The 60,849-nt window shown below is 43.4% G+C and overlaps 1 protein-coding gene across 1 annotated transcript; it reads left to right on the top strand.

Annotated features, from left to right (window-relative positions):
• The first annotated feature begins 6,101 nt into the window (after nt 1-6,101).
• CDS2 (CDP-diacylglycerol synthase 2) lies at nt 6,102-53,276 on the top strand. Its single transcript, XM_090286072.1, has 13 exons — nt 6,102-6,413; nt 38,161-38,297; nt 39,761-39,857; nt 40,712-40,809; nt 41,545-41,684; nt 43,453-43,511; nt 45,572-45,654; nt 48,950-49,037; nt 49,531-49,599; nt 50,484-50,636; nt 52,052-52,171; nt 52,604-52,707; nt 52,970-53,276. The coding sequence occupies exons 1-13, from the start codon at nt 6,357-6,359 to the stop codon at nt 53,097-53,099; spliced, it is 1,335 nt and encodes a 444-aa protein (XP_090142198.1). The 5' UTR covers nt 6,102-6,356; the 3' UTR covers nt 53,100-53,276.
• The last annotated feature ends 7,573 nt before the right edge of the window (nt 53,277-60,849 follow it).

The following is a 60,849-nucleotide window of genomic DNA, read 5'->3' as shown; positions in this document are numbered from 1 at the left end:
TTTTAAAACTTTTATTTTAAAAAGATGGCGTAACACAGGCATACCTCGAAGATAATGCGATTCCTTCCAGGCCACCGCAATAAAGGCAGAAAGGCAATAAAGAAAGTCGTGATCGTTTTGCTGGTGGAGGGTCTTGCCTTTAATTTGTAAAAACAGTCGCACCTTTGGAACCCAATAAAATGAAGCGCCATAAACGAGGTATGCCTGTATCCTGCATTTGTAACCTGATTTACCAATTTTTTGTAATTACAAACATCTTTGGGCACTTAGGTGATTTTTGTGAGATCAACTCCTAGAACTAGCATTGCTGGGTGGAAGAGCATACACATTAAATATTTGATTAATGTTACTAAACTGACCTAAAAAATTGCAATTTACATTCCAGTTAAGACTATATGAGCACGCTCATTTCCTCTGATTTTTCTAATATAGGTATTTTCAATCTCAATTTTAAATCAGTGCTCATTTGTGTGGTTCAATTTGCATATTAAAAAAGTTATAGGTTGGACATTTTTCATATATTTCTTGACCATTGCATGTTTATATTTTTCCATCAAACTGTCTTTTTCTTATTGATTAAAAGGAACACTATATATATTAATCATTTTCCCATTATATATTCTTCCCCCTGGCTTTGCTATTTCTCTTTCATTTTCATTACAGAATTTCCCTTTAGTTCCGTTTGATATATCTTGGACTGTAGAATTCTTTAGTTTTTCTATGTATCCAGGTGTGGATTTAGCTTTATTTATTATGTTCAGGGAATTTTGAGTTCCTGAATCAGAAGATTCATGCATTTCACCAAGTCTGGATGGAATATGCTCAACCATTATGACTTCAAATATTGCCTTTTCCCTATTCTGTTCTCTCCGTCTGGCATTTATATTAGATACATCTATTTCACTGAATTTAAGAACACCTTAAATTATAAAATGTGCTTTTATTTTATGTAGCACATGAAAGAAAAAATGTCAAACTTTTAAAAATATTTGTATTATATATTACTCCTGTGCATACATTAAAATACATAAACAGATAATAAATATGTATGTACCTAAATATAAAAATAAGAATGAAGTCCTAGTCGGTGTGGTTTAGTTGGTTGAAGTGTCCCATAAACTGAAAGGTCGTCGGTTTGATTTCCCAGTCGGAGCACCTGCCTGGGTTACAGGTTTGGTCTCTGGTCAGGGTGCATATGAGAGGCAACCATGTTTCTCTCTCACATCAATGTTTCTCCCTCTCTTTCTCCCTCCCCCTCTCTAAAATCAATTAGCATGTCCTCAGGTAAGGATAAAAAAAAAATTAAAAATATAAGAATAAAGATAGTCTATGTTTTAAAAATACATATAAACAAAATTAACTGGTGAAGGCATTCCTAATATTTCTCTGCATTTAATTGTCCACTCAGTTGCTGATACTGCTCTTTTTCTGTATAATTTCATTATCTCTTGTCAAGGATGCTGATAATGCAGCATTCTCAAGAGTGCTAGTCTATTGTCTGGAATTTCTTCCATGTCTCTGTCACCCATTTGTAATGTTTTTTTATTTAAAAAATTTTAATTCAATTTATTTAAATTAAAAACAGAAAAACAGTACACACCCATTTCCACCCTCAGCTCCCTTTGCCACTACCTCTGGCAGCCATCGATCTGTTCGCTTGTATCTATGATCTTGCTTTTTTGTGTGTGTGTTTGGTTGCACATATAAGAGAGATCATACAGTGTTTATCTTTCTGTGTCTGACTTATTTCACTTAGCATAATACCTCTCAGGTCCATCCATATTGTTGCACATTTGTATGGCTGAATAATATTCCATTGTACATATATATGCATCCATTAATGGACACTTAGGTTGTTTCTATATCTTGGCTATTGTAAATAATGCTGCAGTGAAAATAGGGGTGTGTATATCATTTCAAGTTAACATTTTTGTTTTCTTTGGGCAAATACCCAGAAGTAGAATTGTTGAATCATTTGGTAGTTCCATTTTTAATTTTTTTCAGGAACTTCCATTCAGTTTCTCACAGTGGCTACACCAATTTACATTCTCACCAACAGTGCACATGGTTCTCTTTTCTCCACATCCTCACCAACACTTATTTCTTGCCTTTTTTATAATAGCCATTCTAACGGGTGTGAGTTGATACTGCATTGTGGCTTTGATTTGTATTTCTCTGCTGAATAATGACGTTGAGCACTATTGGCCTGTTGGCCAATGGTATGTCTTTTTTGGAAAAATGTCTATTCAGATCTTATGCCCATTTTTTAATTGGATTTTGTTTTTGCTATTGAGTTGTATGAATTATTTCCCATTTTTTTTTTTTTTTTTTTTTTTTTTTTTTACCCTTTATTTCTTTATTCCCAGTTTGGATACCTTTTATATCTTTCTCTTCTCTTTTTTTTTTTTTTTTTTTTTTTTATTATTCTTTTTTTTTTTTAAGTATATTTTATTGATTATGCTGTTACAGTAGTTCCAATTTTTTCCCCTTTACTCCCCTCACCCAGTATCTCCCTCCCCCAGCATCCCCCCCCAAGTCCATACCCATGGTTCGTAAAAAATAACTATCCCTCCCTCTCAGATATTAAGACCCTTTGTAATCTTGTAAAGGACAATGGGCGAAGGTCTCAAGCTCCTCTAGCTGCTTCAAGCTGGACCCATTTTTTTATTTATTGTTTTTCTATTACAGTTGTCCCACTTTTTCCCCCATTGCTCCTCCCTACCTCACCCATCCTCCTTCTCCCATAGTCAATCCCCACCTTGTTGTTCATGTCCATTGGTCATTTGTACTAGTTCCTTGAGTATGAATTCTTTATACAATATATGTTGGATATCCCCCTGGCTGGTTTGGCTCAGTGGATTGAGCGTCGGCCTGCGAGCTAAGTGTCGCTGGTTCGATCTTCCAGTCAGGGCACATCAGAGAAGGAAAACTCTGACTCCAAAAAACCTCCGCTGCCTTGCGGCATACCTCTTCAGGGGAAAGGCTAAGGGAGTAAACCCCGACAGTAAATCCGGAGCCGGAGTCCCTAAGGCGGTTTGACGTTGTAGTCAACACCGGCAACTCCTGCGGCGCACCTGAAGCCAAGCTGTATTGACTCCGTCTTTCCCTTGGACCCTTCAGCTGCGAAGAGAGGGGGGGGGTCTGCTGCATGGGCCACAGCAGACCCTCCATATCACCCTGCCCAGGCTCTGTAGCTTCAGCTTCAGTGGAGAGGACACTCCAGCGTCATCGCAAGATGTCGATTCAACACTGGAAGAGACACTGTCACTCCCGAGTCGGACTGCACAGCCATTCTCGGCGGTGCAGATAGACTCTTAAGAAGCTACACCATCGTCTCTCGAGACGGACGGCTGCCGACGACGACGACGACGATATGTTGAATACTAGCCCTTTATCAATATATGATTTACAATTATTTTCTCCCATTCATTATGTTATCTTTTCATTTTGATGGTTTCCCATTTGTAAGTTTTGATACTAGCACTTTCTAGCTTTATGTGTGATCAGTTATCCTTTTGCATACATCTTAGTGTCAAACATAAATGCTTCACCTATCTGTATTTTCCTTTCTTAGGACTTCTAGAGTCTCCGTTCCTTTGCGAAATGTGTTCATTCCTCCAGTAAGGAACATTTGCTTCACTAATAACAAATGTATACTCTGCTGCTGTTTCTGTGCTTTTTGCTTACATAATAACATTTTGGTTTAATGACAAATCAAAGTGTAATGGATTTGAAGGCATTTTGAAGTGGCAGTTAAACTCCACCCACAATGCTCTTGATCAGTTGAAAGGAGACATATGAATGGCTATGACCTGTGGTCAGAGAAGGTCTCTCCAAGGAGGTAGCATTTTACTGGAGAAGCCAGTTTGGAGACTTAAAGAAAGAGTACTCTGGCTGAAAGAATAGCATGTTTAAGGACAGGGTGCTTAAAAGGTGTTGAGATAGTAGTTAAGCTTTAGAATTCAAAGCTTTTTAAGGGGGAGGGGCTTCCCAGTTTTATTGTAAAAGACTGATGTATCTGGAACACACTGAACAACGAACAATGAGGAAAGCAGTGCAAAGTGAGGCTGCAAATAGAAGCAGGGGTGAGATCTTATAGGACTTTGCAAGACCTCTGTAAATGCAAGGGAAAGTCATCATAAGAAGGTCTTTGCCCTGGCCCTGGTAGGATTGCTTGGTTGGTTAAGAGTGTCATCCCGTATGCCAAGGTTGTGGGTTCGATCCCTCATCAGGGCACATAACAAGAATCAACAAACCAATGCATAAATAGCAATCATACTGTGTCTTCTGGAATTCAGATATACATGAACTGGTTCTCCAACCTCCTTTATATTAGGTTGGGTTCGAAAGGACTGATGTAATGCTTACTCACTCAGATGTGACCTTGCAAAATTAGATGCCCTAAAAGTGAGGATCTGGATACCAACACCTCCACCTGTCTCAGAGTGACTTTGTGGTGATTTCTGTGTTTATGTCCCTCTAGGTTCTTTTTAATCCTCACCCAAGGATTTTTTTTTTAAAAATTGGTTTTAGAGAGGAAGGGAATGAAGGAGGGAGGGAGAGAGGGGGAGAAAGGGAGGGGGGAGGGGGAGGGGAGAGAGAGAGTCGGGGCGGGAAATACTGATTGGTGCCTCCATAATGCACCTCAACCGACCAGGGATCAAACCTGCAACCTAGGTATGTGCCCTGACTGGGCATCATACCTGCAAACTTTTGGTATATGGGAGGATGCTCCAATCAGCTGAGCTAACTGGCCAGAGCTAGGTTCTTTAAACAATAAACCTTGTTTAATTTACCTAAGGGGTGTCTGGTCTTTAGATCAAGAAGTGACAACTTAACAGTCAAAATGGTGATCACAGTCTTCAGCAGACTAAAAGTTTTAAAATTAGCATCAGCATGGTATTTACTTTTACCAATAACATTAAACCAAAAGACAAGATAAAACACAAAAGCAAAGCTTTCTGTAAATAAATTTTGGCCTGAAGGGAGTGGTATGTTTCTCTAAAAAACCCAAACAAGGATATGCGCAATTTTGTTAATACAAAAAAACAACAACTAAGTTTAGTGTTCCTCTACACCTATTTTTACTGTCACTGTGAAACACTGTTACAGGAACTTGGAAATATACTCTTAGAGAAATCAAGAAGATATAATGCCCTTTTCAGAATTCTATCTCCCCCAAACCCACAGTTCAGGTCAAAATTGCTTATACAAAACTGCAACTCGTCTGTATGCAAGTTCCTTTCCTTGTTAAATTACAATACGCTTAAGGGAAGGGACCTCATTTTATACTTGTTTTACATCCTTACAAGACAGCGAATAAGAACCACTGAAAGCGATGTTTGAGCAACATAGGTTAGAGTGGGCTTCGGTAAGAAACAGTTGTATTCTAATTCTTAGTGGGCACGTTTTAGCTGTGAGACCTTGGTGAAATAATTTCCTTTAGGAGAAAATTTAAATCCATTCAGCAAGTACTTAGGGTGTGTCAGGTACATAGGGGATCCGGCTATGAACAAAAGTAGGAAGCATTCCTATCCAAAAAAGGTCCGCGGAAGATCTTATCTGGCAGGTGTTTGCAGAGTAAATGAGATAAATGTAAGCGATTACTTGGTTCACTGCCTAGCACATAATTAATGTTCAGTAAGTACTAGTGACAACTTTGCGAAGCAACGCAGATTAAAGTTTGGGTTTCACTTCCTTAACACGTGACGACCTCCTCTTACACAGTTTGGCTCCCCAGTTTTCCCATCAGGGCCTAACGAGTGCCTATTTACAAGCGGGAGTGAAAAGCCCTGATTAAGAAGGGCACAAAGCCCGGAGCACCAAGCAAGGCACAGGTCGAGATAGGGTCCCCAAGTTGCCTTTCGCCTTCAGCAACCCGTTACCTCCAGGTGTCACCGCGAGCCATCTGCGGTATGGTCGGAGCTCTCATTGGCTAGTCTTCCTCGGAAACGCACGCCTTTTCCCGCCCCCTCACGTTGCTGTCCAATGCGTGCCTACTTTCTCCGCCCCACCCCGCCCTCACTGCCCTGCCTCCCTGGCGGATTTGCACCATTGGTGGATCTCCCTTGGAGGTGCGCGTGCGTGCTTGCTGCCGAGAGAGTGGGGGCGAGAGGGCCGGGGCTGGAGGGGGCCCACCGTGCTCCGCCCCGGTGAACGGGCGGTGGTGGTGCTGGGCGGGGCCAAGGTCCAGGGCTGACTGCTAGGCTGCGGTGGGCCTGCGAGCTGCTGCGGAGCCGTGCGCTGCCTAGGCGGGGCGGGGCCGGCCGAGAGGAGTCCGCGCGTGCCCGCGCAGAGCTGCCTCCTCCGCCGGCTCCGCTGCTCCCCCGCGGCATCGTTGCCCGGTAGTCTCCAGCATGAACGAGCTGAGGTTTAGGGCGGTCCGCGAGCCGGACGCACCGCCGGAGGACAAGGTAGCGACGGTCTGCGGGTGGGCGCGGCCGGGGCAGCGGCGCTTCTCGGAGGTCCGCGGGGGCGTGCGCAAAGGGGTCGTCTAGGTCTTTGACTCTTTGTGGTAGCCGACGTCGGCACCGAGCCTGGGCAGCGCGAGGGTCATTGGTTGCGGGAACCCTGCGGAGTGCGTGTCTGGTCAACAAGTCGGGATTCCCGGGGTCGCGGCTTTTGGGTCCGATTGTGGGTGGTATCTCTGCGGCGCAAAAAGGAGAGCGCTGAGGGTGCGCACCGCCGCCTGCCTCCTAGGGCTGATTGGGGTCACACTCCAGTCCCCCACCTCTCGAGGCCTTCCTGGGTGTTAAGAGGTCGAGACCCCGCAGAGCCTTCTCGGGTAGGCGACTCGACTCCTCTGTGCCCGACTTAGGCTCTCCGCACCCCTCCAAAAATTTTTGGCGGGGTGTTTCAAGACAAGGCCTTGGGATTTGCCTCGTAGGAGATTAAAACCCTTCTTGAAAGTGAAATCCGTTGGCATTTAGCAGAGAGGTCTCTTGACTCACGCAGTCAGCAGGTGTTGGAAGGTATACTCCCAGTAGACGGGCTTTTTTCCTGCTTTAAGTGTAGGCAGTGATGGGGTAAAGGAGGAGAGTAAAAAAGAGGCCATCTTGGCGGGGATGCGGCTGGTTAAGGGGGTCAGCGATAAAGGGAGTAGACTTCTTGTTGAAGTGAAAGGTTTGTGTAGGCGAGTTGAGAAAGGTGAAGGGAGAGTGGTTGGGATACTGTGGATGTTAAATAACAGCATAAGGGTTGGGACTTCATGGTAGTGTTTCGAGCCTCGAGTCAGCAGTGTTTAGGAGCATCATAGTTGGTAAATTGATCTGGAGTGGTGTGTAGAATGCACTGAGGGACCCTGTACCAGAATGAAAGAGATGGTTACCTGGGGTGTTGCTAATGAGTGACCTGCAGATGTTTTCTTTGGTTTACGTGTTGCTTTAAAAACAAGATTACTCCTAACAGTCTGAATTTCTTGGTTATATTGGGTAATTGGAAGATCTGCCATCATGTTCCCACCTGATTAGCATTTATTTGGCTGGAGCCTAGGAACAGCTGTTCCCATCAAGCCCTGTGGCTGCATACCACGCCAACAGCACCCACCTATGTAGCTTGCAGGTTTTGATAACTGGAGGAAAGGGATATTAGGGAAACAGCAGGAAGGAAGTGTAAGATGTGGTGAGGGGTATGAACAGCAGTTATATCAGGAGGTTTTAGGTGAAAGAATGTTTTGGATTTTTTAAAAAGATTTTATTTTTATTTTTAGAGACAGGGGAAGGGAGGGAGAAGGAGAGGGAGAGAAACATCAATGAGTGGTTGCCTCACACTCCCCCAACTGAGGACCTGGCCCACAACCCAGGCATGTGCCCTGACTGGGAATCGAACCGGCAGTCATTTTGGTTCTCAGACCTGTACTCAATCCACTGAACCACACCAGTCAATACTGTTTTGGGTTTTAAACAACTCTGTTCTTGTTGCCTTTTTTTTTTTTTTTTTAAAGATTTTATCAATTTATTTTCAGAGACAGAAGGGAGGGAGAAAGAGAAGGAGAGAAACATGGATTGGTTGCCTCTCACACGCCCCAACCCGAAGGCCCCTGCCTACAATTCAGGCATGGTCCCTGACTGGGAATCCAACCCTGGACCTTTTGGTTTGCAGATGGGCACTCAATTCACTGAACCACACCAGCCAGGGCTGTTGTTGCTTTTGACAGTGGGTCATCCAAGGAGAACATTCTATATTAATTTTTAGGATATATTTTGGAGAAAACTTAGGGCTTCTGTGCAAGTTTAGGAGTCGTTTGCAGAGACAAGGTACTTAGCAATCTCTGATCTTCCTATTAACTACCCTGTTTGGGCCTGGAAGAACTCTTTCTCCACCCTGTATAGTAGTTGGTGAGTATTCAGATGTTTGAAGGCTAAGTAGCCCTCTTTAAGGGTGACAGGTCAGACTTGTTGATGGGGCTTTGTGTGAGAAGAGGGGGAAAAAAGAAGGCATGGGAGCTAGTGTGCTATATTTTTAAAAAGCTAACTATTTGTAATAAGTAGACATATTACTAGTAAAAACCAAACCAAACCATACACACAGGAAACCCCCACTGGATTACAAAGTGAAACAAAATTTTTATCCTCTCCACCCAAGACATCTTGGACCCATCTCCAAAAAAGAACTTCTGGCCAATGTCACCCCAATAAAGTCATAAAGTAAAAAACAAAACACCCTCCCAAAAAAAACCCACAAAGACCTCTTTGAAAAAAGAGAAGGGAAGAGAAAAGGAAAGGAAAGGAAAAAAGTGCCCAATGATTTCTAAATATTTTCTCATCCCTTGTTTTAGGTAGGGAGGACATGAGGAGCTGTCCAGCTAAAGATGCCTTAATTTTTTACAACTGCACTACCACTTATACAATGACATAATGACTGGAGGTTGTGAGGTCCATTAAGTGCATGTTGCTTCCTGAAACATAGCAGCTACTGTATTCTGTTAGAAGCCTGATGTACTCTATTAGTTCTGAACAAGGCAATCAGCCCCATCACCCCATCACTGTATTTCTGAATTATCATGCATGGGGTTTTTAAATATAGATCCATTTTAAGAACTGTGAAATACTTTATTTGCCTTTGGTGAATGTACATTTTAGAGTTTTAAAAAATACTGATTTATTTTATAGGTTGAAAAACCTACTGCTATGATTTTGCTTTTGCCAATATTCTTGTCAGAACCTAAGAAAATTAGAAATAACTAAAAAAGGGTATTAAAAAAAAAGATTTTATTTGTTTTTAGAGAGAGGGGAGGGAGAGATAAAGAGATGGAAAGAAACATCAATGTGTGGTTGCCTCTCACGCACCCCCAACTGGGGACCTGGCCTGCAACCCAGGCGTATGCCCTGACTGGGAATTGAACCAGCGACCCTTTGGTTCTCAGGCCAGCACTCAATCCACTGAACCACACCAGCCAGGGCAAAAGGGTATCTTTTTAGGGAAATAAATTGTGAAATGGGAATTTGCTTATTTCATGGAAGAATTCAGAAAACAATATCAGGTCAATTCATTAAAAGAACTGAAACAAATTTGAAAATTCTTTAAAATGTTACAGTTGCTTAACTGCTGTGGCAAAATTGTTTTGTAAATAAGCAGACAGTTTCAAAATAACCTGGCTAATATGTTTATTATAAAAGTCAGAAGGTATTTTGTTATATTTAGCATCATAGAATGGAATTTTCATAGCCAGTTGCTAATAAAGGAAATGTTTTCCTCTGAGAATCATGCTTATAATTTTAAAGTCCCAAAGCACAGTATTGTTGCCAAAGTAAGAAAATTGGAATTTAAACTTTGGGAATGATCCTCTTCCTTCCCAACCATGTTTTTACAATATAGCTTAGGAATGAAGATGAATCATGGGCCAAAAGATTGGCTTCTTAAAATTTGTGATGGCATTGGCATTTCAAGAGACTTTGTTTTAGAAGTTATAGTGAAGGTTCTGGGTTTTCGGCTGTACTTAGATGCTGGAGAGCTATTTAAATTAGAGCTTTACTCCTTTCAAGGCTTCCCTGCTTGATTGATGAAACCAGTATCAGGAGGGAATAGTGACATTTAGAAAGGGGAGTTTAAGTTTTATCTAAAAACAGTGGTTTAAAGTAGGGGCTTAAGAGTTAGTTAGGTCCATCTTGAGCCTGGGTTCTGCATCCTAAGAGCTGTATAACTTTGAGCAAATCACTATACAGTACTTGTATAAAAGCCTCAGTTTGTCCATTTCTGAAATGGGGCGATAAAATAGTATGTGCATCAGAGGATATTTGTGTGGATCGTGTTATACAGATGGGGCAGGAATAGTCACATTGTAATAATGTTAGTTGTTTTTGGTTGAAACAGTTCTATGGGAAAAAACTTAATATTCACCTGCTTTTGGAAGATGAATAAATCTTTGTTATAAATGTTTGGACTAGTCTTTTCCTATTCATTACCTTTTAAGGAAAGTGTTGCGGACAGAGCTTGGCCTTCTCTGACCTATCTTTTCAGTTTATTTTCTTACTGTTTTTCAGTGCTCAGAATCACAGTCAAGCTTAAACTGTAGAAGGAACGTCGCTCTATTCAATTATCTTCCCTTCATAGTACTACTATGATACATATATTGTTAGGACAGTGGTGAATCATTAGAAATGGTTTTCTGATATACTTTTTAAGAGTGAACTACTAAAATAATAAAATCTTATTTTAAGAGCTCAGAGAAGGAAAACTCTGACTCCAAAAAACCTCCGCTGCCTTGCGGCATACCTCTTCAGGGGAAAGGCTAAGGGAGTAAACCCCGACAGAAAATTCAGAGCCGGAGTCCCTAAGGCGGTTTGACGTTGTAGTCAACACCGGCAACTCCTGCGGCGCACCTGAAGCCAAGCTGTATTGACTCCGTCTTTCCCTTGGACCCTTCAGCTGCGAAGAGAGGGGGGGTCTGCTGCATGGGCCACAGCAGACCCTCCATATCACCCTGCCCAGGCTCTGTAGCTTCAGCTTCAGTGGAGAGGACACTCCAGCGTCATCGCAAGATGTCGATTCAACACGGGAGGAGACAGATACCGTGTCACTCCCGAGTCGGACTGCACAGCCATTCTCGGCGGTGCAGATAGACTCTTAAGAAGCTACACCATCGTCTCTCGAGACGGACGGGCATGGGCAGCAGACCCTCCATATCACCCTGCCCAGGCTCTGTAGCTTCAGCTTCACTGGAGAGGACACTCCAGCGTCATCACAAGATGTCGATTCAACACGGGAGGAGACAGATACCGTGTCACTCCCGAGTCGGACTGCACAGCCATTCTCGGCGGTGCAGATAGACTCTTAAGAAGCTACACCATTGTCTCTCGAGACGGACGGCTGCCGACTACGACGACGGATTTTAAGAGCTATAGCTACTTCAGGTGTAGGGGAAATGCTTTTTCTCAGAACTATTTTTCTTTGTTGACAGATTCTTTGGTATTGAAGAAATCAGTGAATCAAAGCTAGGGTTCTCAGACTTAATCATAAGGAGAAATGGTGAAAGATTGATTTGTCATATAACCCACCATTTTAAGTTTCTTTGGGATGGTGAGAGAAAGAGAGGGAGAGAGAGAGAAAGAGAGAAACATAAATTTGTTGTTCCACTTATTATGCATTCATTGGTTGATTCTTATATGTGCCCTGACCAGGGATCGAACCTGTAACCTTGGCAAATCAGGTCAGTTCTTTAACCTACTGAGCTATTCAGCCAGGGCTTAAGTTTCTTAATTTATGTTGCTCAGTCTAATTGTATTTTAAGAACTCAATTACTCCCCAATTTATGAGTACTTAAAATCAGTTTTTTTTAAAAAAGCTAATTTTGTTTTAAATGTTCTGTTTGCACAAATTTGTGATTTTTTTCTTTAGAAAAATTTATGTCTCTTAAAAATGTTAAATTGCTCTCACCAGATGTTAGAATTAGAAGGGATCCTAAAGGTCATTATTTTATAGAAGTGGATACCATAGCCCAATGTCACACAGGTGGTTAGATGCAGAAGGGTTAATAGTATGAAGCTTAAAAAAATTTTTTTTTCCCCTCATTATGTTGCATAATGCTGCTTTCAAGAGTACAGAATTAGTTTACAGACTTTTAAAGCTTCTGCATTGATTGATAGAAAAGAAAAGCCCAAATAGTACCTGTTTTTCCTATGTGGAAAAAATAGCAAAATAAATCTTTCAAAATATCAAATATATAAAAAATAAATTCTCATATGCTAAATGTGGAGCTTCTGAGAAACATTTTTGTTTTTGTAAAAACAGTTGATTAGGTTGTTTTCCTGGTTAATAGATGCCTGGTGATTATACATTTTGAAAGCCATCCCTGAGAGCAGCCACTTGGATATTATGAGGAAAATGTCCAGAATTTTATACCAATTTTGGCTTCAAATAATCATTCTTTCTCCATTAATTTGAAGAAATTCTTTAACTTGAATGCATCTGGGAAATCTTTGAAATGAATCTTGTAACTAATTTTATAGTGCAAATAATCATCCTTTAAACCATTCAAACAAGTGTGAGCATCAATACACCTGACTTGCACACTCTTCCATCCTTTCTAGGATGCACATAGGTGGAGTGCATTGGACTCATTAGTGTCCCAGTTGGTGTGCAGAGTGGCTGTCCGGCACACAGCTTCTTAACCTGTCCCTGTGCTGTGACAGCCCTGGCCTTTCTGATTGGCGCTGGAGGCTGCTGGGGGTGAGGAAGCACAGCCTTTCCTGTTATCATACTGCATCTCGTTTGGAAAGGACACAGATCCTGACACTTGATTGTTAATTTTGCCAGAGTCTTGTTGGAAGAATACTAATCTGTTCTTGGCATTGGGCAGAGTCCTAGCCTTGCAAGCCTTGCCATGTGACAGTTGCCTGGTTGGGGTGGTGGTACAGTGCCAGCGAGGGCAGACCTGCTCACCCTGCCAGTCCCTGATCTTTGTTCTCCTGCTGTTTGCCCCAACAGTGGAGATGGCATAGGGCCCACTAAGTTGAGTGACCTTTTAAGGAAAGTTAAATGTTGTTATGTTGTTTTGACTAGGCAGTACATGGTTCAGAATTTGATAGACACAAAGGGTGCCCTGTGAGCACCTCCTTCCTCCTACCTAGTTCTCCCCAGAGGCAGCCTCTTGTTCCAGGTTGTGGTGCTTATGAGTGGCTGCTGTTTGTGCGGAAGGACTTGGCCTGTCCTTCCAAAATTAGATGTCCTTTTGATTTGTTGACCTTTGTGCTGGATTTCTCTGTGAAGACTTTGCTGTTTTTGAAAGAGCCCTTGAGACGTGGGATTTACTGGTAACACTCTCTGTTCGTGGGTTTCTGATGTGAGAATATCTGTCATTGACTCTGGATCCCTCAGTGGCTGATTCTGAGAGCCTCGTCTCCACATCTGTGCCTTTAAACATTTTTTTAAATTTAATTTTTATTTATTGATGAGAGAGAGAGAGAGAATCTGTTGTTCCACCTGTCTGTCTATGCATTCAATGGTTGATTCTTGTTCATGCCCTGACTGACGATTGATCCCACAATCTTCACTCATCTGGACAGTGCTCCCAACCAAATGAGCTATCTGGCCAGGGCCCCACATCTGTATCTTGCTAGTCCTGTGGTGTTGGTGGTTTGCAGGACATTTTTTCTTTCTTTTTTTTTTGCTTAAAAAAAAAATATATATATATATATATATATATTACTAAATATATATGCATGTATATTTATATAATCTTATTTGATTGTTGTACAATTACAGTTGTCCCAATTTTTCCTCTGGTGTGCAGGACATTCTTAGGTGCATGCCCTCAGTCAGTGTAAACTTAACTTTGTCTCAAGTCTGCCTTTTCTCATTCTACACGTTGACCCTCCTCTTTCTGTCTCCTCTGCAAGTACAATCAGATCTCAGAGTTGCTGCAACTTGAAATCCATTAGTCTCTGTGTCTGCTCTGTCACCCAGTCCAGGTCATAGGTTTTAATGAGGTGTTACCTGAATTCCTTATCTGTTGCTCTTACGTATTTCCCATAGTTCAGGAATTGATGCTTGTACTTTTGTAAACCTTTCTAATTGAACTCCCTCCCTTTAGGATTTGTTCTTAGCCCCTTCTTGTCCATCTGTCCTTTGTATTTTCTAGCAGCTCTGAAACCACCCTATGAATTATAGGAAAAAAAAAATTAAGAGTTCTGGCCCCCTTTTTAGATCTCTTAAACTTGGTCCTTTAGAGCCTTCTCTCTTAACCAGCCCATTCCTCTTGCTTTGGTGCCTTTGTGACATGGATCTTGGCCCTTGCTATTTCCAGCCCTCAAAATGTGTTCTTTCTTTGTCATCCCTCTACCTACCTCTACCTATTTAAATCTTATTTTCTCAAAATTCATTTTAGAATTTCCCTATCTCAACACTTATTCAGGTTAGTATTTATTTTAGAAATCACAGAAATGTGTATATATGAGTATGAAATCCATTTATAGTCTCATCATTCAGAGAAACAACCATTGTTCAAATGAGTATGTCTCCTATGCCTATTGCTGCATATGGCTGTAACAGTGGCCACCATGCATGATCTGATAGCTTGCCTTTTTATGCTGTCAGAAACATTTTTCCAAATTGTTAATGTTCATTAAGCTCTTTGTAAACACTATTTCAAACTTTTTTTAAATTATAAAAGATACTCATTGTAGAAGCACGAAAAAAAAATCACCTTAATCCTGCCACTCAGAGATAACTACTGTTAATGTTTTGGTGTGTATGCTTTCTTTTTATACACACTGCACATTCCTGTACTACGTGTAGTACTGTTTTATGACTCAATTGTTTTTTTCTTTTTCTATAACTTGATTTTTTAAAACTAGGATATGCCTTAAACATTATTAAGGTCTTTAAAAATTCTAACCCAGCATAATTTTTAATGGCTGTAGGTCATTTTGCTGTTTGACTGTCCCATAACTTATTGAAACAGCCGGGTATTTAAGTTTTTTGCTGTTGTAGGCAGGCTGCAGAAAATACCCTTGTTAAAAAAAAAAACAAACTGAAAAACTTCTGCATGCATGATATTCTTAGATAAGTTCTTTGTTTACAACTATGGACTCAAGAAGGTGTATACATTGTTTCAGCTTTTGATACAAATGATGTATTTCCTTTCCTCAGTAAATTTGTAGCCACCATAACTGCCAGAGGGTCTTTGCATGTGTGTGGTTTCTCCTTCCTCACAAACGATTACTGAGTATTGACTTGTTTCTTGATCTTAGGCATTGTGATCTCGTAGTTACCAGGATAGACTTGGAGTTGAATTGCTTGATTTATAACCTGGCTCTACCCCTTACTTACCTCAGTTTTCTCATTTGAACAATTGGATTTAGAATTGGGTTGTTCTGAGGCATTATCATGCCTTTCCTATAGAAATTTCACCTTAAAATAGCAATTTTCAACCAATGTACCACAATAATTTTTAAAACATGCAATTCCTGACTATTTAGTCAGGGGAACTGACCTCTTTTCTCTTAGATTGTCAAATAAAAAAATGACAACAGCCGACACAATAATAGCTGCCCAGTGTGAATGAATCAAAATTAAATTTTTTGGGGGGGTCAGATCTGCAAAAATATGTATTTTTTTGGTGTGCCACAGAATTTTAGTAGTTTATGTGTGTCATGAGATGAAAAAGTTTGAAAATTCCTGCCTTAGAATAACCAAATAGTTTATTAGGAGAAGTTTCTCTTATTTAATTTTAAGATTACCCTTTATTTAAATAACTTACCGAAGGGTTTAGGACTAATGTTCCCAGCAGTATAGTGGACTGAATACCCTAATTAACTCTCCCACTAAAAATAACTAAAAAATATTTTATTTGCTAAAATAAAACTAAAATACGTTTTTCAGTATATTGATAAGCTGGCAAAAAAATAAAAAAGAATTTATAAAAGTCGAAACCTATATGAAAGCAGAACGACAGAAATAAATATTAAAGTCAGCTTCCACTTAGAGGATGTTGGCCAAACCACGTTAACTAAAGCTTTGGGAAAAGTTTCTCTTCATAGGGTAAATAGAAAAGGAGTGATAGAACATAAATATTTTCAATTATCACTGAATTACTAGAATGAGGTAGTAACCATTAGTGATATCTCCATCACAGACACAAGTAGATACTGTGTATCTCTTGATGGACAATACTACTAATGGATGAATCTTGTACAAAAAGCATATCGGAGCCCAATCAAGACTCTAGTTCTAAGTACTAGTTTACAGAAAATGCAAGGAGCGGAAGAATCCATTGAAAAACACCACTGGACAAATGATCCGGTACCTTTAGGAAATAAATGACAAGGAGACACCCCTCTCCCCAACTTAAAAAAAAATAAGAGAGAAGAGAGATCTACATGGAAAATAAATCCTACAGATTAAAAGACTTAAGGGATATTAATGATTTCTGACCTTACTTGGATCCATTCAATCAAACTGCTGTAAAGAGAAAAGAATTTAAATTATTGGGTAAATTTAAATACTTAATATAAAGGAATTTTTTTTTTTTTTTAGGTATGATAATGGTATAGAGATGTTTGAAAGTCCCTATTTAAAAAAAAGCATGAACTATAAAGGAAACAATTGATAAATTGAGCTACATTAAAATTAAGAGCTTCTGTTTCTTGAATTATTAAGAGAATCAAGAGAAAGGTCACAGACAATGAGAAGATATTTATAAAAAATATATCGGACACAGGACTCATAGTCAGAATCTATAAAGAATTCCTACAAAATAAATATATAAAAAAGACAACTCAGTAGAAAAATGAGTACTTCAAGATGGTCAATAAACAAATGAAAATATTCCCTACATCATTTGCCATCAGGGAAATGTGAGTTAAAACCAGTGAATAAAATGCTACTACACACCCACCTGAATAGCTGAGATTAAGACGACTGAAAATACTAAGGATTGGCAAGTGTGCGGAGCAAATGGAACTTTTACATACTGCTTGTGGGAGTATAAATTGGTACAAGCATTTTAGAAAACTGTTTGGCAATATTTACTAAAACTAAATGTATACAAACCTCATGATCTAATGGTTCCATTTCTGGGTGATTACCGAGCATAAATATGTACATATGTTCAGACAACTACTAGAATATTGAAAGTGGTATTCTTTGTAGTAGCTCTAAACTACAAACAACCCAAATTGTGAATAATTCTGCTATGAACATGGGTGTACAAATATCTGTTGGAGTATTCGCTTTCAATTATTTTGGGTTTATATCCGGGAATGGAATTGTTGGATCATACGGTAATTCTGTGTTTAATTTTTCGAGGAACTACCATAGTTGCATATTCTTGTATTTTAGAAATTTCCCAAGTTTTAGTCTAATAATGACAAATATCAGTAGATAGAACTTAAATAAATAACTATTGAGGTCCTCAGTAATAAGAAGTTCTGAGATCCAAAAATTCAAGAACTGTTGCTTTAAAGAACAGTATCACTCACCAAGGAAGAGAAGGGTTGAAGAAGTCAGTGATAATGGGTTTGGCCTAGGGGGGTGATTAGTAAGGTGACACTTTTGCTATTTAGTGTCCCAGTTTGGAGAATACATTATGTGGTCATCCTAATGATGTTTCATCAAAATCTAATACCCGGTGGATTGTCAGACTCAGGGAATCACCTTTATTTTGTGGTGGTACAGAGCTTCCTGAACTGGTAAGCTTTCATAGTTTGATGTCCAGTAGACTCCTCCTTGGGTTTGGTGACCATGCCTAAAAGGGTTACCCGTCAATTCGTCTCCCCTCCAAGTACAGTTGTGGAAGAGGGAGAGCATGAGGGGCGGGGCAGGATAACACAAATAAACTCCCATTGAGACAAGGAAGGATGGGGAGACACAGCAGGGTCTTGCCTCGTCTCTCTCCTGACTGCTGTCGACTGTAAACAAAATGTCTGCTAGATATTCATCAGCAAAAAGGATTTTTTCAGACAAATTAAAGGATTGCAAGCTGGTACCTGCAGCCATGTGAGTCATGTGGCAAGTGCCCCAGACCAAGAAGGAAGTTCTTTAAGGAGGGGGAGAGGAAATTAGTGGGGGGGGGTGGGGGCGCTGTTAAAACCGTAGAGTTTTTCCTGTAGGGCTTTCTTGTCTGACTAGGGTATGGGAGCTTCTCTGACAGGTCCTCCTGACTCTTGTCTTGGTTAAGGTCTTTGTCACAAATTTTGACACTGGGAATTTGACAGACCTCTGTGTGCTTAAATGTGGCCTGGTGTCTGATGGACTTCATTAAGGTTGAGTAGGTGGGAGGCAGAACCTCCTAAACCTCATCCACTGTCCTATAATGTCAGATCTCAGTGCAGATCTCCCAGGGTGTCAGAGAGTGGAGGGCTTTCCCTGGAGCCTTCCTCAAATATCCTTTTGGCTGTATTTTGTTTTAGTTCATTCATCTTAGCTCTTCATTCTACTTTGTCATCCAGAAATTTGTTGAAATCTCATGTCCATGGATGTTCCCTACCATTTCTGTCTAAGGCTGTGGTTTTAATCCTTACTGTACTTACTGATATTCGTTTCAGTAGGATATTGAGATCAAAAGGCATGGGCTCTGGTCTGCCCTCTTCAACAGGAAGTTTTGAGTTTTGAGAGACTGAGTTGATCTTACAACATTAGAAGCCGGAGGTTGCTACATTTTTGTTGTTTTGTGTGGGGGGAACAGATAAAATGGGTCCTCTTGATTGATGATACATGTGAATTCTGGGCTTCTGCTCTTGCCATTAAGAAGGACAAGAGTTGAGACTAACCCTGGAAAGTGACTGTGTTTTATTTGAGCTGACTGGTGGAGGAGAGGAGACAGGGTAGGAGAGCAGTGAAAGAGTCAGGAGGAGGGGTGGGGCGTGCTACCAAAGCCTGAAAGAAAGAAGAAGTTTTTGAGAAGAAAGAAAAGGTCGTTGTCAAGTATCAGAGAGATGTTGAGTAGAATGAGGGGGTAGATATGGTTTTATCTTGCCCACATTATTTCCCACAGTGGCCCAAAAATCATTTCATGGAAGGTCATGGGACCTAAAGTTTTTTTTGTTTTTTTGTTTTTTTTGAACAGTAAACCTTTATACATACATTTGCCATTCTGTGGATTTTGCTAAGCTCTTATTTTTTAGCCTCTATTATTTTACAAAATAACTAGCACTGTGTATTTTATTACCTGTTCCTTCAAACATTACAGCAAAATCTAAAATACCAAAATGTAGTGCTGCCCTATTTAACTGCAAGTGACTGAAAGCCAAAAAATGATAGTGATTTAAACAAAATAAAAGTATATCTCCCTTAATGTAAAAGAAGGCTGGAGGTCAGCCTTCCAACAGCTTCATGGTGTCAAGGGTTTGGGTTTCTTCTATGTTGCTGTTCTACCATCCTGAGTGTGTGACTTCTATCCCTAGTACAGGATGGCTGCTGGACTTCCAACCATCACATTCATAGTTCAGAAGCAGGAAGAAAGGGAAGAGAAAAAAGAGGCCTGCTCCTTTCCTGTAAGGATAATTCCTAGAAAATGCAGTCACTATTTCCCCTTACATCCCATTGGCCAGAATGCTGTCACATGGCCTCGCCTGGCTGCAAGGGAAGCTAGGAAATGTTCCTTCTAGGTGGCCACGTGCTTGGCGAAGCACTGGGGCTCCTATTACAATGGAAGAAAAGGAGGATGGATGTTGGGACAACCAGCTGTCTCTAAGCACTTCCACAGGCCTGAAGCTTCCTGTTAAAAATTGACAGATCTACAAAGCAATGAAGAAAAGCTGGAGGAAGATGAGGGCGGGGAGTAGAGGAGACCAGTTGTGGTGGTTGAGGGTCTCTGTCTCCTCCAGTGCTGGCAGGTGGCCGATTCACTGACAGTGAGGGGAAAAGTAAAGGGGGACAGTTTTGCATGTTTGAAGATGGGAAGGAAGGGGTTGGGCGTTGAGCACAGGCAGCTCCTGCTCCCCAGTTGAAGAACCCTCAAGACACAGGCCTTGAGGATCTTTTGGTGTGAGGATCTTTCGGCAAACAGAAATTATGTGTAGGGAACACCTTGCATTACATAGCTCAAAAATATGTCCAGCACTACTTTTATAAAAGTTGAGGAAAAACCAGGCCCTCAGTACCATATCTCTTATCATCAGATTTACGGTATATTTTTTGATCTCTATAGGACAGAGCAGTAATTGTTACCTAAAATAATGATCTTGAGTTCCTACAAAATCGAGTGGAAATGATCTGTTGAAGATAGCCAGAGATGGTGCTGCTTTAACAAGATGATTTTGGATAAAGGTTATCATTGCTTGTGCATCTTCTTCCCACCATGGCAACAGAAATTCATGTCACCCGGCTCTTGGAGCAGTAACTTGCTGGAGCTGGCGCAGCTCCTGGTAGGGCTGGCACTGAAACCCAGCTGTCCTGCGGCCTGAGGGGCCTAAGGGGGTTAGGCTCTTAGTGCAAAAGGGCAGTTCTCTTTGGAGAAACAAATCAGTTATTCATAAAAGCAGTCTTCAAAATAAGAGGTCCTTGGGGGGAAAATTACTGAAAGATAATTTTGAGAAGTAGTTCCATTATTTGCAGGGAGACTTGCTGGCCAGCCAGAGTTCTGATTGTCTTTGGCCAGTTTTTTTCCACAGGCTTAATTAACTCTAATGGCATAAATCATAAATTTTCTATATTCCTTTTCACTGTAGGTTTGTAGTGTGCCATCCTGCTTTGAGTGTGAGGGTGCTCGTAGACACCCAAGGACCCCCTTCATTGCTGATCTTTGGTTACTTTTAATAGAATCTCACACTAAAAATCCAGTCTGTGCTGTGTTTGGACCCTCCCATAATTTTTGGAGAGCAAGGCCCACATGAGCTTTGTTTTTTTCGCAAGGATATCAGCCAAACACCCAGTTTTCTCTTGAACAGTTGGCATTTTTGTCTCCTATCTGTTCCACAGAATTCTCTGTACAGAGACTTTCAATTTGCACAGAGTGATCTGTTGAAAAGGTGCTACTGTGGAATAGCTATTTTGAGAACTTTGACAAAGAACTATTTCTTCCAAGAGATATCGTTCTCCTAGGGACTTTTCACTAGACAAGTGGCACCTCATTGTTCCAGAGGGTTCCACTTGAGTCCCAGTAGCTGTGGCGGATATCCTATTTCCTAGATCTTAGGAAGAATTATCTCAGTTATTTGGTTTAGTGTTTTAACACATGACTCTTAAATTTTCCATTGGTCATAAAATATCCAAAACACTAAAATGAGTCCTCATTTGAAGTTGAGGAAACAAAAACTTTTAGTGTCAAGGGTGGTCAAAAGGGGATAGAAAACTAGGATGGTATGAGTTTTTTCAGGGCTCTTTCTTTTCAGGAAATTGGCACAGAATTTCCAGCCTTCATTGACTGCTGATCTCTTAGCTTTGTTGAGTTCAGTATAGGCATACTTGGGAGTTACTGTGGGTTGTTCCAGATGACTGCAATAAAGTGAGTATTGCAGTAAAGCGAGTCTGATCTTTTTGTTGGTGGAAAGTCTTGCCTTCAATTTGTAAAAAATGCCACATCTGTGAAGTGCAGTTAAATGAAGTGCAGTAAAACAAGATATGCCAGTATAAGGAATGTGGTGGTAGAAACTGATCATGGGGCTGGTTCTTCTGGCTGCTTTGAAGAATGTCATGTTGCCCTATGTATTCATCCGTGTGACGTGATCCAGGACTCCCTTATTATATAGCACTGCCTGAGCAGCGGCGGAGGAAGGGGCTTGTTGGGGGTGGACATTTGAATTGGAGGAGCAGAAATGTGCCTGGAAGGAGAGAGAGAGAATGAGTCGGGGATCTCCAAGTTTAATTAAGGGCCATGCCAGACAGTTTCGGGAGAAGCCAGTAAAAATGTCTGTTTTGTTCTATTTTTATATATTTTGGGAGGCAGCAAAAGTTATGCTCAGAGACTGAGTTGTCTTTGCCAGCAATTTATTTAGCACAGGTTTGCTGTGAAATTATAATTTCACAAGCCAGTAGTATATAGTATAACATCTCTTAATAAGTAAAATAAGTAACATACTTCAAACAAATGAAAGATTAATCACACTATTGTTCCAGGTAAAGAACAATAAAGTCCACATTTAATGTGAGGTGTACCTTTTTATACGAGTTAAAATACGTAGGAGAGCCGGGATCCAGCCTAGAGCTGATTTGGAGCGCATTGCTAGGGAACGGAAATACGTGTCAGTGTTGCTAGGCAGGCCGATCTCTTTTCACAGGGCCAGCTTTGAGGTTTATCACCACTGTCTTCCTGGAGTGCTTCACCTAGAAAGCCTCAAATGCCCCAAGGCTCTTCAGAGAGATTTAGGTTAGGAAGAGTCACCTTGCCCAAACCAAAACTCAAGTGATGCTCACGAACTCTCAGTATTTATTTTTTAAATATCCCCCTGCCATAGTTGCTTCTCCATGTGCTCTTATAGATAAGCCCCCAGAGGGGCTGCTGACTGCTTATCAGTGACACCAAATGTAGAATGATGACTTCTGTGCATTCTTATAGCAAAACAATTTTACTTCTAAAAAAACAACCATTCCTTTTGTCTTTGTCATTGTCATAAACAAGTGTATTAAAACAACTTCACTGAAGTCATAACCACATGGATTTGAAATCATATTTAACCTATATACAACAGTGTCGGCACAGAGGAGTGAGGAGCTTTAGGTATATTCATTTTACACTTTTTTAAATTATGGAAGTACCTGTTTTGTGAAAAATGGTGGAGGTGACATGAATGTATCCTAATTTCACTACCAGAATATAATTGCTATTAACATTTTTATCATGTCCCACTAATCTTATTCCTAAGGTTTTAAAATGACTGCTTGGTATTCTTCCCTAATGTTAGATAGGTCATGGCAGAATCTTCTATTGTTGGACTTATAGGCTGTGTCTTTTTATAAATAATGCTGTAATGAACATCCTCATGTAAATTATATGTTTCTCTAGATATTCACTTAGGGTATTTCCTAGACATGGGATAACTAGATCAAAGGAAATGTAAATCATTTAAAGGCTCTTCATACAAATTTCCAAATGACCTTTCAGAAAGGTGGTACTAATTGATCTTTCCCTGTGTACTATGTGAATATACTAGTTTCTGTAACCCTGGTCCACAGTGAATATTCTTTTCATCCACTTACTGAGTCTGATGGGAGAAAAATGGTTTCTCATGGCCATTTTATTTTTTATATCATTGAATATTGTGAAATTAAAATACAGGTTATTTGTATTTGGCAAATTGTCTTTCTCTTTTGCTCATATTTCTATTGGTATGTTCACATCTTTATTATTGATTTTTAAGAGTTTTTTTTTAATGGTTAAAGAAGTTGAGAGATCTAAACTTTGGTATTGTTCTTAAAGGATTTTTAAAAACTTAGCCATTTTTCACAGACATGCTGCTGTGATAGCCTAGAGGATAGCCTTGGGGCAGAATTGTGATGTTTTTATGAGGCCTGACCATGCAGTGACCAGCTGGCCACTTGTATACATTTCTAGGAGAGGGATTGCTGGATTGTGAGAAGTACTGGATCCTATTTACAGGTATGAACAACAAGGCCTGAAATTCAAGTTAGAATTGGAACCTAAGTGAGCTGAGCCTGAGATCTGTGCTTTTTGCCTGAGCCATTCCTTCTCCCTGGCTTCCTGGTCTCCCAGTCATACTGCTTCTACTGTTTTGGCCAAAGAGCCGCTAACACAGGAGGACCTGTGAGCGGCTCAGGGTTAGCCAGCAGGGCTATGTGTGTGTGTGTGTGTGGGGGGGGGGTAGGGAGGGCAGCCCTTACCTCTTTCTACATCAGTTTTGGAGAGAGGAGGTGGTGACAGTGGCCACTGAGTTCTTTCGGGCCTGGAAACTGGAGGCAAGGGTGTCTCTAGGCAGGCCCTGCAGGCTGCAGCAGTGTGAGGCCTGCGTTGCAGGGGCCCTTACACCGTGAGGTTCAGCTTAGCCCCCAGCTCGTGTGTGGAACCCTCTCAATTCCTGCCCCCCATTTCTTCATCTTCTTTCCTTCTTCAGGCTTCTGTAGAAGTTGGCTGTCCAAATCATAAGTGCTGTCTCTCTCTTTTTTAAAGATTTTATTTATTTGTGTTTAGAGAGAGGGGAAGGGAGGAAGAGAGGAAGAGAAACATTAATGTGTGATTGACGCTCCCACACTCACAACTGGGGACCTGGCCCACAACCCAGGCATGTGCCGTGACTGGGAATCCAGCCAGAGACCCTTTGGTTCCCAGGCCGGCACTCAATCCACTGAGCCACACCAGCCAGGGCTAAGTGTTGTCTTGCTCTCTTAGCATGTGCATTCCCTGGAGTTGGGCTCCTTGTCCTGGATTTCAGTAGCTTCCACGCAATTCAGTAAAGGCATGTTGATCTGTCATGGGGAATCCTGGCAGGGTAGCAAACCTGACTGTTCCAGTGGGAACAGAGGAGGCAAAGCTGGAAGGCACAGCTGTCCTGCTGAAGTGATCATAAACCTGTCAGTCTTGGCTGTTCCCAGCACATGAGGTTGTCAGAAGGTTGAGTGGTGCTAAGGCATCTGTGAAGATTAACAACCGGCTGGGCAGTGAGAAAAAGGTCTCTGGTTTCAGGAGGAATTTGTTGAGCTTAGCAACTAGAGTTGAGGAACAAAAAGAAAATTATTGGCATGTCAGTATTTATTTTTAGTATTGAAGTATTATACCATGCTCTATTAATATGATATGCTTAGTATCAATCCCATTATTTGTTAAAAGGTGTTTATGTTAACAAGACTATGAAATTAAAAAGACAGTAAGTAAAACTAAGTGGTTCAGGTGCACAGAGTTTGGACACTACAGAATGCCAAGTAAAAACTTAATTCATATGCCCTGGCCAGGTGGTTCATTTGGTTGGAGAATCGTCCCTAATACCAAAAAGGTGGGTTTGATCTCTGGTTGGGGGCTGTGTATGGGAGGCAGCCAGTCAATGTTTCTCTCTCTCTAAAGTCAGTAAACATAGCTTCGGGTGAGGATTAAAAAAAAAGAAAAATTCATAAAAATTTAAATACTAAACATAAAACATAAAAATGACTATTCCTATGTAGGTTAGTAGATAAAATAAGTAAAATTAAAAGTTTTACTCAGAACACTGAAATTATTATATTTACTAAATTGAAAATTAAACATACTGAATTTAAAATGCAATGAATGCTCTTTTAAAACAGACGTCAACAGAGACCATTGATTTCAGCACATTTCTGTTTAACTTCTTTCTCTGGGCTGAAATATAACAGACCATTGAACTGCAGCTCTTTCCTCTTCATCTTTCATCTCCAAATCCCACCTACTGTTTGATAACTTTGAGGAACTTTTTTTTTTTTTTTGACTACTAATGACTGTGGTTTTTGGTTCAAAGACAGTATTTCCTGTTTGTCTTTAGTTTCATCATAGTTTGGAAATTAGTTTCATTATTAGTTTCTTTGAACTGGAGTAAGAGTGTTCAGGCAGAAGTTTTGCCTTATTGGTTGATTTTCTTCCTGAGGGTTGTGAAGAGAAAGAAAAAGGCTTCTAAATGAGGAAACCCAGGTATGGGATAAATCTCAGATGGAAATAGGGTAAGGGAGAAGCATGTCACTTCGAATGCTTTTGTACCACACAGGTGCTATGTTTTTGTTTTAGTTTTTCACCCATAAAAGGTTAACAATGCTATGTCTCCCCCTTATTCCTGCCCCCATCCTCACAACAACCAACATTTGTATGGTGACTTCATTTACAACGTATTTCTCTGCATTGTTTCAGGCCTTTCAGGCTTTTTTTGGACCTTGATCCACAGGAATAAATATATTTTGCATTGTGTCCTGATGCAAAGTGGCATATATAAATCACTTTGAAGCAAAAGTTTCATGAAGCAATACTTTTACTATCGGTGATACATTCAAACGTTTTCTGTTCTGCTTGATTCTTATTCTGCTTTTTATGTATAATTTTACTAAACTGTAATATACACACGGAAATGTGTCCATATCATAACTATATAGTGGAGTGATTGTTCATAAAATAAGCACATCTCTGAAGCCTGGTCCCCGTGCCCCCCAATCAGATAAAACATTACCAGCACCTGGAAGGCTCCCTAGTGATTTCTTCTAATGAGTTACTTTCTCAGGGGTAGCAGCTGCTAGCCTGACTTACGGCATCATATTTTATTCTATTTCTTGCCAGTTGTGATCTACTGAATTGATTTCAAGAACCAAGAGGTCTTGACCCACATCTCGAAAAACACACACTTATTTTTTCTCTCCAACACTCTTGTTTCTGTTTTATAGATGAAAAACCAAGGCCCAGTTGTAACATGATTTCTTTTAAGATCACACAGCTAGTACTGGTTCCCCCTTTCCTCATGCCTGAGACATTCTTTTCCCTGAGATAAAGAGCATCTTGCTTCTTAGGAAAGTCAATTGCAGCCTTTTTTGTTTTTTGTCTAGTTTTTCACTCCATCTTGTGTTTACAGGATTGATATTCATTATTATTATTATTTTTGTTTTGTTTTAATGTATTTCTTACTGTTCTCCAGGTTTCTTTTTTATTTTTATTTTTTCCAAAGATTTTATTTATTTACTTTTAGAGAGTGGGGAAGGAAGGGTCAAAGAGAGGGAGAGAAACATCAACATGCGAGAAATACAATACATTGATCGGCTGCCCCCCGCGTGCCACAAAGTGAGGACCTGGCAGGCAACCCAGGCATGTGCCCTGACTGGGAATTGAACCAGTGACCCCTCAGTTCACAGGCTGGTGCTCAGTCCACTGAGCCACACTAACCAGGGCTGATATTCATTATTAATGTAACTTTAGTGAATTCTAATATTATTCTTAAGTACTGAGAATGTTTTTGTTTGTTTGTGAATATGAGTTGTGTACACTTGTTCAGTGGTCTGGAGGTTGTATGGTTTGGATGCTTTGAATGGCATTCATCTTTTGTCCCCCCTTCCTAGAATGAAACTCTGCATGGGCATAGATGGCATGCAGGCACGACAAAAGGCTTGGACTGGGTGTGCCCAGCCCCTCCCCCTCCACTGTGCAGTACTGTAAAGCACTTTGCTGACGTCCCTGCCTATAGAAACATGTGGATAGATTTCTTCCCGTACATGTCTTCCTCAGGCCCCAGAATACCTACCTGCAGGGCATGTGTGCTGAGTTGTCCTGTCATTCTCCAGCCTTTCTGGTTGTGAGGCCACTGCTTTAGAAGCAAATGCTCAGAGAACTTTTGGGGCTGTTGTGCCAGTCTACCCCAAGAAGTCCTTGACTGGGCACTGGGCCTGAGGACCCTCTCAGCTGTGAACTTGTTAACTGTTCTGGCACTGTCTGTTTTTAGCATAGGCCATATTCTAAGAGCTTTGGTCCTCTGAGTTCTTCTCCTTTGCTAGTTCTCTGAGTGAGAGACAGCTTGGAAAGGCAGGTATGCTGATGGCCAGTGGCCTGAATATAAGGGAGGTAAACTCTAGGATTCAAATCTGAGCACTAAGGCACAGGGTCTGTATTATTGGGGCAGACAGCCTCTTCATTAATTAGCTCATAAGGCCTGTGCAGGTGGAAGAGCCATGGAGATTCAAGATGTCAGAAATAAGACAATAGGCCCCAAATGCATCACTTATGCTAAGCCCCATGTCGCCAAACTGAGACTCGACCTAACAGTTTTTGCTCTCGCAGAGACAGAATATTAAACTAGTCAGCCAGGAATCGCTTGATCAGCACTAGTTAGGTAATTTGCCTGATAGATCCTGCCACCCCCTCAAGGAAGGTGACCTTAAGATAATTTGCCCGGCTGGGGTGACTCAGTGAATTGAGGTCCGGCCTACGAACCAAAGGGTTGCTGGTTCAATTCCCAGTCAGGGCACATGCCTGGGCTGCGGGCCAGGTCCCCAGATAGGGGCACACAAGAGGCAACCACACATTGCTGTTTCTCTCCCTCATTCTCCTTCCCTTCCCCTCTTTCTACAAATAAAATGAATTTTAAAATCTTTTTAAAAAAATCTGTCTGCCTGCTTTTTCTTTTTGTCCAGCATAACTTTCTTGCTCCCCTCCCTTCTATCTGTAGATGTTTCGTTTTGTACAGTTCCTTTCTGTCTGCTGGATTAGATATTGCCTAATTCATGGATCATTGAATAAAACCAGCAAGACCTTTAAAATTTACTTGAGTTTTGTTTTTTAACAGAGGAAATGTAGGACAATGTCCTGTTAAAGTGTCCTTGTTGCAGAGCTATACAATCTTTGGGTTGAAGATTTGCTACCCCAAACATTTAAAAGAAAGCCATTTAAAAAAAATTGATGAAGCAGCTGACTTTTGTTTTTTTAGAAATTTCGCTATGGATTAGCAGATTAAAAAAAAATCAGATAACTGAGGTGTTAAAGTTTATTCTGTTCATTGACTTCAACCCTCAGCTGAGACAGAGCTAGGCAGAGACAATAGCCAGCCTGGTTCACAGTGTGAAGATTGAGTGGTTCTTACTGTTGCATTTGTTGTTAAGATGGTGGGTTACTTCTTTTTTAGTTAATGTGCCTGACTGTCTGTGCTTGGAGCAGAAACCACCTTGGCAGGGAACTCAGCTTACGGAAGCCCAAGCTGCAGGAGGCAGGTACAGGTATACCTTACTTCATTGAGAGATTCATTTTAATGTGGTAGTCTGGAACCAAACCCATGTTATCTCTGAGTTATGCCAGTATATCCTTTTGGCAGGAGTGCTGGAGGAGAAAGCAGTCAGCGGCTCTTGAGATTTTTGACATTTTCTTATTCTGCTACTCACCTTTATTCTGCACGTTTGATGGCTCATTCTTGACTTTCTTAAGATTTTCACATTCCTTCCACTTAATGGAACCTGCAAATCTATGTAAACATGGTAAGATGGGGATGTTTTGTGCAAAGTGGCTGTTGTGGTGTGGTATTTATGCCTCTCATTAAAAAAAAAAAAATTTAGAAGGAGAGGAAGGGAGGTAGAGAAACATCTGGTGAGGGAGAGGAACTTCAATTGGTTGCCTCTACCATGCCCCCAACCCAGGCATGTGCCCTGATTAAGAATCAAACTGGTGACCTTTTTTGGTTTGCAGGATGATACCCAGCCCACTGAGCCACACCAGTCAGGGCTGTGTCTGCCATTTTAATCTACAGACTCAGAAGAGGAGAATTCCTTAGTTATTCCTTAATCTATTGTCTTCTCTCCCTTCCTCCCTCTGCAAAGAAACATTTATTGAGGACCTTCTATACGCCGGGCAGCATTGCAGGCCATGGGAATATAGGAGTGAAAAACAGAAGTACCTTTTACATGAAGTTTATGTTTCAGTAGGGGAAGCAGACAAATGTGTAATGATTTCAGGTTACAGTGATGTTAGGAAGAAGAATAGCAGAGGCGTGTCTTAGTATGAGAGTAGCATCTTCAAATGTTAGCTTTGGAAGGGGCTTTCCAATATGCAGTCTGATTGGCTCAAAGGACAGATGTGTGACTCTGCTTGGAGCATTTCCCATTATTTAGGGGAAAAGAGTGAAAATGTGCACAGATATAAACATTTTGTAGGGCAGGGTTGAACCATTTAGGGCTCTAAAAGGTTTCACTACGTCTCCTTAGTCATTACTCCTGGCAACACATTCATTGCTGTCTGGAAATACAGTTCATAACCACCCTGGATTTTATGGGTGCCCCCTGGGGGCTCCCCTCCCTCCAATCATTTTAACCTTTTGGATGGGCTGAAATCATAGCCCTTTTAGTTATTAGTTACATTTGTGTAACTGTAGCTCTGTGGTTGTCTTCCCACACTAATAGTCGTGGCATCCATTATTCTAGGCCTTGTATGTAAATACTGATGAATTGAATTAAAATTCAGTGAGTTTAAAAAATCACTCCAAGCTTTTACCAGATTCAAGGCAAGGACTCAAGGTAAACAGATATGAATAGGGGAGTTCTTACATTTGATGAATTTGAAACTCAAGTTATATTATGGGAAGTGACCTTTTACTGTCTGGAAGTGAATGGTGCGTAGCCAGAGTTAAGTTTTAGAAAGCTGGGTCACCCAGGAGCTCGTTTTGTCCTTTCGCGTCCTGTCTCTGGAGCTCTCTGATGTGGAGTGCAGTTTCCTGTGGAGGTACCTGGAGTGCAGCAGTCGGTCTGGAGTAGCTGAATGCATTTTCTGTAAATCTCATTATAGGAGGCTTTTGGAGTACAGGATATGGCTATATTGGGGATGCTTCCAAATTTTCAGAGTAGTACTCCTTCTGTTTGATCCTTTGTTCAAACAGTTGAACTTGTCAAATGGAGTCAGTATCAGAAAAAGCTAGAGCCCTGGCTGCTGTGGCTCCGTGGATTGAGCGTCGACCTGCGAGCCAAGTGTCGCTGCTTCGATTCCCAGTCAGGGCACATGACTAGGTTGCACATCAGGTCCCCAGTTGGGGGCGCGAGTGAGAGGCAACCATACAGTGAAAAGAAAAAAAAAAAGCTAGAAATATTTTCTTGGCTATTCCTAACACTGCACACGCACCTCTACTTGACTTTTTCAGTGAGAGTGATACGTAGGTCCCTGACCCTCTTATTAAGAAAAAAACTGATTTCTATCCTGGGAATTTGCCTGTAAGTGGAGGAATCAGTTTCCTGTCAGCTGTCACAGGGTTTGATTAAGAAGATGCAAGTAGATATTTAGCAGAGAGGTTAGGCTCAGCCTGAAGCCTTTCCTCCAGGACAAGGGTTGTAATTTGGATGTAAAGCAGTGCAAAACACAGTTTGTGTGTTAGGGAGTCGCTCAGTAAATAACACTGGTGAATTTGAATGCAGTGCAGTAGAAAGGACAGAGCTGTTGGGGTGTGACCAGCCAGGACACTGAGTATAGCAGGTCCTCGAATAACATTGTTTTGTTCAACGTGGTTATGGTTATGACATTGACAAGGTACTGTAGGAACTTAACTCTTGTTTATAATTAGCCTATGGAAAATTGGTGTCTTTATATGTCCTTTCACTGCAGTTCCAAGAACCTATTGACAACGTAAGTGAGGACTAATTGCACTACCACTTATTTATTTATTTATTTATTTACGTATGTATGTATTTATTTATTATTCTTTGAGGTCATCTTTTTATTTTCTTAAGTATATTTTATTGATTATGTTGTTACAGTAGATCCAATTTTCCCTCCTTTGCTCCCCTCTGCCCAGTGCCCCCCTTCCTCCAGCAATCCCACCCCCTTTAGTTCATGTCCATGGGTTGTGCATACAAGTTCTTTGGCTTCACCCTTTCCTATATTATTCTTAACTTCTCCCGTCTATTTTGTACCAAACAATTATGCTTCTTAGTCCCTGCACCATTTCCCCATTTCTCCCCCCTCACCGTCCCAGCCGATAACCCTCCAGATGATCTCCATACCTATGATTCTGTTCCTGTTCTGTTTGTTTGCTTAGTTTGTTTTTTAGATTCAGTTGTTGGTAGTTGTGAGTTTGTTGTCATTTTAATGTTCATAGTTTTGATCTTCTTTTTTTTAAATAAGTCCCTTTAACATTTCATGTAAGAATGGCTTGGTGATGATGAATTCCTTTAGCATTACCTTATTGGGAAGCACTTTATCTGCCCTTCCATTCTAAATGATAGCTTTGCTGGATAGAGTAATCTTATTTGGAGGTCCTTGCTTTTTATCACATTGAATACTTCTTGCCAGTCCCTTCTTGCCTGCAGTTTCTTTTAAGAAATCGGCTCATAGTCTTATGGGTACTCCCTTGTAGGTAACTCTTCTTTTCTCTTGCTGCTTTTAAGATTCTCTCTTTATCTTTACCCTTTGTCATTTTAATTATGATGTGTCTTGGTGTGGTCCTCTTTGGGTCCTTATTTGGGACTCTCTGTGCTTCCTGGACTTGTATGTCTTATTTCTTTTGCCAAGTTAGGGAAGTTTTCTGTCATTTTTTCAAATAAGTTTTCAATTTCTTGCTCTTCTTTTTCTTTTTCTGGCACCCCTATGATTCAGATATCGCTACATTTAACGTTGTCCCAGAGGTTCCTAAGCCTGTCCTCATTTTTGTTTTTTCGCATTCTTGTTTTTTCGCATTCTTGTTTTTTCTTTCTGTTCTGGTTGAATGTTTATTTCTTCCTTTTGTTCCAAATCATTGATTTGAATCTCAACTTCCTTCCCTTCACTGTTGGTTCCCTGTATATATATATATATATACACACACACACACACACACACGTGTGTGTGTGTGTGTGTTTGTGTGTATAAAATTTCATTTTGTGCAACCTTCATTTCTTCTTTTATTTTTTTGCCATACTCTTGAGTTCTCTGAGCATCCTTATCACCAGTGTTTTGAACTCTGTGTATGATAGATTGGCTATCTCTGTTTCGTTTTTTCTTTTTCTGGGGTTTTGTTCTGTTCTTTCATTTGGGCCATATTTCTTTGCCTCCTCAACTTGGCAGCCGCCCTGCGTTTGTTTCTGTGTATTAGATAGAGTGGCTTTTACTCCTTGTCTTAGTAGTCTGGCCTGTGTAGCAAAGGCATCTGTAAATGGTTTGGGGTGGATTCTTAAGTAGTTGTGAGGGCGGGGCTACCTGCTTCACCATTATGTGGCTCTATTTGTTGTGGAGGGCTCAGAGAGGGGACAGTGCCACTGCCTATTGATTTGCCCGACACTTGCCCCATTTCCAGTCACCTTACCCCCTTCCCATATACAATTGGCTGCCTTGAACTTTGCTATGTTCTAAGACCATGCGGGCCCTTTAAGCAGCGAAAATCCAGCAGTTTCTTCCACCACCCCAACCCCCGCTGGTTTTTATAGCAAGAGGTAATGGGGGTTTATTTTCTGGGTGCTGGAACCCTGGGCTGTATTATCTGGCCTGGGGCTGGGATCGCGTTCTGCCAGAGTATCCCTCCCATTTTTATTCACCACAGGTGAGAGTGAGATGGTCTGTGCTGCCACCACCCTGCTTGTGCGAGCCACACTGCCTCTGTCCTGCCTCCAGGGCTCCACCCCTCCTACCCATCTGGATGAATGTGGCTTCTTTAAATCCTTGGTTGTTGGACTTCATATAGCTCGATTTTCTGACAGTTCTGGTTGTTACTTGTTTTTGAGATCTGGTTGTAATTCTTTCTATGGTTGCAGGAGAAGGTGAAGCTTGTCCACCTACGCCTCCATCTTGATCGGTAGTCTGTACTACCTTTTAATGAAATTGCCTTGAAAATGAAAGAGAAAAAAAGCGTAGTGGATGGTATCACTAATTTTCTTTTCCTTGTTTTTCTAGGCAAAGCGAACAGAACATTAATATATTTTCTTTAGCAAGGTACACAGTTGATTTGGCATCAGATGAAGAAATCAGGTGTGGGGTGGGGTGAGTCCCATCTGCGTGGAGCCCAGTTGACACAATGCCCAGGGCTCCTGTCCAGCCACAACCACACTTTTTGGTCAAGCTCTGCCCATCACCACTTGTGAGTTTTGAGAAATATTGAGGTTGGAGGGTGGGTCCCTGATACCAACAAGTGGTCCAAAGGGAGCCTCAAAGGGAGGCTGCTCAGTAAGTTTTTGCAAGCCCAAGGCAGGCCTTCAGGAAAGCCTGAGAATTGAGAGGGAATGGGAAGAGGGAGGATTTATCACCTTGAGAATACAATGTAAACGAGTCCTACAAATGCCATTTCAGACTGAGCCAGGTGTCTCCCCAGGCTGTCAGAGAAAGCTAGGACTTGACCACAAGAAACCTCCCCTCCTGTCCCGCTGCTCCTCTGGTTGCCCCTCATTGCCTCTTCTTGCTTCTGTTGACGGAAGGCCTCTGTGCTGTTCTGAGCCCCAGGTTGGTGCTGGTATTGGCTGCTGGGCAGCTGTGGCTGGGAGAGAGGCCCTGGAAGGCTGGCAAGGGAAGCCTTCCTTTGGAGGATGAGTTTCTCCAAAAATGATGACAGGTCCTACCTGAGCTCTTGGTAACAAGGAGACTCCACGTGTCCATCACCCTCAGTGCTTCTGTCTATCCCTGTAAGATCTAAGTGAACCAGAAGGAAGGAGGCCTTGGAGGAAACTTCTTTCTCTTCCTTTTAAAGCACCACTTTTGTTTCCTGTTTATACCAGCACCACAACGCCCTTGGGAAACAGCTAAAGGAATGGGGGAGGGTGGGTGGTAATTGAGATAGAATCTGAGAGAGAAGGTCTGTGCCACTTAACCTGTTATCTGGGCCCTTGGGTTCAAATGGAGGGAAGGAGGGAGGGAGGGAGGGAGGGAGGAAGGAAGGAAGGAAGGAAGGAAGGAAGGAAGGAAGGAAGGAAGGGAGAGAGATGCTTGGAGGCTGGGCTGAGACAGCTTGAAGCAGCAAGGCAGCCTTTCCCTGCTGTCCTTTGCTGGTCCCAGAACTACTGAGCTGGGCCCTCAGACCCACCACTTAGCAGGGAAGAGGGCAGAATGGGCGCTGGTCTGGTCCTCTGAGGGTCATCATGGAGGCCATGGTGTGGGTCTTGTCACATGAGCTAGAAATCAGAGTGCAGTCTGGACACTGGTCCAAGGTGGGTCAAGTAGAATTAAATTATCTTATTAGTTCAACAAATCTTTGGATGCCTGCTATGTTCCAGACACTGCTTGATGCAATGGAAACAAGACACCCATGCTGCTGACATGTATTTGATGTTTTTGCCATGTGTGCCAGCTTGCACAGACATTACTAAGTTCTATACATGTACTGATAGGTCCATTATAAAGCACGCACAGGAAAGAAAATACAGACGAGATAAATAGAAATAAGTTTTCCTACTTCTTCCTGTACTTCAGTGGATTGCGCTGCACACATCCCACTTGAGAGAATACTACTGCATTTGTGTTTCAGACCTGCACCTCCGTGGTAGCTTTGGGAAGTGGATCAGTTTTGAGTTGGGGCTGCCTATTGGATGAATTGAAGCTATGAAAGAGGAAGCGAGGCAGGTAGATGCTGAGCTCATGTAATTGGTCAGCGCATGGGTCTCAGCAAGGCCCGAGGGCCGCCATTCTTTCCCTACTCCACACTTCTTGTGAAAGGTACCCAGGTTGCCCAGGGTGGGTGTTTAAGGTTCTTGTGCTCCTGTCCTGAGCACTGTGGTAAGGGGACTGAGGGATGGGGGTGTTGTTATTCAGTCCCTTTTTAGTTTTTATAGGCATTCATTGATGTGGCATTTGATCATCCCAACAACCATTCGAGGTGAGGGATCCTCTCCCCACTGGGAAGACCAGAGAACGGAGGCCTGTGCTGAGCGTAATGAGCAAGAGAGCCGCGTGCTGGGCCCTGCTCTCCCTGAGTGCCTGCTGCCGCCTTCTGCAGGAAGTCTTCCTTCCCAGGGCCTTGCTTCCTTCCGGGCCCACTGTGGCAGCAGCACCAGCACTTGGCCTCTTTTACGTAGGCATTAACAGCGCTAGGGCAAGGCCTTTGCCCATCGGATGGGGAGGAGCTGGAACACTGTAGGCCTTACCAGGTCCTCTGAAGTTTCTGTTCCTTTGGCTTGCTCTCTTGTGACACTGGGCTGGGGCAGGGCAGTGGCCGAGGGTCAGGAGCCTTGAGAGCTGGCTGACTTCCCCCTTCCCATCCATGTCTTCGAGGCTGTGCCCTTTCCTTCCCTTGCACAGGAATTTGCCTTTCTGTTGGTGGAGAATAGTTGTGTAGGTGTTGGTCTCCTGCTCAGAGGGAGCCTCCAGAAAAGGGCTCTGTTTCAGCGGCCTGGGACCCTGGAGTTACTTGCTTACAGGCAGGTAAAACTTAGGAAGTAAATCTCCCTCTCCTTCAGACTTGTTGCTTCAGGGCATTTACTTAAATTCCTAATTGTTCATCCCCGGCCCCCTGACCTCTTGGTAATAACAACAGTCAAGTGTCTTGGTTACAGTTCTTGATCTCCTACCACTTTCTGCTTCAAGATACCTCTCTTCACCTCACCCTATCCTAGCAAGGAAGGAGAGGAGTCACATTTGGTGATAGTGCAGGAAATAGTGCTGGGCTAACATTTATATAAAAGGGCCTGGAAGGTTGGGAGGGGAGTGAGTACAGAGCCTGAGCTCCTGCCCCTCCCCTGGCTCTGCCTGGCTCCTTCCTGCCCTTCCTCGGGGTAGGAACCAGCAGCCTTTGTGAGTCTCCTTGACAACAGGATGGATGAGCTAAAAATAACCTTGTGCTGGGCTCCAGTGTGTATGTTTGTGTGTGATATGCCTTTCTCGGCTGCTGCGCTCAAGCTTGGCCCTTACAGCTTCTAGAAGCTCAGAGAGCATCTGTTGGGAGGCCTCTGCAGGGCCCCAGTGCTCTTGTGTTGAAGATCTCTGTTTAGGGGTCAGATCTAGATAATCACTCAGCATCCTTACCTCATATTACTGATTGTTACAGATGGGGTGTGGGTGATAATGTTAAGATAAAGAATGGAAAGCTGTTCTGAATGCCTTGTTCTTGGTTCAGTCTAACTGGAAAGTGATAATTTTGGAGGTGCTGCTGTGTTTCAGAACTTCTCAAAGTGGTAGAGTGGGACACAGCCCTGGGTGGGTGTTTGGTTGTATGTCTTCAGTGAACCCTCACAGGTAAGGAGGGCCCTTTCTGGACCCGTTTTATAAGATGAGGGCACTTGTGTGACTTCTCCAGAGCCACCAGGCACAGCTGTGGCAGAATGAGGAGCAGAGACCCCATTGTCAGAAGCTATAGCTCTTTCCCCAAGATCCGATTGACGAGACTACCTCTATAGGTCCTTTACCAAAGCAAGCTGTATCTTGTATGAGCAATCTTGTACTAAAGACCTTTTATCTCGTGCTGTTATCACAGTTGTGATGTAATTTAGAAATAGCTGTTTCCGTGAGGGCAGGGGCTGGATATCTCTTTACCATACCTGGATTTAACTCCTTGCTTCCTCCTTCACCCTTCCATCCATTAGTAAGTATTTCTCTGTGTGCCTGGCACAAGGATGTCATGAGAACCAGGTGTCTTAGTTCCTATCTTTAGGGAGCAACAGACAATTACAAAGATCTCCTAAGTCCCCACTGTGGCCAGTGCTGAGAGGGAGAAGGAGAAGTCTGAGTGTTAGAGGGAGTGACTGGGGTGGGGATGAGGTTAGAGAAGGCTGCGAGAACATAAGTATTAGTGACACAAAGTATGTAAGTCTGGGATGTATAAAAAGTTCCTACAAATCAATAAAAAGGAAATGCACCCTGACTGGTGTGGCTCAGTTTGTTGGAGTGTTGTTCTGTAACTGAAAGGCTGTGGGTTCGATTCCCAGCCAGGGCACATACCTAGGTTGTGGGCTCAATCCCTGGTCTGGATGCATACAATTCTTGGTCCAAGTGCATACAGGAGGCAACGATCAATGTTTCTCTGTCTCCCTTCTTCTCTCTAAAAGCACTGAAAAAATAAAAAAAGGGCAGAAAAACTCAGTAGAAAATTGGTGAATGACTTGACAGATACTTTGCAAAAGAAGATATTCATATGGCCAGTAAACATATGAAATGGTGCTCAATTTTTTATATTTGTTAGGAAAATTCAAATTGTTAGTTCAAATTAAATGTTTGCCCATGTATATAACAAAATCTTTGAAGGTGTGGCAAAACATCCTTTTGCCATTTCTAGTTTACTTCATTTTGAATTTCTTACTGAAAAAATAAAATGGATTCCAGGATGCTTACATAAAAGGAAATCTAGTGGGATGAACAAATGCAAGTTACAAGTCCTGGGTTAATAGATGATTTGGGGCCACCCATGGAGCTTCTCAGAACCCATGTCTTCATTTGTGCCTAGGGGTCTTCCTGGGTTTCCTTCCTCCCGGAACTGTTCTGAGGTTCACAGGTATGGGGGAATGCTCTAAAAACTGGGAAGGTCTATGTAAATACCAGTCATGTTATTACTGACTAGTTCTACATGATGTGATTTCTCCTCCACATCTCATAGCAATTATTCTAATTCGCTTCAGAAATAAAAGCTCTGAGTAGCAGGATCAGGAATGAGGCCCAGAAGAAACCTAGTCACAGCCCCCTTTTCATTCTCTCCCTCTTCTGGGCTCTTTCTTCCCCTGCTCCCCTGTCAGGCAATGGGGATGGAGTAGATTGCGGCTGTTGCTCATCCTCCCAAGGTGCAGAGGAAGGCCCGCTCGCTGCGAGCGGGCCACCTTGTCACATGTCAGAATAGTGTCAGGATTGCTGTGAGTCCCATCTGTTATGTCACCTGACTATGCCAGTTCTTCAGGCTCAGTTTGGGTCTTTTCCCACAGATCTCCTGTAGCAGGTATGTACTTCTCAATATCCCACTCAACATTTTTGACCTTTTTCTCTTCCGCTTTTCTGCTGCTGTGTAGGAGTCGGAGCCAGAAGCAAAGGTAGATGGAGAGACTGCATCGGACAGTGAGAGCCGAGTGGAAGCTACTCCCCTAGTAACCTCTGCAGACGATACCCCAGAGGTCCTCAACAGGGCCCTTTCCAACTTGTCTTCAAGGTAACCTGGCTTAACGATGCAGATGCTTGTTGGGGGCCTTGTTGGCATGTCCAAGTGCCGTGGAAGACCCAGGCCCCTCAGAGAGCCTACAGCCTTGTGGTGGGAGTCCACTTCTGTCAAAGCATGCAGGGCAGGCCTACCCACTGGCATTGACCATTGACCATTGACCACAACCGTCCTGCCTCTGCCCAGGGCTTCCTTAAGCATCATCTTTCTTTCTTTTTTTTATTTTTTTTTTATTTTTTTAATATTATTTATTTATTTTAAGAGAGGTAGGGAGGGAGAAGGAGAGGAAGAGAAACATCAATGTGGGAGAGCTGTATCTATTGGTTGCCTCTCACACATTCCCAACTGAGAACCTGGCCTGCAACCAGGCACATGCCCTGACTGGGAATCGAATCGGCGACCTTTTGGTTTGCAGGCCAGCCTCAATCCACTGAGCTGCACCAGCCAGGGCCTTGGGCGTCATCTTAACAGCAACTGTGAGCACAGCCTGGAGGGGTCTGACAATTGAAGGGTGCTCTATGCTGGACCGGAAAGGGCAGTTCAAGGAGGAGGAAAGGGTGGACAAAGGGGTGATGGTGGGCAAGGTCGCTGACACAGCGTGTTTCCAGTTCACAAAGTTCAGTGTTCCCTCTTCCACGCACATCCATTGTGGAAATTTAAAAGTTCTCCTGGAAGAATTCACTCAACTTGGGTGAATCCAGGGTTGAAATTCTGGTCCCTTGAGACTCTGGTCTCTCCAACCCCAGCTATGTGGGTAGATTAACAACACAACCTATAAGACCCCAAAACATCTAAAAGTGTTTTTTTGTGTGCTTCCCACACCTGTGTCCCTTTGAAAGGTTGTACTGTGCAGTGGTTAAGGGCATGGGTTCTGGAGCCGGGCTCCCAGTGTTCAAATCCCAGCTTAACCACTTCACAACTGTATGACCAGTGCATCCAGTTCCTCATCTGTGAAAACTGGGAGTGTTGAGGACTGAATGAATTAAGATATATAAAGTCCTTATAAAGGTGCCAGGTGTGTATTTGTGGTAGCTGGTATTATCATTGTTCAATAACAATGTAGGAGTAGAGCAATGTAGGAGTCTACTGAAGGAAATAGGTTTGTAGGGTACCCCCCCACCCTGCACCATAGAGACAGCCATAGAAGCCATTCAAGTAGAGGGCACTACATTTCTCTTGGGATTTTTGCCTGATTCCTTTATTAAGACATAAGCTGGGTATATTTTTCTGCAGGCCTTGGAGCACCGATGGTGTTGGGTGTGGATGTGGCATTGGCTGCAGTGGCCCTGCTCCCGTCAGCATGTGGCTAGTTCATCTGTCCCTGTGAAGGAGGTGCCCGGGAAAGGGTTGCCCTCAGGTCCTCTCCTCCCAGGAAGAGCCATCCCCCTTGAGTTTGTGCTTCAGTTCTTCCTTCTGGGCTCCTAACACGTTTTCTTCTTCCCTTCTCTCTAACTTAGATGGAAGAACTGGTGGGTGAGAGGCATCCTGACTTTGGCCATGATTGCGTTTTTCTTCATCATCATTTACCTGGGACCAATGGTTTTAATGATAATTGTAAGTGCCATTGTGTGTTATTTTCGTTAGGCCTTCAGTTTTTCATGCAGGGTTGGTCACCTGAAGGGCCCGGTGCTGGGTTAGTTCTGGGAATCATTTGGGGTCCAGGCTCCACAGAGCATTTCTTTCTTAGAGTACCTGTGACTTCCTCACTTTTTAGCAGCCAGGTGGAGGGACGTTGGCGTAGGTCAGTAGTATGTGGTTAAAGATGCCTCTTCATTTTAAAATTTGATTTTATTATTTCAGCTATTGGATTATACTGTGACCCTGCTGTGATGTTGCGTGTTGGTTTATTGTTTTCCTCGAGCCCTTGCTCATAGGCCTTTCAGGAAGAAATCCCCATGCATGTACTTCCCTCTCAGTCTTCCCACTGTCATGGACAGGCTCAGATGACTGACAGCTGATGTTGAGCACAGCAGTTGGGGCTTTTCAAGTATTTGTATCCATTGTCAAAAGGGGAAAAAGTTGATTGAGTCCTGGGAGGTTCTAGATTAAGACGTTAATTGAAACTTTAGGAGCACGTATTTATTGTTGCTTTTTAAAAAAATGTATTTGTTTATGCTATTACAGTTGTCCCAATTTTTTCCCTCTTTGCCGCCCTCCACCCAGCCACCACCCCACTCCCTCCGGGAGCATGTATTTATTGTGAGAAAGTGCATCTATTCTGTGTGACATGAAAGGCTTCATTGCCACGTGGCTGGTGTGAGAGAGAAAAGAGCTGAATCACTGTAGGGCTGACATTTTTCTTAAAGACAGTTAGTTTTCCTGAAGGACCATGACTTGTTGGTTTCTGTTTCCAAAGGTTATAAGACTTGGAGAGCTACCAAGAGTTCTAATTCTTGTGTGTCCTGCAGGTGATGTGTGTTCAGATAAAGTGTTTCCACGAGATTATTACTATTGGCTACAACGTCTACCACTCCTATGACCTGCCCTGGTTCAGGACCCTCAGCTGGTAAGCTCTCCCGCCCCACAGGGCCCCTTAACAAATTTGGATAATAAGTGTTGTGTGGTAGATATTTACAGTGGTAATGGCATGAGAGGGGAGTGATGGCCATGAACTCGAATAACACTTTCGAAGCCCAAGTACCTCATAGGCCAGACTACATGCTGGCCTTGGAGGAGTCTGGAATCTTCCTCTGAACCACATAGATTGGCTGATGTGCTCAGAAGTAAATGCTGGGGAGGCAGATATTGTGTTATGCCAGGCAAGGTTTTATGAAGAAAATGCTATTTGCACAATGAGTGAAGAAAGATTAGTGAAGAGGATGCCCCAGGCAGGGAAGAGACGGGAGCAAAGCAGACAGGCGGCAAAGCTGGAGTGAACCATCCTGCTAGGCATGAAGGGTTCCTGTTGGGAATAGTGGAAATAAGACTGGGAGGCAGGATGAGATGTGTTTTGGAGCATTATCTTATGGTCTGAGTGTTCTTAGGTTAGGTATAGAAATTTTACTAAAGGGGCAAGAATGAAATCCTGAGTTTGTGATAAATGGAAGGTGAGTGAAAGCTGCCACAAGTTTCTAGATAAACTTCTCACCTACTGTGTCACTAGAGAACAGGGGCCATGAGGGCCTTGAGGGTGGGGGGCGGGCACTGCTGTTCTGGTCCTTCCCTTGGGTTTTCTGACAGCCTCGCTGTAAAGGACAGGCTGCATGTGCTCCCCGCAGCAATGACTTGTCTTCATTTACAGGTACTTTTTACTGTGTGTAAATTATTTCTTCTACGGTGAAACAGTGACGGATTATTTCTTCACTTTGGTCCAGAGAGAGGAGCCTTTGCGGATTCTCAGCAAATACCATCGATTCATTTCCTTTACTCTCTACTTAATAGGTATGCGTTGAATGGCTCACCAGTTCTTGTGTCTGTCTCGTTTTGTATGTCTGCTGAGGAGGAGTTGGGGAATTTTCTTGGTTAATGGAAAGTTTTCATATTAACTCTGATGGTGCAGGGAGCAGAGCTGAGGGCTCTGCCTTACTTGAGTGGTGGCAACTCCTTACTAAGAGACTTGAGACTGAGGAGCTTTGTGGGGATGGGGACTACTGTCTGGTCCACCTGTCCCTGTGTTCCAGCCTCTGTTAGAGGACAGCACAGCATGGTCCTGTCTTGACTCTCCTGTTGGCAGAGATCCTGCGCTGTGACTGAAACAAAAACCACCTGTTTTTATAACTTAGGTATAAAAACAGGCAGCCATCTTTAGGATTGTCTTCTTAAGAGACCGCCTTGTGGGACAGACATTGCAGAGTGGTGGAAATTTTACTGATTTGGATTTTAGAAGACTGTAACCTCACAGGGGCTGGGAACTTAATCTTTCTGAGTCTCAGTGAGCTCTTTTGTAATCTAGAGCTAAAACTGTGGACTTACTGTGAAGATTAAATCATATACATTAAAACTTGATAAACAGTAAAGTGCTGGTCAATCTAAACTCAGTTCAGACTGTAGTTCTGAGATGCTAGTGCATTTCAGAGATGCCTTTGAAGCTAGATTGAGGCACATGAGAAAGTTGTTCTGACCTACATTTGTCTGACCTATTTTTGATCAGCTCTGTGAGTGACACCTGGGTATTAAAACACAAAATGCACTGCTAAGGGGTTTGCAGACGTTGAGGATATTCAGAGGGCATGCCTCAGACCCTGAAAGCAGCCCCCCGGCGGGAGGTGAGGGGTGTCTGGGACAGCGACATGCTCTCTTCTGGGCAGCACTGCTTTTGAGGGGCCTACCACACTTGGGGATAAAAGTCCGTATCCTTCCTGGAGAAGGGGGCAGGGCTGCAAATACTGTTTTGCTATCATATGTGCCTGTGAGAGAGGCAAGGGAGTCTCTACCCCATACCTGGCAGAATGCCCTTCACCAGACCTCTTCACTGGAACAGGGGTTGGCAGACTTTTTCTTAAAAAGTCCAGATAATAGCCCTGGCTGGTGTGGCTCAGTGGCCTGTGAACCAAAGGGCTGCCGGTTCGATTCCCAGTCAGGGCACATGCCTGTGTTATAGGCCAGGTCTCCAGTTGGGGGCGTGCGAGAGGCAATCACACATTGATGTTTCTCTCTCTTTCTCCCTCCCTTCCCCCCTCTTTAAAAATAAATAAATAAGATCTTTTAAAAAAAAATCCAGATAATAAATATTTTAGGCTCTGGGGGCCCAGGGTCTCTGTTGCAACTTCACACTCTGTCCTTGCAACACAAAAACAACCACAGACAATATGTAAACAAATGAGCATAGCTGTGTTACAATAAAATCTTAGTTATAAAATCAGGCAGCAGCCTGACCTTTGTTTGCTGGCTCCTGCTCTGGGGTCAGATTATTCTTATCTGGTGAATAGCGGCCTAACTTGAGTGTAGTCTGGAAGATTTAAAGATTGAGCCTTCCTTTCATTGTCTTGATGGAGTCATTTTTTTCCATTCTGATTACTATCTGAAGAGCTACTTCATGTCTTCCTCCCTGCTCTACTGCCTGGGGTTTGGGATTGTGCACTGGTTAATTGCTTCTAGGAAACTAGCCAAGGGATGCAATCACAATCACGTACACAGCCAGAGGAAATGACTAGGATGAAGATAAATGCAAAATGTGATTTATTTTGCCCTTTCTTCTCCCTCAAACCAGGATTCTGTATGTTTGTATTGAGTCTGGTCAAGAAGCATTACCGCCTGCAGTTCTACATGGTAAGGGAAATTGTGTGTGTGTGTGTGTGTGTGTGTGTGTGTGTGTGTGTATGTGTGTGTATTCTTGGCTTAAATGAAGTTCTGCAGAAACTCCACAGATCTCTCATCCTTTCTGTGAGAAGTCATAACTCTGGAGTGCCGTCTGTTATGTATGTTTCTGGAGCCCAGAGCATGAAGGAAGAAAGCCTGTTGAAGTTTGGCAGCTGTACCTCCACTTAGATCCAATCACTGTTAGTTAATTTACACCCTAAGCAATCTCTCCACTAGGTCCTGAAGAAAGTGGGCTTCAGGTAAGGCTCATGGTGGTGCTGTCACCAGAAAGGGAACTGGACTGAGGAGGGTCTGCCCCAGCATGGTCTAGAATGTGTAGGTTCTTGACTTCATGCAGGAAAGATTTCACAACGTGTGTGCGGGTGATTTTGAGAATATGTTTCTTAAAGCTGGGGACAGTGAGACGAAGGAAGGGCTTAATAAGATAAAAGAGGCAAGATCACAGCAATAGGAGTGAGCCTAGGCTGGGTTGCCTAGATTTAAGAAAGGAAATCACAGCAACAGAAGTGGCAGAAGTGAGCCGCTCTGGACGCGTGGACTCAGGCAAGAAAGTCAGTAATAGAAATGAGTCACGCTGAGCTGCAGGGACTCGGGAAGCAAGTTACAGAGACAAAAGGAAGGAGGGCCCTTGGAACCAGGTCCAGGGGGTTAGGTTAGCCTAGGACAAGCTGCTGCTGCCTGCCGCTTCCTCGTTGCAAGTCTCCTGGGGACCTTTAGAGCTTAGAAGAAAGAAAGCAAAAATACATGACTGAGAAAAGAAGGGGGGTGCAGGCATGCTCAAGGGAGAGCACACACTGGGTCCTTTGTCTTAAGTTTGTTTTTTTTTTAAGTATATTTTATTGATTATGTTGTTACAGTGTCCCAATTTTTTTCCCCTTTGCTCCCCTCTGCCCAGTAACCCCCTTCCCCCAGCAATCCCACCCCACTTAGTTCATGTCCATGGGTCATGCATATAAGTTTTTTGGCTTCACCCTTTCCTATATTATTCTTAATTCCCCCTGTCTATTTTGTACCTACCAATTATGCTTCTTAATCCCTGCACCATTTCCCCATTTCTCCCCTTCCCCCTCTCAGCTGATAACCCTCCAAATGATCCCCATACCGATGATTGTTCCTATTCTGGTTTGCTTAGTTGGATTTTGTTTTTATTTTTTAGATTCAGTTGTTGATCGTTGTGAGTTTGTTGTCATTGTCTAGGAGTTTTTATCTGTTTTCTGTAGGTGGGAGTTTTAGGGAGGTCTCGGGGGTCTCTCAACAGAATATTCAACAGCTTTCCATGTGTTTTTTTTTTAACATGCTGATGAATCAAAATGAGTGTATAAGGAAGTTTGGGATCATTCTCTGGTCAGCTTCACTGTTTTACTTTTAACTTGGATTTGTCTGGCTCTGATTGGGCTTTTTAAGTTATTTGTTCCTCTGACTTCATTCATTCTTGGCTTTGGCTGGCACTAATAGCACCATCTGGGCCTGGGTCTCTGTTACCTGTCTCCTTGACTAGGGTGATTTAAGCTACTCGCTCTTTTCTTGGGGAGGAGAGGTATGAACCATTTGCTCCTAAGTGTTCTTGGTTAGTGAAGACAAGATCGTGTGATTTATCAGTACTTTCTTTATTTGTCTCAGTTTCCCTCATTCACTTGCTGAAGAATGTCATAGTTTCTTACTATCCTGCCTCAAGGCCTCAGGCATTGTTCACAGATATCCTACATCACTTTCCCAAATGGAACATATTTCCTTTATCAGCACCTCAAGCACTCAACAAATACTTAGAAGTACCCAGGCTTTCAGAGCACAGAGGGACTTACCAGTGAGCCATGTGGTGCTGACTTTTTATGGGCACTGTAATGGGGGACAGAGTTTTTCCCGGAGGCCTGATCTGTACCTTTTCACTTTTAATAATATCTGCGGAAGCAGATATCTTTCCTACCTGTTTCTCAGCAATTTTCTATTTAGTATCGGCTGTTACCTTTCAAGGCAAACCAATAAAGTTCATTCTTTTTCTTCTTTTGCAGTTTGGCTGGACCCATGTGACATTACTGATTGTTGTCACCCAGTCACATCTCGTTATCCACAACCTGTTCGAAGGAATGATCTGGTGAGTGATGACAGTGAGGGAATTTTCCCTTTTACTTTGTGGGTGTTTCTCATGTACAGGTGCCTTACCTTCTGAGCCAATGGTTCTCACCTTGTGCTACATCAGAATCCCTGTGGGGCTGGTTACAACACAGATTGCTGGGCCCTGGCCCCGAGTTTCTGTTTTAGTACCTCTGGGGTGGGGCTTGGGAATTTGAATTATTGGTATATTCCCAGGTGATTCTGGTGTTGCTGGTCAGGGCCTACACTTTGAGAACCACGATTCTAGACTAACAGGTACAGGGATATTTAAAGAGTCAAAGACAGTTCTGTATGGCAACAAATTTGAAATCCTAGAGGAAATTTTTGTGATGTCCTGGCAAAATGTAAACTTAATAAATGTTATGAAGAAGAAAACTTAATAGATCAATTACTGTAGGGGAATTAAATATTGCATGAGAATCCACACCTGGAAAAAGAAAGGACCAATGATAATACCTGTGTTTTATCTAACCCTTAATGCTAAAGGTGATAAGCATAGGGAGAGAGAAACAAGAATGATAACCTGATTTCTTTTATGGTTATAAACAAATCATTCTAAGTAAACTGTTAGCAAGTGGAATCTGACAATGTGTCAAACGAATGTATACAGTCAGGTGCCACATAAGAAAAGTTTTGATCGCTGGCTGTTGTGGCTCAGTGGATTGAGCATCAGCCTGCGAACCAAGTGTCGCTGGTTCGATTCCCAGTCAGGGCACCTGATTAGTTTGCATGTCAGGTCCCCAGTTGGGGGCGCGAGTGAGAGGCAACCACACAGTGATGTTTCTCTTCCTCTCTTTCTCCTTTCCCCCTCTCTAAAAATAAATAAACAAACAAACAAACAAATAATTAAAAAATATATATTTATGTTTTCCTTGCTTTAAGAAAAAAGGAAAGTTTTGATCAATGACAGACCACATATACTATGATGGTTCCAATGGAGCTGACAAATCCCGTCACCTAGTTAAATCGTAGTGTGATGCTTTACACAAGTACTTACCATTGTGTTATAATTGCCTGTAGTATTTAGTACAGTAGTACACTGTACAGATTTGTAGCCTAGGAGCTGTAGGGAATTTTGTCACCCCAAAATATCTCTTCTTGGCATAAAGATTATTTTAGGCTGATTAATTTAAAGAAATAAGACTTGAGAGAAGCTCTGAAAACCAAGTAGAGGTTACATTTGTATGTGTATGTGAAATCTTTGTATGTAAGGATCTCCTTGCTGTACCTGAAAGAGGGGGATGACCTTATTTCTACAAACTATGATCAATGCAGAAGAGAATAGACTTAAGTCTGCATAACAACCTTACCCTTGTTTACTTTGCTCTCCCTGATAACCTCCTTTAACCAACTCCCTCCACCGTTAGTATTTTCTTTTGTTTTCAGCTGAAGATGATATTCAATTTGGTAGCTTCAGCCATTTTGGCCAGTTACTCAGTTTTCCTGGTATACATGTTTTTTACACTTTTATTAGTTTTTCTCCTATTAATCTGTCTTTTATTATTGGGATGCGTCAGCCAAGAGCCCAGAAGGGTAGAGGCGAAATTATTTTTCCACCTCTACAGAGGAATACCCTAGGTGTATAGCAGGCTATACTACTTAGGTTTGTGTGAGTGTACTCTGTGGTATTCATACAAGGACTTGATCACCTAACAATGCTTTTCTCAGAATGATATCCCCATAGTTAAGCTGTGCATAACTGTACTGCTGCTTAGTAGATTTTATTCCAGAAATGCAGGGGTTTTAACAGGAAATCTATCAGCATTGATAGAAATCATCAGGCTGATTGAAGAAGAGATGAGGCCTATCCTACTGTATATAAGAGAGGTACTGAAGTATTCTGGGTAAAACCCCAGACTGTGCTTTTGTTTCCAGACCTCAAAATGAGAGTATAGTACTCCCTACCTCCTGAGGAATAAATTAGTAAATACATGTAAAATGCTTAGAATGGAGACTAGCTCATATAAATGTTATAGCTATTATTATGGTTAAAACAGTTATAATGGACTGGGGAGCATACAGCTCCTTCTTTCTTTCAGAGTTTCTATTAGGTGTTACTTAACAGTGAGATATGCTAAGTCTTCAACTTGAGGGCCAGATATACCACTTGCTTCTACAGTGAGTAATATTCAAATCTCTAGTTACTGGTTTTCAGACTCAACCTACGAGACTTAATTATAGCTGTAGAGCAGAGAGTATGTGCTAGAAGCCTCCACAGAGTAAATATTGTGGGGAGTTGGGAGGATAAAGATGCTCTAAATCCCTCCCTTAAAAAACAGCAAGTCAGAAAATTTCGCCTATAGTTGATGGGCCATGAAATTGAGATTTATACATAAATTTGTAATAGAGGAGTATTTAAAAAATATTTTATTTATTTATTTTTAGAGAGAGGGGAAGGGAAGGAGAGAGGGAGAGAAACATTGATGTGCAAGAGAAACATGTATCAGTTGCCTCTCACACGCCCCAACGGGGGACCTGACCCACAACCCAGGCATGTGCCCTGACTGGGCGTTGAACCGGTTGCCTTGCACTTTGCGGGATGACGCCCAGCCCACTGAGCCACACCAGTCAGAGTTTTAATAGAGGAAATTTTTTAAATGTGACTGTCAGAGAGTGGAGAGTGAGGAGAATAGGGTGATGGTACAAGTGTGGAAACTGCCCCCATTTTTATGAGGGGGCTGACCAGACCAGCAGGAGGAAGCAGAGAAGAAATCTAGCTTTGTATCCATGGTGGTTTTGCCCACAGGGTAGTCCTAGGGAATGGTAAGGCTTACTTGTAGAGCTCATAGTAATACACAGTTTTAAAAAATAGATAAATTATGAAATAGACAAAATACATTACTTATTAGAATCAGGGAGGCAACTACTAGAAGGAGAAACAACATGAATGATTAAAAACAGCTATTTTGGGGAATGGAGATAGGGATGGGAGAAACAAGGACAACTTTTATTTTTCTTCTTTCCTTTTAGTTTAAATTTGTATTGTTGTGTAGATAATTACTTTATAATGACAAAAGAACAAATGACATTTTATACAATGCCACCTTCATTTAGTCAGTAGTCATTCAGCGAACATTTGAATGCCTGCTATGTGCCAGGTACTAGGAACGGCTTGTTTGGTTTTTGGTGTTTTTTTTTTTTTATAACTTATTTCTTAATGGGTAACAAATACTTTTATGAGTTATTTTGATTCTGGAATTTATGAGTGGTATTGTTTTGTGGACTTTTAAGGTATTTTCATCTTGGTGGAGTTGATCCTTTGGTTTATTTTGTAGGTTCATTGTCCCCATTTCTTGCGTGATCTGTAATGACATCATGGCCTATATGTTTGGCTTCTTTTTTGGTCGGACCCCCCTCATCAAGGTAAATGGATAACCCTAACGTGAAATATTACCATGAGGGAAGGGTGATGCTTTCTATGAGTAGATGAGCTGGGGAGACAGAGGCTATCTAGCTGGTTTGTGTGTTTTATGTCATCCTGGAGAAAGGCTAGTACTAAATTTATTTTAAGAGAAAAAAAAAATCAAAGGAAAACATTGACAGTTACCCACAGGAAAAAAGAGAGCTAATAAAATATTTTTATAAACTATATAAGCACATTTTGGGGGGCTTTGAGCTGAATTTGAATATTGCTATTTAATCGGTATACTGTTTTATAATATAATTAAGTGATTTAAATGACCAGTTGAAAGAGAAGAGAAACTGAGGGGAATCAGGCCAGGAACAAGAAAACTGAGCATGGGGTATTTTAAAAGGTGAGGTGGTTAACAGAGTGAGGTTTCTAACAAATATCCATTGTTTCCAAAACCAGAGATATCAAAATACCCTTTGCTAAGAACTTATTCTCTGTCCACAGCTATCACCGAAGAAGACGTGGGAAGGCTTCATCGGGGGCTTCTTTGCTACTGTGCTGTTCGGCCTTCTGGTAGGTGGTGGTTCCTGGCTGGGTGGGGGAGTGACAGAGGCTTATCCAGCGCTAGAGAGCATGTCTCCAAGGCCAAGGCCTCTGTTCTACTGAATGGGACCTTGCCCTGAAGAAGGGCACCAGCATGGCACGCTGCATAACTGGCACAGGCAGCACCAGCTGTTCTTCATGCGCCAGCAGTCTCTTGGCAGTTGAGGGGCAGAGGCCACGTGCACCTTGTACTGAACACCAAGGCATGCAACACTCAGCAGATGGCGTTCTTGTCTAGGCATTTGATGTTTCAAGGTCAGCGTGATTGGCATCGGAGAGCAAAGGGGTGGGGTGAGATATGCCACTCCAGCCCAGATTTTCTCCTTTGTGTGCTCTGACCAGAGAGGATGATCCCCCAATCCTTTCAAGGGCACCATTCCCTGCTCTGACCCTGGGCCAGTCTCCCCTTTGCAGTGTTGTCCATCTGTCCTTCAGTGGCGCAGCTTCCTTACCTTACTGCTCTTCAGCCTTCTTCCTCCTGGCTGCCTCTTTCCTGGTAACCATTTCCCTCCTTCCTGCCTTCTGTTAGCACCAAGTTAAGAGGTCCTGAGAAAATGGACTATAGCTCCCCCAAATGGACAGAAACTTCTTGGCCACATTCCTCAGGTCTTTACTGCATTCATTCAGGACCTGAGTGTTTGGGCAAGTGTGTGTGCAACCCCAGTGGCCTGTGAACTGCCCTCCATCCCTGGCCCCAGCTCAGGCAAAATACACAAGTGGTGAAGCCTCTGATTCAGTGCGTACTTGCAGTTGGGGGGCGTAGGCACTGTAAGGACGTGGCCAGCCCAGGAGTCTGCTGCCCAGGTGGGATGGCGAAACTTGTCTCCTTTGCCTGTTTCTCTCTTCATCCTCAGCTGTCCTATGTGATGTCTGGGTACAGATGCTTTGTCTGCCCTGTGGAGTACAACAATGACACCAACAGCTTCACTGTGGACTGTGAGCCCTCGGACCTGTTCCGCCTACATGAGTATAGCATTCCTGAGGTGATCCAGTCGGCCATTGGCTGGGTATGTGCCACTCCCATGGAGCGAACTAACCTCAGGGGGATAGTGACTACAAGGGAGAACCCCCTCTCCACACTGCCTTCTCCCATAAAGCCACCTTCCTGTCCCCAGAGCCGTAGGCCCCAGGATGAAGGAGATTGTTCAGGTCAGTTCATGGTGAGGAAAGGAGGAGACTTTTCTTTCCACTTCACATCATTAGGACCAGTGATTCTCAGAGTGTGCTTTGGGGATCCCTGGACGACCCTGATATCCTTTCAGGGCATCTGTGAGGTCACGACTATTTTCCTAATAATACAGTGACATTATTTGCCTTGTTCACTTTGTTGACAAAGCAGTGGTGAGTGAACCTGTTGGTGACTTAGCATGAGAGAAGGTGGTGGCACCAGAGTGGGCTAAGTCATTGGAATCTTCGTGCCACACCCTTGCAGTAAAAACAAGCCAGTTCCTGTTAAGAGCGTCTTTGGTGAAATAGTAAAATTATTAATTGTATTAAGTCTTGGCCCTTGAATATACACCTTTCTAATACTTTTGTACCAAAATGAAAAGTATGCATAAAGCACTTCTGCTGAATACTGTAGTACTTGATTGTTTATAGGAAAAGCATGTGGGCCCTTGCTTGACTTATGAACTGACCTAGCTGCTTTTTTATAGAAACATGCTTTTACTTGAAAAGATCTGACAAACTATAGCATTTTAAGTTTGCATAATTGACAGACATTTTTCTTGAAAATGAATGAAGTGAGCCTGTCATTTCAAAGAAAACAGCTGACAGTAATTGTTAACAATAATAAAATACGGCTTTTTGTGAAAGTAGAATTTTAGAAAGTTGTGTGCCTTCTGAGAGCTTGGTAGCTTCCTAATATTTAAAAAATTTTCTGCTGAGATCTGTAATAATTTTAGTATATAATGTTTTGACATTATATAGCTAAATGTGTCTCCATTTGGAAGGTTGGCATAACTCAGCAGACCAGTATTTTTGAATGGCTAGTACATGGGGTTATATAGTCACGCATGGGTAAAACGTCCATTCAAAGTGCCAGATAGACCAGTGGATTTTAATTTAAGAGTACAGAAAGTTCATCAATAGGATTTCAGATTTTACATTACACGAAATTTTTAAGAAACTACCACTTAGCAAGTTCTGGTGTAGCATCAAAAAATATCCATAATTATCTGAAAAGACAGTACTAAAATACTGTTCCTTTTTTCAACTGCATATCTGTGTAAGGCTGGATTTTCTTCACATACTTCAACCAAAACAGAGGTTTAAAAAAAAAAAATCAGTCTTCTTACTAATTATGTTCTTTTTTGGAAGGGTGGGGGGCATATAGATAGTTGAATAAAGAGTTACTTATGTTAATGTGTAATAAAGCTGTGTCTGTAGGTGTCTTGACTTTTACTTCATTTATTCTTCTCAGAAAATCATCCGGATGTACCCTTTCCAGATCCACAGCATTGCCCTCTCCACCTTTGCCTCGCTCATCGGCCCTTTTGGAGGGTTCTTTGCAAGTGGATTCAAACGAGCCTTTAAAATCAAAGTAGGAAAACCCTCTTCTCTGTTCCTGTCATTGTCTCCTAGCCAGGCCCCTCTTCACCTGTCTTCTGCCTTCCCCTCCTGCCCCAACCCACCAACCACCACCCCCTTCAAAATACCAGGTTCTTACTGTGTACTCTTCACCCATACACAGGATTTAGATAGCTTAAATAAAAAGATGTTTCCAAGGAAATTTAGTAATTGGATTTTCTGTTTATTTGTTAATATTTTACATCTTTATTTAAAAAACATTTCATTTAATAAGATCGTGTTGTATTATAGCCTCAGCATTTGAAGCAATGCTTGCTTCTCACTTTATTTCCCTCAGCTACTCAGGACAGTGGCTGGACACTGAGGTGGGACCGCAGGCCAGGGTTTGATCCTGGCTGGGCAGCCCCGGCTCACCAGTCCTTCTCCTGCTTTCTGCCTCTAACAGGATTTTGCCAACACTATTCCTGGCCACGGAGGCATCATGGATCGCTTTGACTGCCAGTATCTGATGGCCACCTTTGTCAACGTGTACATCGCCAGTTTTATCAGGTATGGTGCCCTTCCATCCAAACCAAATTGGAAGATTTTTAAATAGGGTGAAATTCTAGAATTGTAGCTACCTCCCAGTTTCAGTGAAAAGCATCCCAAATATAAATGCATTTTTCTGTTGCTACTGTTTCTCTATGGATTTCCCGAGGCTCCTCTGCACTCTGTTCATAGAGAATCCAGAAGTGGGAGCAGCCACTTGGATAATCAGACCCTAGAAGTTGCCGGGCCCCCATCAGTGCCATTTTGTCACATTGTCTTCCAGGGGCCCGAACCCAAGCAAGCTTATTCAGCAGTTCATGACCTTGCGGCCAGATCAGCAGCTCCACATCTTCAACACACTCAAGTCTCACCTGATCGAGAAGGGGATGCTGACAGATGCCACGGAGAACTAACAGGGGCCACGCAGGGCCGGGAGAGCTGAAGCAGGACTGAGCGAGGGGACAGGGCTTCAAGGCAAGCCCAGCTGGTGTGACTTAGACAATGACAAGGCTTCAACTCACTGTCTTTCTTTTTTAATTTTTTGGTAGTGTTTTTTATCTGTGGGCTTAAAAAAAAATTCTATACATACAGTCTATGTGCTTATGATTTGGGTTGTGAGTAAACCACAGCTTTGAGTTGGAAAGAAGTCATGGGGGGAAAACCATTTGGGTTTTTTAAACAGAAGTTGGAAAACATGGAGGACGGTGCTGCCCAGCTCAATAGCTGTTGCCTGGCGCTTCTAGGTCTCAGTTGAACTGGGCTCGATCAGAGAGAGGCCGTTCAACTGTGTCCGACTAGTCCAGGGTCCCCCACGCCTGTCTCTGTACTGCCCCTTTCCACAGCAGGGAAGAGGTGCACGGCTTGCATGTCTTTGCTCCTGGAGAGCTGTGACCTGAGCTGCTCTGGAATTCCTGCCTGGGAGCCCAGGGGGTTGCCGTCTGTAGGTCGGAGGGACAAAGGCTTATTTATCAGATAAGCATTCTGCCCACATAAAATCCTGTGGAACACAAGCTCTGCATTATGATATGGGTTCACCTTACTTCATCACAGACTGAAAAGTTTTCTTGAGAAAGCTCAAAAAATTATAATAGTCTGGTAAAAATAAAAAACACCACACTGTAATATTTTAAGTGTATACAGTAGAATGTACTGTCACTGAGCCCCTGCCCACATGTTTAGGCTCTCGTGGCCCCGAGAGGGCAGTCCAGCTAACTGTGTCTTTTCAGGGACAATGGTGTTCATGTTTGCGCAATAGACTGGTTGCTGCTGAATCCTGTCTGGGGGCTTTCCCGCGGGGCAGGGGACAGAGGGCTTTTTGCTTGTGCCCCCTGGCCTGGCCAACTACCCGCATAGCTGCTGTGTTGTATTTATATTACTCCTAAGGCAAATGTGTGTTGTTTATGTGTTTTAAAAATCACTTATCTCTTATAGTGATTTCAATTGTACCATGACTTCTTCACTGAAACCATAGAGTCCTGCTTAAAACTCTGGGAAACCCAACCCAATGAGATGTTTGACTATTCTGAAGATTAAATGCACACTTTTTATATAATGTGACCAGTTAAATGTAGTTTGTATTTTACTGGGGGACCTTTTTTAAAAAAAACAACTGTGACTTATTTTGTTCCCTTCTTAATTATAGGAGTGAGGTTGACTTTGGAAGGGGGTACAGAAGAGAGAACTTGATGCCCAAATGTGTTCAATTATTCCATGCCATGGCTGTTCTCATTGCCAAATGAGCGTGTAATGGCTTCCTTTAGCACCTGGCCTGGTGCTAGTTTGTTCTGTTTCTGTTTAAATCATCCTTCCTGCCTCCCTGAAAGCTCGTACTCAGCCCAAGTGACCAGAGAGTCCAGCACAGAGCAGACCCCTCTCGGCATTTCAGCTCACAGACACCGCACGACCTTCGCATGCATGCAGCATTACAGCAGCTTCTTTCCTCTGAACTTTTACTCCATTTTAGCACACAGCTCTTCTTTTTCAGGTTCAAGTCCCCCCGCAAAACAAAGTGTGTTTTTACATGGGGGTTCAGTCCTAGCTGCAGACCCTGGGCGGGACAGGCAGATCACTCTCTGGGTCCTTGTTTTCTGAACTGTCTTCTAATCCCAGTGTTCCATGATTCTGGCTGAGCAAGTCCATGTCCCCAGAGGCAGCTGTGGGTGATGAGTCATATCCTGGACACCCAAAAAGCAAGTGTTGTCAGGCTTTTTCTTAGCGTTTGTCCTTAAGATGAGGCAGTATCTCAGCAGTGAACTAAACAGTGGAGGTGATTAGTAATGAATCTAGTTTTCTTATTGAAGAATGAACTTGTTCTCCCGAACCAGAGACAGAAAGGTACCTCGTTTGTCTTATGTTGTCTCATTGTGGCCGTATGGTGGGGTCCTTGGAAGCAGGAAGTGCCAGCTGGACCCCAGCAATGGAGGCCACTCTTGAGTAGGGCTGCATTTGGGATCAGGGTGCTTGGAACATTCCCTTGTGGAAGTGGTCACTGATAGGGGGCGTTTGAGGAGCCAGGGGGTCCTGGGAAGCTGAGGGTGATTGCTCACCAGAGCTACCAGCAAGAAGGCCAAAGGGTCATTTTGGATTTTATTTTTTGGGGGGTTTCTCCACATTCTTTCTGGTGCAATAAGAGGGGTTTCCTGGTGGGGGAGTCTAGAGAGCAGTGCTACCTTGTGTCTTTGTAGCACAATGTTTTTCTTTCTCCCATTTATTGATGTTATTTCACCATTCAGATAAGATTCAAGAGACTTATTTTAACATATACCTGGTCAGATCCTAATGGCGTAGCTTACTTCAGATCCATTCTGTGTGTGAGAGAGAAATAAAATGTGACTGGAACTGCGTGCCCTCTCCTGTCGTGAATTCAGTCTCTCACTCCCATGCATGGCTTTCTGCTTCCCGTTTGTTTGGTATTCATAGTATTGTGCAGTCCTGATTGAGTGATTTTTGTTTTGTTTTTCAGTTTGAATCCCATACATTCTCACAACAACCTGCCGAAGTGTCTCGGGTGAGAGTATGAGCACTTTGCTGGGGAGGAAGTTGAGGGCCAGAGACAGGGGAGAACTTCTGCAGGGTCACGTCTGCCCACCAGGACAAGGACTATATTGTCCCCGGCCTCACCTGCCTTTGCAGAAGTGGTGTAAGCGCATCTGAAGTTTTACACCATTTCTTCCCTCAAGCTTAGGAGGCCTGACCTGTCTACCAGGTGGGAGCTTAAGTTGCTGTTAGCACCTAAGGAGTGAGATGACGGAGCTGGGGGACAAGGGTGTTATAGCACCCAGGGCACTTCTGCCGAGCTGAGCCTGGCACCTCCCTGCTGAGTCCCACTGGTCGTCTCTCGCAGGACACCCACGTCTTTCACCTCTGTTCGCGCATGCTCCCTCAGCATGATAGCTGTACACGTTTTACTCCTGAGTGTGGAACCCTTTAAGGCAGTCCGGACCTTATTTATGTTTATTATTTGTGGCCTGTTTCTATTCTGAACTTTTTAGCAGCGATAACTATATTTAAAATATATTTACTCTTAAGTGTTGTACAATTTTATAATATATATTTGAAATTAGTGTCTCTTTCAGAAGGGGCAAAATGTAACTTTTAACTTTATACAAGGGGACTTTGAAACCCCTTTTATGGTATTTGAAACCCCTTTTATGGTATTTGTCTTTTCCCACTGGGCTTTTTAGCTTGTAAGTTGACCTATGTTATGCAAGAAGATTCCAAAAATACGCTTTAAGGGAGACTAAGCAAAGCCTGTGATTTGAGTCTTAAGCTCGTTGCTGAGTTGGCTGGAAGCTGGTTTAAGTGGATCCTTGAATTTAGCTCTTCAGAGTATCAGTGAATCCCGGGAAGGTCCAGTTGCACCCCTGATGTGACGGGGTGTGTGGGGACAAGACATGAATGACTCCATGCAAAGAGCGTCGCTGCTAGGAAAGCTGTGCAGTGGCCTTGTTCCCTAAGCAGCCTGCCCAGGGTCAGTTTTGTAAGGAGGCCGATTTCCATTGCTCTACCAAATGTGATATGTCATCGCTGAAACTTGTTCCTGTGTCCCCCCTGCCTTTGTTTTGGAGTAACCCACGTCTGTGCCCACCTTGTGATTAGTTGCTGAGAAAAGGATGGAGGGGCGATGCCACTTGTATCCAGGGTTCCTGTTCTTCCAAAGTCAGGATGGGGAAGAAGGACTAAGAGGAGGATGTCCAGGTGACTGTGGTGGGCACAAGTGCTCGGTAAATGGTAGTTATTTTTGTTGCCCCGAGCTGGTGACTTGATCCTAAGTTGCTGTGCTGCCAGAGACCGTGTTCTCAGCCACGACGCAGTCAGGAAAGGGGCTGGTTCTTGCCAGAGCCTCATTATTCTCTCCTTGTCTCAGAACAAACTTCCTTTTCCCTGTCCCTCTCTACACAGTTGCCCAGCTTCTAGTTTTTACAGAGATGAACAGCTCACGCTTCCTGACTTGGTTTCCCTTACTGGGTGGGGGCCTTGTGGCATGCCCCGCAGAGGGTGCTGGCGTTTGGACAAAGTGGTGATGAAAGAGCCCAGTTTAAAGGCCTCTTCTACGCTCACCATTGGTCCTAGATTGCTCACCCACAGAAAGTGGGCCCCACTCCCAGGAATAGCATCTCAGCTGCCACCGCCTGTATCATTTGAAAGTGACCCCATCTTTCTGTTGCTCCAACAGTGCTCCACCGCACCCCCCCCCCTTCAGGCTGACCAGCAGTGACCTTACTTACCTGTGCTCTCAAATGGGCAGAGGCTATTGCTCTTACCTAGGGCTGCCTCTTGATTAAGTTTTTCACCTGTTTGCAGGTGGACCATGTTTTCATGGGCAGTTGGGGAGGTATACTTTGGATGCTAAAGTGTTGGGACTTTAGAACGTGTAGATGATTTCTGTGAATAGAGGGCAGAACACGTGACATCTGGGAATTTATGGCCAGTGGGTTTTAAGTCTGCTTGGCTGTTTGAAAACCCTGTCTTCTCTTCTTCCGTCTCCACCAGATGCCTAACTGCTGAGGCTCATTTTCTTTTTCTCCAGCCAATAAGTTACCAGCAGTGTGTTTATTAATAAGAATTGCACAATAGTAACAATGCTTCATATGTGCCAGGCATGTTAAGTTGCCGTACTGCCACCTGCCCTGCATGCAGCCTGGGGGGTGGGGGGGGTATACAAGGTCTAGAAAGCGGACCGCACTGACCTTCTGAGAGAAGCAATCCAACCTTAACACCCACCTACGATGTCTGCGTGCTTTGCACTTTATTTAGAAGGCCAGCCTGACAGAAGGAATGAAGACGTGAGGATGTTTTGAAATTCTCCACACTTAGTGGCAGTGGTTTGCCTGAGGCCTTCCTCACTTCCTGCCGCCCCTGGTGTAGATTTTCCACGGGAAAGGGGCTTGTTCCTCTTGTCCTCTTGCTGGGGGTGGTTCCACTCCGTGGGTGAGGGTCTCTGTGACTTGCTTAGGACCCCATCCCCACCCCCGGCCAAGGGCACACACAGCTCAGGAACCTACAGCAGTGCCCTGTGCAGTCGGCCATCACAGGTCAAGAAGAGGGAAGAAAAGAGAAAGTACCTCTGCAGCTGATTATAATGCAGATGGCAGCTGAGAAGCCCTGCCCACGCCTTTACAGTGTGACAAGTCACAGCCTGTGCTTCATGCTTTCATCAAGGTATTAACAGGATAGAAACAGGTGACCACTGAGGATAGAAGATGGGGGGTGTTTCTGTTGGATTGTTGGTTAGCAAAGGAGCACGTGGGTGAGTCACGAATGAAGGGAGAACAGGCACTCGGTTGAGTGAAAAATATTTAATTTAGTTTTCTGAAAGGAGACAGGGAGCTGGAGAGGGTGTGTGTGTGAGGTGGGGGATTCTTCACTTTGAAGGAATGGTGTGGACAAGGACAACCTGTGAAATTCAAGAGATACTGGCTTGGCTGTGAGCTGATCCTGGGTGTTTGCAGGGAATGAAGAGCAGATCAGAGGCCCATTGTGTTTGCTGGTCTGTCCTCTTCACTAACTAATGAAGTCATGATTACGGCGGGAATCGGGACAACATGGCTGTAGAGGTGTTTAGTAAGCAGCTGCTGTGACAGGCTGGTCCTGGGCTTGTCCTCTCGTCCTTCTGGACTTGCATTTGTCAGGCCTGGCACTTCCTCCCTCCTCAGTGCATCTAATGGACCCAGGAAGCTTTTTGTCTCTACAGACAAGGCTCTCAGCTGGGGGCAAGGGCCCCCAGACAGTGCCCCTGCTGGGGTCTCCCAGGCATTGGGCAGGGCTGCGCCCTTTGCAGCCTCTTGAGGGCTTCCCTGTGTGTGGTGCTCGGGGATCAGCTGGGTCGGGCCACTTGGTGATTCTGTGAAATTGTGTTTGCTGACAGGCTGGAACACTTATGTCTCGCTTCCATTAGGTTCACGTCCTGGGTTTGCTGGCTTTGTGCCAAGGAACACCAGCCCAAAAGGGGAGTTCAGAGTATTTTCTAGTTGCTGTGCCCTTTACCTGGCTTGGCGTTCCCTAGATCCCTGTGTTTGTGCCACAGCAGGCTTCTCTGTGCACCGTCTGATCAGTGTTGGCCAGTACATGTAGATTCTTTCCCACTGCAGTGTCAGAACATGATGGACTATGCATTGCAAAGTATTTACCTTATTTATATACCTGAATGTCCTATTACACAAATAAACATCTATTAAATTCTAGCTCCCGTGTGCTTCTTGATGGGGGGAGTGCTGACTTGGGGGGAGATGGGGGCTTGGCTCTGTGGAACCAGTGTCACTTCCCAGGATGCTGTCCGGCCTTCACCACCTGCTCTCCTGGCTTTCCTCCTGCCTCGGCTGTCCTCCTGAGCCACTTTTCTGAGCATCTTCTCCAGCCTGGCCCTTGGCTGGTGGCATTCTGCCCGAGGCGCTCTTCCTCCACTGAACCCTCTGCCGGGTGTTCTCATCCACTCTTAGGGCTTCGATTACCACCCTCACCACCACAATTCCAGGTCCATGTCTCCAACCCACACGTACCCACAAGGCCTCTTCATGTGGACTTGGCCTGGGCAAACCCAAATCTGGCTCTTTACCCACACCTGCCCCAATCAGTGTTCTGTACCCCCCACCCCGCACCTGTTCTGTTACCTAAGCCCACCTCTAGGAGTGAACCCCTTCCACCTTCATTCTGGCCACTCTGCTAAACCACTCACTACGCTGTAGCTGGGGTGAGCTTTCTCTGCTAGATGCCTTCCTGTGGCCTTAGGTCAAAGTTCAGCCTTGTTAACGAGGTTCCCCAGGCTGTCCCCTCTGACCCCCACGCTCGGGGTCTGCCCTCTCACAGCCACACTGGGTGCACATTCCTTCTGTGTTCCTGGTGCTCTGGTCTCATGGCCTTCACGCGTGCTGCTGCTTCTGCCTGATTTTCTTCCCTCCCTTCCGGTCCCCCTCAGCCTGCCTAAGTCCTCCTCCCTTTATGGTCCCACCATCAGCAGCACCTGCTCTGGGATGTACTCCCCACCTCAGGACTGGTGAGACTGGGGCCTCTGGTGGGTGGCTGGAGTAGCCCTGAGTCTGAAGTCCTGGGAGCAATTGGACCAGCCCCACCTAGGCCAGTGCTTGGGCCAGGAGGACCTCCGAATTGTCTGCCTTTTGGACGGGGGCATCTGCCTTTCTGGCCCACAGGAACCCTAAAGTAGTGGGACCTGGGAAATGAAGTGCTTCCTAACACTCAAAGTGCAAAGAAACACTGTTTACTTCCTTTCCAAAATCCTACGAAATCTGACTCCAAGCCACAGGCTTCAAGGACAATGAGGAGCCCAACACTAGTCATTTTCCCCGGCTGCCTTGTTCTCTTCTGTTGTACCTGAAGCCAGGGGTCCGTCTGCTGGAGGTTCTGCTCCAGGTCTGCTCACTGCAGGGAGGCCCCGTCGGTGGTATCAGGACCCACCTTCCCTAGGCACCCGCACAGGCGTCTGCAGCTGGCGACCTTCCACCTCAGATCCTTGACCGTCCTCATGCATAGTCAGATGCTGTGGGGTCCTTGCTCTGTGCTTGTTCCGTCTGGACACTGGAAATGCAGCAACAAATGAAGCCAACACAGCCCCTGTCCTCATGGAGCTCATTTTAGGAGAGGGTGGCAAACATGGGAAAAGCGTGTTAGATGGGGAGAATGTAACCAGGAGGGGGTACAGGGAGTGCT

Source organism: Furipterus horrens, unplaced genomic scaffold, assembly GCF_987537825.1.
Source record: "Furipterus horrens unplaced genomic scaffold, mFurHor1.1.pri manual_scaffold_8, whole genome shotgun sequence".
In the NCBI taxonomy this organism is placed as follows: domain Eukaryota; kingdom Metazoa; phylum Chordata; class Mammalia; order Chiroptera; family Furipteridae; genus Furipterus; species Furipterus horrens.
The sequence above is the reverse complement of the archived record's forward strand: the minus strand, read 5'-3'. Positions and strand labels throughout refer to the sequence as shown.

What these genes read in the sequence shown, in the direction of transcription:
- CDS2 (XM_090286072.1), top strand. Translation starts at nt 6,357, where the DNA reads ATGAACGAGCTGAGGTTTAGGGCGGTCCGCGAGCCGGACGCACCGCCG. An exon ending in CTTTACTCTCTACTTAATAG is followed by an intron (nt 41,685 to 43,452) that starts GTATGCGTTGAA and finishes CCCTCAAACCAG; the next exon opens with GATTCTGTATGTTTGTATTG. An exon ending in TACATCGCCAGTTTTATCAG is followed by an intron (nt 52,708 to 52,969) that starts GTATGGTGCCCT and finishes ATTGTCTTCCAG; the next exon opens with GGGCCCGAACCCAAGCAAGC.